The following is a 72,089-nucleotide window of genomic DNA, read 5'->3' on the forward strand; positions in this document are numbered from 1 at the left end:
CATCAAAAGATCATCCACCATTAACAATGAGGAAGGCTTCATTCTAGAAACAGTGATGGTTCAACAAAATGGGATTAAAGTGTAAGAAAAACCAAGAACTGATCATCTCATGAGGTAATGTAAAATTCTCTGACAATATTCAACACCACTTCATGATAAAATTCTCAGAGTTTTGCTGCTTACCAGGGCCTGAACATGGCTCCCTCTATTCCATTATCAGCAGCTTTCAATATTTCAAATATATCACTGCCTAATCTTGGCTTTCCTGGAACTTGCTTAGAGATCTACCTTGATCTCAAAGATCTGCATGACTCTGTCTCATGAATGGTGGGTTAAAAAGCATGTAACACCATGACATGAACTAAGCCTTTCTGCTTACATTTTAAATTCAGAACCCAGAATCCAAATCTATCTCTTGGCAATTTCTTACATAATTGTATCTTCATGTGTCTACATCAAAACAGTATCCAGGTAATAATAATTCCTAACATGATACAGTTCTCTTTCATACAACTGCAAACCCATATGTTTAGCTGAATGTAATCTTGTCCTAATGTAAACATTCCTTTAATGCCATTGAATATCCTTGATCACAAGATTAAACGTCATTCAACTTCCTGATGATGCCTTGTATTTTGAACCTTTCTTTTTTTATTTTTCCTTTCTTAGTTTCTATGCTTGTTAAAAACTTTCAGGCCAAATTCTATGCGGTGATTTTCATGACTTACTTTGTCAATACAATTAATATAAACATCTTTACCTTAACCTCAAAGAAACTCTTCAGACGAGGGCAGCAAACTTCTTTGCAAAATCATAAAAAAAAAAAAAAAATCTCCAGAGTGGAAACAATCCCAAGCACCCATGTCTATCATATCCTACTATGATACCCTCCTAATTCCCACTTAATTCATGATCATTTTCATTATGTTTCTCTCCAGCACACAGAATTTGGAGACTTATCCCTAGTGAAAACACTTTACCACATTGATTACATTAATAAGTTTTCTGTCCGGTGTGTGTTCTTTTATGATACTGGAGATAACTGTGTCTTGTAAAGGCTTTACCACATTGTTTACATTCATAAGATTTCTCTCCAGTATGTGTTCTTTTATGATATTGGAGAATACTGCGCTGTGCAAAGGCTTTACCACATTGATGGCACTCATAAGGTTTCTCTGCAGTATGTGTTCTTTTATGTCTTTGGAGAGCACTGTGCTGTGCAAAGGCTTTACCACATTGCTTACATTCATAAGGTTTCTCCCCAGTATGTGTTCTTTTATGAATTTGGAGATAAATGTGCTGTGCAAAGGCTTTACCACATTGATTGCACTCATAAGGTTTCTCTCCCGTGTGTGCTCTTTTATGTCTTTGGAGATAACTGTGATATGCAAAGGCTTTACCACATTGATTGCATACATAAAGTTTCTCTCCAGTATGTGTTCTTTTAGGATATTGAAAATTACTGCGCTGTGCAAAGGCTTTACCACATTGATCACATTCATAAGGTTTCTCTCCTGTATGTGTCATTTTATGTGTTTGGAGATGACTGGGTCTTGCAAAGGCTTTACTACATTGATTACATTCATGAGGTTTCTCTCCAGTATGTGTTGTTTTATGACATTGGAGATGACTTGATCTTGTAAAGGCTTTACCACATATATTACACTCATAGAGTTTCACTCCAGCATATCTTCTTACATGCCTGCAACGATAATTAGCACATGTGAAATCTTTACCACATTCATTACTCTGATCAATCATGTAATTAATATGAATTATGTTTACAATTTGTCTAATGGTAAAGAAGCATCAGACCTTAAGATTTTAGCACTTTATATATACATGTTGTTCTCCCTCATCATGAGTTGTTCAAGACACCTATGATGGTTATTACACGGCTCATATTTATAACACCCTCTTTTTATATGATATATTTTAGCTATCTGAATAAAGTTAGAAAAACTCTGATATGTATAACACTGATTATATTCATATTTTTCCTCTAGTGTGAATTACAACACATGTGACTGGGAACCAGGACACACAGAAGAATTTCCAAATTCCTAGTTCCCATAAAGATTTTTTTACACTATGAGTTTTGGGATATTCCCTGTAAAGCTAAAAACCCAACTAATTACAAATGTCTTTCATATTCCTAATTTCTTCCAAAGGCAGAATACTACATATCTTCTTGTTTTAGAACAAAAATTTTATGTTTCTTCTTTCCATATCACTATGCTCACATGATTATTATCCATTGTGACACATGATATACCTAATAAAAGAATGATAAATGAAAGGTTTACGCATTGCATTCACACTGTTTGAATTTTTGTTTCTCATAACATGTGCAATATGGACTAATGTTTTTCCACAACAATATTCTTGATTCTCATAAAATGCCCTCTCACCAAACTGAACCATATTACTACAAGAATATTAGTATCACCAAATTTTCTATGGACTATTTGCTTATAGAATGCTTTGGATATAAATTTATCACTATTCAATGTGCAATTTCTAAATACTACGAGACTATACAGATTGGCAGATCCACAGCACAGGTTTAACGGAGATACTTATCAAATGGATACACAAATCACATATCGGATCTTGAGGTCCATGGTTTTGAAAGAATATTATAATCATATCTACACTTAAAGACTGTTACTTTACACTCTAGCTTTTTGCAGGAGATTCCATAAGATATTAAAATTTCCTCAGAGACAATTTTGTATCAGCTTGCACAGGAAAATTACCTTTCATGACTTTTATTATTTTGACAATGTTCTTCAAGATGATGCTCTTTGCAATTATAGCCTAAAACACAGTAATAGTAAATGAATGATATAGTATTGGAAAATAGGCAAAATTAAAGGTACTGTGAATTTTAACTGCACCGTGATAGTTACAGTGAAAATTCAGAGAAACTGAATTATTCAGCTCAATTTTCATACAATTAAAATAATAGAAGTTCATCAATAACCAAGAAACATTTGTTTCCTTCAGAAAAAAAAAATAACAGTTTTACGTATAGCTTTGAGGTTCAGGTAGGTTTCAAACATCACATTTTTGTAGACTCTTCTGGGAAGGATCCAGCAAATTCCACTCCTCCTCAGTGAATTTCACATGCACATCATCAAAAGTCACTGCATCCTAAATATCCCATACAAATGTACAACACAAAGCATGATACTAACATCATCGGAAAACAAATATATGCTTTCTCAAATATATATTCACATAATTCTCGTGCTTGCTCTGCTTATTTTCTGACTCATAATTTATAATTACTGTGTCATTTTAGAAGGAGCTTTAATTATAAGATACACCTCTGTCACTTTTGAACACTTTGAATAGGACACAGCTTTTCCAGAGAAATGTGAATTGAGAGGGAGATGCAGAGGAAACAGATCCACAATACCGAGCACACATCTGAAAAATTGTATGAACAATTACTAACTACAAACATGATGGGCAAGCTGGGTGTATTTTCTCATGTCTTTAATCACAGAGGCACAGCCAGGTGTATGTCATTTACCTACACACTGGCATGGCCTTTGTAATGTGTTCTAGGAGACTAAAATGTATATTTTAAGACCCTCAATCCCTACAAAAAACAACCATGGGGAAAAAATGATACTGAACTCAAAGTTCTCTATGAAAGTTCCTACAAAGAATGATAAATTCACAGCACATCTGTACTCATCTGGCAGAAAGATGAGGTTTACTCTATAACATTTGGTCAAATTTCAATACTAAAGATATGGATAAAAATCACGGAGCTGGGCGGTGGTGGCGCACACCTGTAATCCCAGCACTCTGCGAGGCAGAGGCAAGTGGATTTCTGAGTTCAAGGCCAGCCTGGTCTACAACGTGGGTTCCAGGACAGCCAGGGCTACACAGAGAAACACTGTCTCGAAAAAACCAAATCTAAAAAACAAACAAGCAAATAAACAAACAAAACAAGAACAAAAACCAACAACAACAACAAAAAAAAGAAAAACCACACAAAAATATGCTTATATTAAAAATACAAGACATGTGTCTTTTGTGGTTTCTCTACTACTTTAAGGACAGACAAATTTTACACAGCGAAATTTGTTTTGGAAAAGAAAAGCAAAAAATAAAATAAATATAAAAATTCTAAACAACTAGACTTGTAAAATAGATTATCACTGATTAGTAAATGTATCTATTGTATTTTATATGATTTAAAGAAAGAGATTATAGTGAATATATGGGAGCATGAGAAGAAAGTTGAAGGGTCAGTTTCAACCACAATGCAGAACACACCAAGGACACAATGTTTCCCCTCTGAAAGAAAGGCGGGGTAAAATCTGGAGCAGAGACTGAGGGCATGGCCAATGAAAATTTGCCCCACTTGAGAGTGCCATCCTATGGACAGGCACCAATCCATGACATTATTAATGACACTCTGTTATGCTCCCACAATGAAGCCTTGATTAATTGTCTATTGAGAGGATCCACCAAGCAGCTGACTGAAAAAGCTGCAGAGATCCAGAATCAATCATTGCATGGAAGGTTTGTTGGAAAGATTGTTACCCCTGAGGAGGATAGGAACTCCACAGGAAGACCAAGAGACTCAAGTAACAAGCACCCTTGGGGACACTCAGAAACTAAGCCACCAACCAAATAGCATACACAGGACAGACTAAGTCACCTGGCACATATATAGCAGATGTGCAGCTCACAGGCTCAGAAGGTCGTCTAATAACAACTGTAGCAAGGGCTTTCCCTATAGCTGTGTGTGTGTGTGTGGGGGGGATATCATTTGAATCTGTTTCCTTAACTGGGCTGCCATGTCTGGCCTTAGTGAGAGAGAATGTACTTAACTCACAAGAGAATTGATGCACCAATTTTGGGGATACCTGCGGGCCCCACAACCTCTCAAAGAAAAAAACAGAGGAGACTGGGGGAGGGACTCTGCCATAGCAAGGGACATTTAATGGGGATAGTGATAAGGGTGACAATGAATATATAAATTATTGGAAAAGCAAAAAAAGGGAGAAAAAATAAAATTTTCATTCTATAAACACTATCCTGGAAGGTATCTGGAATGGCTCCTACCAAAAGATCTTCCACAATATTCACAAAGAAAGCCAGACAGGACGGACAAGCAGCCAAAGACATCATCCTATCTAGAAGCTTTTTGTTTCAATCAACTGCATCCTGACACTTGACACTATGGGCAAATATTCATCCTGTGATGAAAATGCATTCAGTCGTTCTTCAGGGATCCTAACAGTCTGCAGGAACTCCTACACTGTTCAAACATTTAAAGTCTCTTCTGACACACAAGGCAAAATCTTGAAGGTCACCTCTTGTAACAGTTTGGGTACATCCTCTCCTTGTATACATCTCTCCATGGAAGATTTACCAATGCCTTAGTTATCTCAACAAGCTGTGGTCGCAAAATGCAACTCAAGAATCATCCTCATAATTTCACTGCAATGAACTCTCATGGAGTCTTCCCTATGGCTCTGACTCTGCCAAAAGATGGCAGGAATCGTGCCAAATTGAAACCATACAGGAAGAATCCAGGAACTCGAATTTATCATCTATCAGTTTTCAGAAGCCACACCATATAAAAGATCCTCTTAAGTTTGGCTTCTAAGGTGATGGACACATTGCCTACTCCTTCCATGAATTTAAGATTTAGTAGGAGGACATGTTACACTTAGGATATGTTCTTAGGACATCTACCCACTGGAGCATGTGTTCCACTAAGTTCATATCTGTTTTACTTATAACAGCTGGACACTGAAAAAAAATCAATTAGGCCGCCAACCAAAATTTGGATACAGAATATGTGGTTCATATACAAAATGGAATACTATTCAGCTAGTAAAAAGAAGAACAATATGAATCTTATTATTATTCAGAGATTATGGCCTGAACTATGAAGTAAATAGCACCACTAGAAACCTCACAGGAAGTCACATCTGGCTGATGCTTCTGATCCAACCCCATAGAGGACCCACCACCCCAGGTCCCACTGCTCAGCTGCATGTTCCTCCCGACTGTGGGCAGATATTGTGTACTCACCATGTCTTGATTTCAGCGTTTCCCTGAGGTCCCCTCACAGCACACAAGAGCAGAGCTCAGAGCAGGACACAGAGAAGCATTCAAGCTGCACACCCACAGGGAACACCTCAGAAGGAGAAGGTGAGGGTGAGAGTGAAGAAGATCAATCAGCATAAATGTCTAGAAAACATTTCCAATAAAATCCTAAATGAAAATTTCCTAAACTAAAGAAGGTGCCTGTGTAAGAATAGCCAGAGTTATTATAAATATATAGCCAGAGTTAATGTAAAAGCATGCAAAATACCAAAGAGATTGGGGAAAAGTCCCTTTACTGCACAATAATTGAAACACTAAGCAACTAAAGTAAAGCAATAAAAAAATACTACTACAGAAATAATTAACAAAACTAAAAAAAAAAAAAAAAGCTAACCTGGGACCTAGTCCTGCCCAACCTACAGCCCTTGACCCCAGGCAGCTCCAACCTGATCATTAATGTTCCTTGGGAAAGTGCCAGCCCAGACCTCTGTAAACTCTGCCAGGTCTTTATCATGTCACAGCCCAGCCTGTGTCATTAAGGATCATGACTCAGTTTATTGGCCTGTGAATTCCCTTCCTGTCTCACCAGCTCACAAGCAGAAGCCAGGGCCCGGTGCACAGCCCAGAGATCCATGGCAGCCAGGCTCGGCTTCTGTTCCCACAGGAGGGTCGTGCTAGGAGGCCACTGTGCCCGCCTGGAGGAGCACAGAGAGAGTTTGCACTCTGCTCAGCTGCAAACTTTCCAGAGCAGAGTGGGAAGCCCGCGCCTTGCCAGTCCAATGTCCCAGCCCAGAGCACAGAGAGGGTTTGGACTCCGCCCCACTGTAAACTTTACAGAGCGGGAAGCCCGCGTCTTGCCAGGCCTCTCCAAACTTACAGACTGCTTCTGTGCAGACGACAGGAGGATAGCGCGGTGTGACTTGAGAGCTCACAGACACCCGCAGCATGGAACACTATCTTCATCCGGATGCGCAAACGAATGTGGTCCTGTTCCACAATTCCAGGCCCGGGGCAGGGCGCGGGTGACGTCAGGGGGCGCGGCCAGCGGTTGCTGGGTGACAGTCAGGGAATCCAACATGGCTCCTGCCCAGGGCTGAGATAGATGGGCGAGGGGCGGGGTTGGCGTGATGTCAGGGACAGGACCAGCAGTCTCTGAGTGACTGACAGTGAGGCCAATGTGACATTTTCAGTGAATTTGAAGAAATATATTATTATGTGTGTTAAAATTGAAGAATTTGATGTAAAATAATACACATGAAAGTGTAAACATAGATAATACATCAAAACTAACTGACAAACCATGTAAAAAAAATTCTAATCAAATTGATGGCTTTCAGGGAAAATACTTCTTATAAAATTGAAGAAATATACAGAAATTTTATTTCAAATTGAGATTTGGCATTGAAAATAAATACACATAAAAAGTTGACAAAGAAAACTAAATGTGTAGGCAAACTCACTTTTAGGAAAAAATTGAAAAATAAAGTGTTAAAATTGAAGAATCTGTTGGAAAATAATAATGGTAAAAGATAAATCATCTTTACTAAATCAAGCACTTACAAACATTTTCTTATTAAATTGATGATTTTCTTGGAAAATATTTCTGATAAAATCAAAGCAGTGCATAGAAAAGTAGTGTTAAATTGAAGATTTTTCATGGGAAATTATTCAGATAATATTGTGTACATAAAAACATCTCTAAATAATTGAAAAATTAAATAGAAATATTTTCTGATAAAAAAGTTTCTCTTAACTAATATTCAAGTAATATTGAAGAAATATATACAAATATGTGTTAAAATTGAAGAATTAGCTGGAAAATAATAATAGTAAAATGGTAAACATAGAATATATATATATATATACAATACAATATACTATATAATATATAAAAGATTACTCAGATCTGACACTCTGACCAAAGAGAACAAAACAGAGTAATCTTGTTTTCCTGATCGCTGTCTGCAGGCATCATCTCCAAGCAAGACCCTCCTGAGAACGTCCCTCCCATCCTGAATCTCCACATGCTGAAGGTGACCCTGGAACTGCCTTCTAACAAGTTCATGCGGCCAAAGCCTAGGAAGAAAGTGGACATGTCAAGTCTTCTGCTGCCAACATGATGGACTGGCTCTTCTCTCCATCCTGACCCAGGTCTCCACAGCTAACACATTTGGAAATAAAGCACAGCACTTTCCCATTGTTCTGACACTGACAAATCTCAGTGGCTGAGACCTCTGGCTTTTGAAAGGGAGGTGATCAACATTTGTGTCCCAGGAGAGTCTCCCGGGATGGGCCCCTCAGCTTCTGTTCAGTAGAGGAAGAGCATTAACAGGAAAAAAAAAGCCTGTACCCCATGACATAAACAATCCCTTGTGTGAACATTCTAGTGTATCCTGGAGAGCTCTAGGCATCCCCTGTGATGTCACCAGTGATGTCACAACACCCACTGCTCTCAGCGCTTTCAATTAGTCCCTAGAGATTTCACCCATATTTATGCCTGCAAGATGGAGGAGAAGTCTGCTTGGGAGTGATATTGGGGAGCTTAGAGAAATGAGAGAGAGTCCAAAGGAAGTTGGATTTCTATCTCACTGTAAACCAGCAAGGAAGATGTGGTCCTGGAAAAGGCACAGTGAGTCATGGAAAAGTGATGTGAAAATTCATGGAGTAGGCATCTCTGAGCCTGGCTTCCCAGTAGTTGGTAACAGGAAATGCTGACACAGTGAATTTAATGAACTTTCCTGGTTCTAATTCCTGAAATGTCAGGATTCTAGTACATTAGTTTGTCCACCCCAAAGATACAAACTGGTTAGTCAAACGCTATTATATATTGAATTTTTATATTTTCCACTTACTGACCATGGGGGTGTAACCTGGATTCAAGAGGAATCCATAAAGAGTCAGGGAGGAAATATTTCCCAATTTATATCAGTTCAACATTTTACCTCCAGTTTGCTTTCATAGGTACAGGAGCTATGAGATTATAGTAACTCAGAGCAAAATATTCTTATGAGACCTTACATTCTCAGTCCTCCTCTGACAACCTTAGCCCTGAGAAAGACATCTGAGCTTTCTGAATTAGCAGATTGGGTGTCAGACATATCTCTAATGCAGCCAAACTACTGTCAGAATCAGAAGCCAGATATTTTTTCCAGCTCTAGATTGCTTTAATCTTTCTGTTGGATGAATTGTTCAGTCTTTTGATAATGGTTTGCCATATGCAACTATTTAATCCACAGTTATGAGCCTAGAATCCACGATAGGGCATCTGATTATGAACACTGCATATGGGTGCTTGGGGACACTGCAATATTTTCTAGCTTCTGTAACTTCATATTTGGGGGCTCTGAAGCTGAGTTGCACCCTGTGCAGTTACTAACAATCATGGAGAGGCCATCACTGAGGTCATCATAAGCATGTGTTGGGAGGCAGCCAAAATGTCAGTCTGCTTAGATACTCAAATTTAAACAAAATGATGGGAGAGCTGAGATCCACAGAGCAGGCATTTCAAGCTGGTGCCAAAGTCTTTCCTGTCTCACTGGATTCCAGGTGTGCTCTCTTTCTCTTTGGTCCTCAGCCTGGTCTGTGCATTCTCTATGCCTTCCCACTTTGCAAGTTTACTTGTGCTCCTCTAGCTGCAGAGGCTGGGGTATGACACAAATATCCTCCCAAAAACAATTGTTATCAAGAAGTAGGAAAATAAACTGGAGAATCTGACCACTCACCTGATATCCAGTAAGAGAAATGAGCTCCAAGATTGCCTGCTATTTATCACTGATAAATGGACTGATAAATTGGACTACAGTTCCTTGTTTCAAATCCCCTGATATCATTTTGGGGTCTGCAAGGCCCTGCTCATATTATATTTTTTCCATTAAACCCTCTCTGTGGTTGCTATTCTTTGTTGTCAACTTGATTAAATCTCTAATTAACCAAAAATCCAGTACTTGAGGACACACCTTCACAGGATTTTTGTTTAGTATGTAGGAAGTAGTCAGTGTCTTTGAAGTTGGAAGACTGAACTTTAATGCAGAATTTTTTGAGCTTGAAAGACAAAGGCCTTTAATCTGGATATGGTGGAAGAAAGCCACAGAACTTTGTTATTGTTGTTGTTATCATGAAGTGGGGTTTCTCTGTAAGACCACTGGCTGTCTTGGAACCCAATATGTAGACCAGGCTACTCATAGATTTCCACCTGCATGATTCACTCTGATAGTGCTTGGATTAAAGGCATGTGTCACCACACCCAGAAGAAGACACTCAGCTTTAATCCAGAGATTGAATCTGGAACAGACACCTTTAATTTGGGCCACACCTTCATCCTGAAGCCTATATTAGAACACAGAGGAAGAAAGCTTTCACAGTGCCTGCTTGCTCTCTCCTAGATAGCAAGTCTTATTACTTCACTGGCTTAGATCTTGCTTGTCTGTGATTCCATCTTCTAATGAAGACCAGCAGAGACTTCCAGTCTCAGGAACTGAGATCTTCTGGATTCTTGGACTTTGCTTCCTAGACAGCTGTTGTGGAATACGGCAGACTGCATCCTGTAAGTCATTCTAATATCTCCCCTTTCAGGAAAGATAGAATGATTGAGAGATCATTCTATGTGATCTTTTGCTCTTTAAAGTAGGCTCCCCAAGTAGATTTGCTGGTCCATGAGCACTTTACCCTTTGCCTGTCTCATCAATCGCCTATAATGTTTAAGTCTAGGCAATTGCATCCACAGTGATAGGATCTTAATTTGGGAATCTTCGCTCCTTTTTGTAATTCTTTTTTGTCTTTTGAGACTAGGTCAGAGGACTAAATGGTGAATTTTTAAAGAAGTTTTCAGGCAGTTTTAGGAAACCTGGTTATCATGTGTCCTGGGCCATTAAGATAACCACCAAACAGGAAGCAACCTTGAGAACTTTGAGAAATCCCTCTGCTGTGCCAACATGAATGGCAACTCTTCTGAGAGTGTAGAGATTCAACACACCCCAGAGATACTTAGAAATGATAGCAAACAGAGAGGACCTGAAAAAAAATGAAATTGGGTCTGGATCAAATTTCCTGTATACTGGCACATGGGCGCCAGGGGTTTCATTCAGGGTTTCCTCCACACCTTCTGGAAGTGGGATTAAAAAAGATCTCACTACAGCCTCCCTGGCAAAGTCTGGTTCCATTTGAAGAGTAAAACACATACAAACAAAATCAACTATGTTATTTACAATCAAGGTCTGATTAAGCCTCAGTCTGCTGACAGCACAGCATCACATCTCCTTTACACTCACACTAGGATACCAACCATTTTGGTCAGTGTTTTGGTGCATGGGGTCCACATCTTGTGCTTGCCCAGAATCACACTGCAGCCTACCTGGTAGGGTCTGATCTCATTGACAAAATGATAGCACCTAGAAACAAAATCACCTGTGAGGTTTGAAATTATTACAGAATTTGAGCTTGGAGTTGTTGACAGCCTAGTGGAATTTAGCTAGGCTGCATTTCTCAAGTTGATGTAGTTACTGGCTCGTAGCTCACAGCCAAGAACCATTTAATCTTCTAGCCAGACTAATTTCCTGTGCAGGCTCCTTCTCTGGCGAGAAGAATAGAGACCACAGAGTGTATTTTTCTGTGTAACCAAGGCTGTTCTGAAAAATCGCTTTTACTTGATTACATCACGAATTATGCAAAATCCAAAACTTAAGGCCACAACTTCAAGGGATTTGTTATTTAATTTGTAGAAGGTAATCAGGTTCTCTGAAGTAGGAACACTCCAATTCAATGCAGATCTTTTTGAGCTTGAAAGACACAGGCCTTTAATGTCGATATGGAGCAAGAAAGCTACATAACTGTGTCATTCTGATTGTTAATGTTTCTATGAGCCAGGGTTTATCTTCAATACCACTGGATGTATAGGAACACACTTTGTAGACCAGGCTACTCACAGAGATCCACCTGCATGATTCACTCTGATAGTGCTTGGAATAAAGGCATAAGTCACCACACCCAGCAGTAGATATACACCTTTAATCCAGAGATTGAATCTGGAACACACACCTTTAATTTGGGCCACACTTTCATCTTGAGGCCTACATAAGAACATAGAGGAAGCAAGTTTTCACATTGCCTGTTTGCTCTCTCCTAGCTAGCAAGTCTAATTACTTAACTGGTATTAGAGCTTGCATGTCTGTGATTCTGTCTTTTACTGAAGACCAGTTGAGACATCGAGCTTCGGGGATTGTAATCTTCTGGATTCTTGGACTTTGCATCTTATGCAGCTCTTGTGGAATAAGACAGACTGCATCCTGGAGGTCAATCTGATATATCACCCTATCAGGAAAGAGAGTGAGTGACTGATAATTTTATGTGATCTTTTGCTGCAAAAACAGGCACCCCAAATAGACTTGCTAGGCCATGAGCACTTTCCGCATTGCCAGCCTAATCAGTTGCCTACAATGTTTAACTCTAGACAATGGTGTGATGTTGAAAGATATTTCCTATCCATTCACATTGAGGTGGTGAGGGGCTAGTGATTCGAAGGGAGTGAGGAGGAGGAGCAAGGGAGAGAAACACAGGGAGATACATGCAGGAGCCATGAGTGGGAGAGGGTAGAGATACAGGGTGCTAAGATGCAATCAGAGTTAAATATATCTAAAGGTTAGACTACTGGGAAAGAACTTTTACTATAACAGATGGCTTTGTTATTACTTTATTGACATCTTGAACTTTTAAAACATATATTTAAATCTAACTGGCACATTAATTAATTAAGTGTTGAGAGTCTGTTCTTCTGGGTAATTTGAGGCTCCTTGATTGGGGAACAGCAGATCTGGTGTCCCATGGGTAGGGTGACATGTGTGAAATGTGAGTCCCCTGCATATGGCAGAGAGAGAACTCAGCAGAGATGCTAAGAAAGCTAGTTGGAAGAGATTGCCTCAGAGGCAAAAGTGAGAGCACTCTGAAGGAGACCCTGTGGAGACATGGTAAGTGTCATAGGAGGCAAGAGTGGCCAAAAAGTCTGGGCCCAAAGTGGCCCAGACTGCTCTAGAGAGACCGAGGCAGTGACCAGATTCTTGATAGCCAGGCTTGACCCTACCAAAGAGTTAAATTGCTGCCTCTGCCAAGGACCTCACTGAGCCAACTGGCTGTTTCTCCTGCAGTTATTATGGATGAGGAATGTGTTGGCTCATTTTTAAATCAAATACCACTACAGCATCTAGAGTGATAGCATCTTATGTTGAGAACCTTCACTCCTTTTGTGTTTGCATGTTTTATTCTTTGAGCCTAGATTATCCTGTATAGCCCTGGCTGTCCTGAAAGTAGGTCTGACTACCAGGCTGGCCTTAAGATCTGAGATCCACCTGCCTCTGCTTCTATCCCCAATCTGCTTCATTCCTATAGGTGCTGAGATTAAAGTTTTACACCACCAGACTGGGCAGAATCTTCTTTCCTTAGGAAATGCAAATAGATGCTAGTATTGTGGGTTTAACATCCAATTTACCACCGTGCAATGCTTAGGAGGGTGTTATTAACTAACTGGAGACTTCAGAACCCTGAAGAAGAAAAGAAGAAGAAGAAGAAGAAGAAGAAGAAGAAGAAGAAGAAGAAGAAGAAGAAGAAGAAGAAGAAGAAGAAGAAGAAGAAGAAGAAGTTTTCAAGCATTCTTAAGATACCTCGATTTCATGTGTGCTGGGTCATAAAATAAGCAGAACCCAGGGCTGAAACACCTGTGCAGAGTTAATGTCGATGAAAAATGTACTGAAAGTGTAGATATTCAACACACCGTAGAGATACTTAGAAACAATGGTGAGCAGAGAGGACCTGAAAACAAAATGAAATTGGGTCTGGATCACATTTCTCATATACTGGCACATAGGCACCAGGGGTTCTGTCCAGTGTTTCCTCCACTCTTTCTGGACTCTAGATTTTTGCAAAGAATTAGGATTCTACAGCCTGGCAAAGTCTGGTTCCTTATGAAAAGTAAAGCACTTAGAAACAAAATTAACTATGTTGTCTGCAATCAAGGTATGATTTAGGCTCAGCCTGCTGACAGCACAGCATCATATCTCCTGCACATACACACACTCTAATGCCAAGCATTTTATTCGGTGTCTAGGCACATGGGATCTAGACCTTGGGTTCGCACAAAATCCCACTGTGGCCTGCCTGGCAGTGTCTGATCCTGTCAGTAAAACGAAAGCACTTAGAAACAAAATCATGTATAAAGTTTGAAATCGCTAACAGATTTCAAATCAGAGGTTATTGACAACATAGTGGAAATTGCATAGGCAGCAAGTTTCAAATACTCATGGATAAAGACGACCAGGGGAACTGTGACAGTGCACAGTGCTAGCTCCTGCATGCCCTCTACTGGAAGCAGTCACAGGCTTGGAGCTTGGAGCCAAGAAACATTCATGCTTCTGGCCAGACTTATTCATTGGCTAGGCTCTTTTTCTAACTACCACCAGTGTGGCCATGAGATGCCAAATCATTTAAGTTCAGATCCAATTTAGAGAACCTGACCTGTGCTTTACACAGGTAAAGTAAGAGGCTTGTACCTAACATTAGCTTCCACATTGCCCACCCCCAACAAAACCCTGTCCCCAGGCTAATCCCCAACAAGACCACCATTTCCAGGTTACACTTTCGACAAGACCTGCAACTTCAGGTCATTCCCACAACAAACCCATACCCCCAGGTTACAAGCCAAGCCCTTGCCTAACCTCCACCAATGCAGAGGAAAACATAAATTAAGTTTATGATGTGACTCCCAGTACCAGGCAACTTGTTAAAGGACACAGAAGCTTTTCAATTAGATGCTTACACCTGGACTCCCTGCTTACAGCTTTCTATAAAACTTTGCCCTAAGAAACATACATGGTTTCCCTTCCAACACACACACACACACACACACACACACACACACACACACACACACAAACTGTCCTGAGGGAAGGTGGTGCAAGGCAGGGATAACTGCAAGCTAGCTGGAATAAATACCCTGCTGTGAGTTGCATCAATTGGCTCCTGTCTGTGTTTTGGAGATTACTAACATCTCCCTGACACTACAGTCAAAGGAGTGGGCAGATTAATTATGGACTTAACTAGGATCACAAAGCTGGCCCCAAACCCTGCATGAGTGAGTGAGAATCCATCAGTTAGCATCTTCTGGCATGTTACACACTGGACAAGTGTGTGTCAGGACCATAGCCATGGAGTGACTGCAGAAATAAAACCAAGCTCGAGAAAGTCAGCTCAGAGAGCAGAGCTTTGGTGTCCTGTACAGTGCTGTCCTGGAAAAGCCTCTTCACAAAGATGGAAATGTAGTTTCAGTTGAGATTCTCTCAGAGAGCAGTTTGCTAGACCTCCAGACGTGGGCTGCAATGGGGTAAGACTCTGTACAAGTACAGGGCCTAAAGAGAACCTTGGTCAATGACAGCTTCACCATGTATTCAACAATGGAATGAAAGTGGACGAATTTTCAGCATTTGGAAACAACAGGGTGCAAAGATTGTTGGAACTCAACAGAAGCCCCAGGGATTGAACTCAGGTGCACAACCCCTCAGCACACAGCTTGATGAAAGATCCAAGAGCATGCAAGAGCATGAGGTTTATTTTTCCATGTACTTGGGGTCACTCACCCTCGCAGGGAGAGTTCCCCCTGAACACCAAAAGCTGACATCCACGTACCCATTGTAGTTCAGGGAAGCCTGGAGCCCAGCTATCCCAGGAGATCCCTGCCTGCCTTCTGTGCAGACAGAGACTACAGGATGTAAAAGTTTTGTTTATTTATTTCAAAGGCAGGACCTAAAATGTGAGACAGATAGAGAGGCTGGGTAGTGGGGTGTGGAGAGGAGAGTCTGTGTCCTGAAGCTTCATCTCTACACTTAGCTGTTTCCCCTGACCATCTCTCTGCTGGGAATACAGGGTTAGCAACTGCTCATGATGCCAGCAAAAGAAAGTAGTCTTAACAGGACTTCCAAGCAGATCATGTTAACATGTTCCTTTAATCTCAGAACCAGGGAAGCAGAGGCAGGAAGATCTTTGATTGGTGGTCACTTTGGTCTACAAAGCAATTTTCAGAACAGCCATGGTTACACAGAGAAATACACTCTGTGATCTCTATTCTGTGTTGTCAACTTGATTACATCTTGAATTATGAAAAATCCAAAACATAAGGACACACCTTCAATGGATTTGTTGTTTAATTTGTAGAAGGTAATCAGGATCTTTGAAGTAGGAACACTATCATTAAATGCATGTCTCTGTGACCTTGAAAGACACAGGCCTTTAATCTGGATATGGAGCAAGAAAGCCACATAACTGTGTCATTGTGATTTTTTTTTGATTCTATAAGCCAGGGTTTGTCTGCAATACCACTGGCTCTATAGGAATGCACGTTGTAGACCAGGCTACGCACAGAGATCCAGCTTCCTGATTCACTCCCTTAGTGCTTGGATTAAAGGCACGTGTCACCACCCCTGGCAGAAGACACTCACCTTTAATCCAAAGATTGAATCTGGAACACACACCTTTAAATTGGGCCACACCTTCATCTTGAGTCCTATATAAGAATGGAGGAAGCAAGTTTTCACATTGCCTGCTTGCTCTCTCCTAGCTAGCAAGTCATATTGCTTAGCTGGCATTAGACCTTGCTTGTCTGTGATTCCATCTTCTACTGAGGACCAGCTGAGACATCCAGCTTCGGGGACTGAGATCTTCTGGATTCTTAGACTTTGCATCCTGTCCAGTTCTCGTGGAATACGACAGACTGCATCCTGGAGGTCAATCTAATATATCCCCTTATCAGGAAAGAGAGAGTGAGAGGGAGATCATTTTATGTGATCTTTTGCTCTCAAAAAAAGGCACCCCAAATAGACTCCCTGGCCCATGAGCACTTTCCCCATTGCCTGTCTAGCCATTTGCCTATAATGTTTAACTCTAGACAATTGCGTGATGTTGAAAGATTTTTCATATCCCTTCACATTGATGTGGTGAGGGGCTAGTGATTAGAAGGGAGAAGGAGGAACTAGGGAGAGAGACACAGGAAGGTGCATGCAGGAGCCATGAGTGGGAGAAGGTAGAGATACAGGGAGTCAAGGTGAAATCAGAGGTAAATATATCTAAAGGTTAGACTATTGGGATAGAACTTTTACTATCATAGATGGCTTTGTTATTACCTTATTGGCATCTTGAAATTTTTAAAAATATATTTAAATCTAACTGGCAAATCAATTAATTAAGTGTTGAGAGTCTATTCTTCTGGGTAATTTGAGGTACCTTGATTGGTGAACAGCAGATCTGGTGTCCCATGGGTAGTGTGACATGTGTGAAACATAGATCCCATGCATATGGCAGAGAGAGAACTCAGCTGAGATGTTGAGAAAGCTAGTTGGAAGAGATTGCCTCAGAGGCAAAAGTGAGATCACTTCTAAAGGTGGAGCAGCTGTGGAGACCTGGTAAGTGTCAGGTGAGGCAAGAAGTGGCCCGGACTGCTCTAGAATATCTGAGGCAGTGACCAGATTCTTGATAGCCTGGCTTGACCCTAACAAAGGGTTAGATTGCTACCCCTTCCAAGGCCTTCACTGAGTGGGCTGGTTGTCTCTCCTGTAGTTATGGTGGGTGAAGAATGTATTGGCTCATTTTTTTATTAAATATCATTACAACATCCAGAGAGATATCATCTTATATTGATCAGCTTCACTCCTTTGCTTTTTTTTGTTTTTTGTTTTGTTTTATTCTTTGAGAATAAGCATTCCTGTATAGCCCTGGCTGTCATGAAAATAGTTCTGACTACCAGGCTGGCCTTGAGATCAGAGATTCACATGCCTCTGATTCTGTTGTTCCAGATGTGCTTCTTTCCCTTAGGTTCTGGGATGACAGGATTTTGCCCTCAGACTGAGCAGAATCTTGCCTACTTAGGGAATGCAAACAGAACCTAGAATTGTGGGTTTAATCCCCAGTTTCAGACCATGTAACGGTTGGGGGAAGCCATGGAGTATAGAGTAAAATCCACTAACTAGAGTCTTCTCTGAATCAGAAGGTCAAGGACTTGGCCACAGAGTTCCATAGATAAAGCCAAGGAGATGATGGAGTCCTCTCCCAGTTTTGACAGAGATACATTAGATTTTGAAGAACATGCACTGATAAGTGCACCTGTCTTGCCAGCCCTGAGTAAAAGGTGTTCCATGTCTGAGCCACGTTGTTTCTGTGGAGCGTCAAGCCACTGCTCTGAGGATGGCTGGTTTTCAGGTTGGGATCTGTACTCCTTTTGTGTATTTGAGAGCTTGGACTACCTGAGATATTACCAAAGATTGTATTGTGCCATGAAGAAGAGCACAGAGGTCTCCCATATTGAGAGTCAGAGGGAGCCACGTGTGGCTTCAGGAGATGTGGACAACAACAACAAGAACAAAGATATAGAGGAGGTAGACCAACCCTCACCAAGCTTGCTGAGGGAGAAAGGGCTGGAACTTGAGACCTATGATGGTGGACACTGCCCTGACCAGCATCCTGCTTCTGACAGTCCCAGGAACCTAGGATGCTGGCCATGGCTTCAAAAGGCTTTTGGCCAAAAGAAGAAAAAGAAGTAAATAAGCCACCCAGAACTCTGTTTGGAATCCAGGAGCTCTGATGCCTGCTAAGACCTTGAAATTAGTGGATCTTCTGTCAGCTCTTCTATTAAAGCAAATGCACACACAAGGCAGTTATGTCTTTGCAGCCATCTGGTGTGTGTTTGCTTGTCTCTTTAAATCTTTCTTAATAAATTGATAAAAAGCTGGAAATTTTTGTTCTTATTAAATGGCCCTAGGAAAAATATGTGGGCTAGGGTGGACCCAGATGAGGATATTCTATTCTTTCCTACCTTCGGTTACAGGAGTAACTGGTGGTTTCTTTTAAACAAGTCTTAGGAGACTTTGGCATCCTGGTTTTTATGTGCGCAGGGACACAAAACAACCAGGACACAGGGATTATCCTGGAGCACTTTGGGAAACTACTCTGCTTAATCAACATGGTTGAGGAGTGATCTACCCAGATGCTTCCTTTACAAATTAATCTGGGCACCATCTGCAACTTCTGTTTTACCCCTTCTTCCTTCTATGTAGACCAGGCTAGCCCTGAACTCTGATTTACTTTGCTTTTTCTCTCTAGTATGGGGATTAGAGGCCTGTGCCACGACTTCTGCACAGAAGATTCTTTCTATTTTCAGCATTTTCCTTTGGAAATTTCTGCTTCACAAGGGAACTCACCTGCAGAAACCAGACAGGCTAAGTTGGAAGCTCAGGGCAGTGCTGGCCCTGACACAAAAAACCCAGCTCCCTGGCCTCGAGAGTGTGTCTTTTAAGTGCTTCCAGTCTTGGAAGAGCTTCACCTCTTACAAGCCTTACTTCTATTGTTGGTCTCCCTAGCAGTTGAATCCCTCAGTAGGCTAAGCTATGTGCCAGGCTAAAGAATGATTTCTTACAGTTGACTCTCTGAACTTCCTTTCTCAGGAAGTGTAAGTAGGAAACAATAGACATTGCACAGAAATACTGACCAGCATGTTTTCCTTTGAATATTCAATATTATCTATAAATCACATCACCTAGAACTTTCAACAGAGGTGGGAAGACTCAGGTAATACATCTTGGATTCATTGAGAGAATGAGTCATCCCTGGGCACCAGGCTGTTCTGTCAGTATTTAGGAGCACAACCTGGGTTCAAATCAAGTCCCATTGCAGCTTGCTGGGCGTAATCTGATTTGGTTGTCTAAATGATAGCACCAAGAAATCACGGACACATTTGGAAATGATTTCAGCTCGCACAAGCCAACACCCATGGAAAACTTGGCTGTGTGGGAAATTCACAGATAGCAGAGCCCTGAGAATGCAAACTTGGTCACTGATCATTGGCATTCCTCTCTGGGGGAAGAGCAGCCCATGGCGACCCCTGCTGGGAAGAAGTGGCAGTGCCTGGAGATCAGAGGCAGAGCTGTGGAACTAGGAAGCTTTGGAGCTTCTGGCTCCTTCCTTGGTCCCAGGTCTAGCTGTGGTCTCTACAAGTATGGACATGCAGACAGGGGAACTAACTCTGGACCTGCCTTGCCAGGATGGCAAGACTCACATAAAACTCGGGGTGAGTGAGTCAGTTAACCATGGTTGTCCTGTGCTTTCCCTGTCAAGTGTACTCTTGGGCCATGGCCCCAAGGCAACAGGGAAACTACAGCTACATGAAAAGACCAGCTGAGACAGAATACCAGTTGAACACTTGTCTGTGATGTCTGGAAAATCATAGAAGATCAGAAAGGAAAGCAGCTGCAAGGAGATTTGTGTTTGCACTGAGTTTGTTGCATTCCATGAGGGGGAAGGAATGTGTCACAAGTCTTGGCACACTTGTAGAGCTGAATGGGTTATTTACCTAAGGTAGACAAAATGAAGTCTGCTTTCTGAAAAGTCAGGAGGCTTAGTGGGGCAGAAAACAAACCGAATCCATGGCACCTGCAATGCATCTCCTTCCTTGAATCCGGGCACCAGGCATTTTGGTCAGCCTTTAGCAGCACACCTTCTAGACCCTAATCTCCTGCAGAATTCTACCTCTGTTCACCTGGCAGAGTCCAATCCTGTCAGCACAGCGAATGTTCAGAGGAACAAAATTGCACATGGGTTTCAAATCAACTTCGGAAAACAACTCAGGCCTCCTGACACCCTGAAGAACGTGGCTTGCAGGACAAGTCATAGCTACTAGAGAAGGAAGCCTAGTGTGTGACCACTGAGGTCCAGACCACCTGGAGTGCCAGTACCACAGCGCCCTCTGTGGTAAAGAAGTATAAGGGCTGCAGCTCTGTAGAAATGAGGATCTGAAAAAGAAGAATTTAGCCTTCTTGCCAGGCCTCATTCCTTGGCTCTGGTTCTTGCATTTCCCTCAACAACCACAACCATCCTGCATGATAGTGGTTTCTTGTAGGGTCCAAGCTAATTCAAATAATATAAAATAATAAATTAACAACCCTACTATGAGTTACATCAGATCGGCTCCTATCTGTTAGTTTGTAGATCACTAATATTTCAATAGCACTACACTTCCCTTCTCACCTTGTTGGAACTCACTTTGAAGAATAGGCTGCTAACAGAGTTCCACCTGCTTGATTCACTCCCATAGTGTTTGGATTAAAGGTCTGAGTTGCCACACCTAGCAGAAGGCACTCACCTTTAATGCAGAGATTGAATCTGGAACACACTCCTTTATTTTGAGCCACACCTTAGTTTTGAGGCCTACATAAGAACAACGAGGAACAAAGTTTTTACATTGCCTGCTTGCTCTCTCCTAGATAGCAAGGCTTAGGACTTTCCGGGCATTATTGCTTACTTGTCTGTGATTCCATCTTCTACTGAAGACCTGCTGAGACATCCAGCCTCAGGGACTGAGACCTTCTGGATTCTTGGACTTTGCTTCCTATCCAGCTGTTGTGGAATAAGGCAGACTGCATCATGTAAGTCATTCTAATATATCTCCTTTCAGGAAAGAGAGGGTGAGTGAGAGATCATTCTATGTGATATTTTCCTCTTTAAAACATGCACCCCAAGTAGATTTACTGACCCATGAGCACTTCCCCCATTGCCTGTTCCATCAGTTCACTATAATTTTAACTCTAGATAATTGCATCCAGAGTGATAGAATGTTTATTTGAGAAGCTACACTCCTTTCTTGTTTGCTTTTTTGTTTTTTGAATCTAGGTTTTCCTGTGTAGCCCTAGCTGTCTTGAAACTAGTTCTCACTACCAGTTTGGCCTTGAGATCAGAGATGCACCTGCTTCTGCTCCTATTCCCAATCTGTTTCATTCCTTGTAGAGGTGGAGATTAAAGTCTTTTATTTGAGACAGGGTTTCTCTGTGTAGCACTGGCTGTGCTGGAACTCACTTTGTAGACTAGGCTAGCCTCAAACTCAGAAATCCCCCTGCCTTTGCCTCCCAAGTGCTGAGATTAAAGGTGCGTACCTGGCTGAGATTAAACTCTTGCACCACCAGACTAGGCAGAAACTTGCCTCCTTATGCAATGCAAATAGATGCTAGTATTGTGGGTTTAACACTCAATTTACCACAGTGAAATGTTTGGGAGGATGTAATTAACTAACTGGAGACTTCTCTATATCAGAAGGTCAAGAACTTACCCTCAGCATTCCCTGGATAACCTGAAGGTTCTGAGTTTTGTCAAAAATACAGAAGATTCCGAAGAGCATGGACTGTCGAGTGCACGTAATTTGCCAGCTGTGAGTTCAAGATCTTCCATGTCTCAGCCACTTTCTTTCTGTGGAAAGCCAAACCACAGCTTTGATGATGGCTGGATTGTTGATTGGGATCTATACCCATTTTACTATATATTTGAGAGCTTAGACAACCTGAGATACAGCAGCACATTTAATTGTGCCATGAAGGGCACAGAGGTCTTCCAGACTGAGGGTCAGAGGGAGCCACAAGTGCCCTCAAGAGATGTGGACAACAACAAAGTCAAAGGTATAGAGGAGCCAGACCAACCCTTTCCAAGCTTGCTCAGGGAGAAAGCCCTGGAACTTGAGACCTGTGATGGTGGGGGCTGCACTGATCAGGATCCTGCTTCTGACATTTCCAGGAATCTAGGCTATTGGGGATGGTTTAAAGGACTTTTAGCCAAAATAAGAAGTGAATGAATTCATCCAGAACTCTGTTTGGGGCCCAGGAACCCTGATGCCTGCTAAGAGTTTTAATTGGAGGATCATCTGTCAGCTCCTGTATTACAAAAAAGGAACTCGCAAGGCAGCTGTGTCTTTGAAGCCAGTTACTTCATGTTTGGTATTTTACAGCTTTCTTAATAACAGTATTCAAATGATGGAAATTTGTGTTCTTGTTGAAATGGACATAGGGAAAAGATGAAGTGTGGAGTGGATACACATTAGGATACACTGTTCCCTAACCTGGTACCCAAAATAGATTTGTTGGCCCATTATCCCTTTCCCTATCTATTAAGTTGCCTATTATGTTTAACCATAGACAATTGCATCCAGAGTGAGAGGAATTTTACTTTGAGAACCTTCAGTCTTTTGTTTCGTTTTCTTGTTTTCCTTTTTGGAGACTAGGTCACAGGACTAAATGGTGTTTTATTAAAAAGTTTTCAATCTGGGCGGTGGTGGCACATACCTGTAATGCCAGCAATATGGGAAGCAGAGGCAGGAGGATTTGTGAGTTCCAGGCCAGCCTGGTCTACAGAGTGAGTTCCAGGACAGCCATAACTACACAGAGAAACCCTGTCTCTAAAAAAATAAAAAAAAATAAAAAAGAAGAAGAAGAAGAAAAAGAAGAAGAAGAAGTTTTCAAGCATTCTTAAGATATCTCGATTTCATGTGTGCTGGGTCATAAGATAAGCAGAACCCAGGGCTGAAACACCTGTGCAGAGTTAATGTCGATGAAAAATGTACTGAGAGTGTAGATATTCAACACACTCTAGAGATACTTAGAAACAATGGTGAGCAGAGAGGACCTGAAAACTAAATGAAATTGTGTCTGGATCACATTTCTCATATACAGGCACATAGGCGCCAGAGGTTCTGTCCAGTGTTTCCTCAACTCCTTCTGCACTCTAGGTTTTTGCAAAGCGTCCTACTACAGCCTGACAAAGTCTGGTTCCTTTTGAAAACTAAATTACCTAGAAAAAAATCAACTATGCTGTTTGCAATCAAGGTCTGATTTAGCCTCAGCCTACTGCAGCAAAGTATCACATCTCCTGCACTCACACTTGAATGCAGAACATTTTGGTTGGTGTATAGCCACATGGGTTCACACAAAATACCACTGTGGCCTGCCTAGCAGTGTCTGATCCTGTCAGTAAAACGAAAGCACCTAGAAACAAAATCATAAGGTTTGAAATTGCTAACAGATTTCAACTCAGAGGTTGTCGACAACCTAGTGGAAATTGCATAGGCAGCAAGTCTCAAATACTCATGGATAAAGAGGACCAGGGGTAACTGTGACAGTGCACAGTGCTAGCTCTTGCATGCCCTCTACTGGAAGCAGTAACAGGGTTGGAGCTTGGAGCCAAGAAACATTGATGTTTCTGGCCAGACTTATTCATTGGCCAGGCTCTTTTTCTAACTACCATCAGTGTGGCCATGAGATGCCAAATCATTTACGTTCAGATCCAATTTAGAGAACCTGACCTGTGCTTAAACACAGGTAAAGTAACAGGCTGGTACCTAGCATTAGTTTCCACATTGTCCCCACCCCCGAACAAAACCCTGTCTCGAGGCTAATCCCCAACAAGTCCACCATTTCCAGGTTACACTTTCGACAAGACCTGCAACTTCAGGTCATTCTCCCAACAAACCCACACCCCCAGGTTACAAGCCAACCCCTTGCCTAACCTCCCCAACAACGCAGAGGAAATCAGAAATTAAGTTTATGATATGACTCCCAGTACCAGGCAACTTGATAAAGGCCACAGAAACTTTCCAATTAGATACTTATACCTGGACTCGCTGCTTACAGCTTTCTACAAAACTTTGCCCTGAGAAACATACATGGTTTCCCTTCCAACACACACACACACACACACACACACACACACACACACACACAAACTGTCCTGAGGGAAGGTGGGGTGAGGCAGGGATGACTGCAAGCTACCTGAAATAAATACCCTGCTCTGAGGTGCATCAATCAGCTCCTGTCTGTGTTTTGGAGATCACTAACATTTCCCTGACACTACAGACAAAGGAGTAGGCAGATTAATTATGGACTTAAGTAGGATCACAAAGCTGGCCCCAAACCCTGCATGGGTGAGTGAGAATCCATCAGTTAGTTAGCATCTTCTGGCATGTTACACACTGGACAAGTGTTCACCAGGAAGATAGCCATGGAGTGACTGCAGAAACAAAGCCAAGCTCGAGAAAGTCAGCTCAGAGAGCAGAGCTTTGGTGTCCTGTACAGAGCTGTCGTGGAAAAGCCTCTTCACAATGAAAGAAATGCAGCTCCAGTTGAGATTCTGGCAGAGAGCAGTTTTGTAGACCTCCAGAGGTGGGCCGTGAGGCCGTGAGGCAGCTGATTCTGTACAAGTGCAGAGCCTAAAGGGTGCCTTTGTCAAAGGCAGCTTTACCATGTATTCAACAATGGAAAGAAAGTGGACGAATTTTCAGCATTTAGAAACAACAGGGTGCAAGGATTGTTGTAACTAAACAGACCCCCGCCAGAGATTGAGCTCAGGTGCACAACCCCTCAGCACACAGCTTGATGAAAGATTGATCCAAGAGCATGAGGTTTATTTTTCCATGTACTTGGGGTCACTCACCCTTGCAGGGAGAGTTCCCCCTGAACACAGAAAGCAGACATCCACATACCCACTGTAGTTCAGGGAAGCCTGCAGCCCAGCTATCCCAGGAAATCCCTGCCTGCCTTCTGCGCAGACAGAGACTACAGGATGTAAAAGTTATGTTTATTCATTTCAAAGGCAAGACATAAAACATGAGACACACAGAGGGGCTGGGTAGTGGGGTGTGGAGAGGAGAGTCTGTGTCCTGAAGCTTCATCTCTGCACTTAGCTGTACCCCCTAACCATCTCTCTGCTGGGAATACAGGATTAGCAACTGCTCTTGATGCCAGCAAAAGAAAGTAGTCTTAATAGGATTTACAAGCACATCATGTTGACATGTTCCTTTAATCTCAGAACCAGGGAGGCAGAGGCAGGAAGATCTTTGATTGGTGGTCACTTTGGTCTACAAAGCAATTTTCCGAACAGCCATGGTTACACAGATAGATACACTCTGTAGACTGTATTCTGTGTTGTCAACTTGATTACATCTTGAATTATGCAAAATCCAAAGCATAAGAACACACCTTCAATGGATTTGTTGTTTAATTTTTAGAAGGTAATCAGGGTCTTTGAAGTAGGAACACTCCAGTTAAAGGCAGATCTTTTTTAGCTTGAAAGGCACAGGGCTTTAATCTGGATATGGAGCAAGGTAGCGACATAACTGTGTCATTGTGATTGTTATTGTTTCTATGAGCCATGGTTTGTCTGTAATACCACTGGTTGTATAGGAACACACTGTGTAGACCTGGCTACTCACGGAGATCCACCTGCATGATTCACTCCAATAGAGGTTGGATAAAAAGCATGAGTCACCACTCCCAGCCGAAGATACTCACCTTTAATGCAGAGATTGAATCTGGAACACACAACTTTAATTTGGGCCACACCTTCATCTTGAGGCCTACATAAGAACACAGAGGAAGCAAGGTTTCACATCGCCTGCTTGCTCTCTCCTAGCTAGAAAGACTCATTGCTTAGCTGGCATTAGAGCTTGCTTGGCTGTGATTCCATTTTCTACTGAAGATCAGGTGAGATATCAAGTTTCAGGGACTGAGATCTTCTGGATGCTTGGACCTTGCATCCTATCCACCTCTTGTGGAATAAAACAGACTGCATCCTGTAATTCAATCTAATATATCGCCCTATCAGGAAAGAGAGAGTGAGTGAGAGATCATTTTATGTGATGTTTTTCTCTTGAAAGAAGGCACCCCAAATAGACTCCCTGGCCCATGAACACTTTACCCATTGCTGGTCTAATCAGTTACATATAATGTTTAACTCTAGACAATGGTGTCATGTTGAAAGATTTTTCCTATCCATTCACATTGAGGTGGTGAGAGGCTAGTGATTAGAAGGGAGTGAGGAGGAGGAGCTAGGGAGAGAGGCACAGGGAGATGCATGCAGGAGCCATGAGTGGGAGAGGAAAGAGATACAGTGAGCCAAGATGCAAACAGGGGTAAATATATCTAAAGGTTACTTCTAATTGGGTTTAGAACTTTTACTATAATTGATGTCTTTGTTATTACCTTATTGACATCTTGAACTTTTTAAACATATACTTAAATCTAATTGGCAAATTAATTAATTAAGTGTTGAGAGTCTGTTCTTCTGGGTAGTTTGAGGCACCTTGATTGTGGAACTGCAGAGCTGGTGTCCCATGGGTAGTGTGACATGTGTGAAATGTGGGTCCCCTGCATATGGCAGAGAGAAAACTCAGCAGAGATGCCAAGAAAGCTAGTTGGAAGAGATTGCCTCAGAGTCAAAAATGAGAGAACCTCTGAAGGAGACCCTGTGGAGACCTGGTAAGTGTCATATGAAGCAAGAGTGGCCAAAAAGTCTGGGCCCAAAGTGGCCCAGACTGCTCTAGAGAGTCTGAGGCAGTGACCAGATTCTTGATAGCCTGGCTTGACCCTACCAAAGAACTAGATTGCTGCCTCTGCCAAGGACTTCACTGAGAAGACTGGCTGTTTTTCCTGCAGTTATTGTGGGTAAAGAATGTATTGGCTCATTTTTAAATCAAATACCATTACAGCATCCAGAGTGATAGCATCTTATGTTGAGAAGCTTCACTCCTTTTGTGTTTGCATGTTTTCTTCTTTGAGCCTAGGTTATCCTTTATAGCCCTGGCTGTCCTGAAAGTAGGTCTGACTACCAGGCCGGCCTTGAGATCAGAGATCCACCTGCCTCTGCTTCTATCACCAATCTGATTCATTCCTATAGGTGCTGAAATTAAAGTTTTACACCACCAGACTGGGCAGAATCTTGCCTCCTTAGGCAATGCAAATAAATGTTAGTATTGTGGATTTAACTTCCAATTTACCACAGTGCAATGCTTGGGAGGGTGTAATTAACTAACTGGAGACTTCTTTATATGAGAAGGTCAAGGACTTACTCTCAGCATTCCATGGATAATCTGAAGGTTCTGAGGGAGTACTGTCTTAGTTTTGTCAAAAATACAGCAGATTCTGAAGAGCATGCACTGCCAAATGGACGTGACTTGCCAGCCATGATTTCAGGATCTTCCACATCTCAGCATCTTTCTTTCTATGAAAAGCCAAACCACAGCTTTGATGATGGCTGGATTGTTGATTGGGATCTACACCCCTTTTACTATGTATTTGAGAGCTTGGACAACCTGAGACACAGCAGCAGATTGAATTGTGTCATGAAGGGCCCAGAAGTCTTACAGACTGAGTGTCAGAGGAAGCAATAAGTGTCCCCAAGAGATGTGGACAACATTTAAGACAAAGGTATAGAGGAGCCTGACCAACCCTCAGGAAGCTTGCTCAGGGAGAAAATGCTGGAACTTGCGACCTGTGATGGTGTAGTCTGCCGTGACCAGAATCCTGCTTCTGACCGTCCCAGGAACCTAGGATGCTGGGCATGGCTTCAAAGGGCTTTCAGTTAGAAGAAGAAGTGAAAAAACTCACCCAGAACTCTGTTTGTAGTCTTGGAACCCTGAAGCCTGCTAAGACTTGTAATTAGGGGATCTTCTGTCAGCCCATGCCAAGGCATCCCTTCCTGCTGAGGTTACCAGACACAAGACGGTATAGTACAGAATAGAGTTTATTCAGGGCATGGAGAGGGGAGTCAAGAGGGAAGTAGAGGCAGAGAAAGGCAGAGAGAGGGAGAGAGTAGAGAAGCAGAGGCGGCCATGACCATGTGGAGAGAAGGGGAGGGGAGAAGAAGGGAGGGGAGCCCAAGAAGTGGCAAGAGAGAAGCTGAGAGTGAGAGAATAAGAGAGGGGGAGGGGCAGGCAGCCCCTTTTATAGTGCACCAGACCTACCTGGCTGTTGCCAGGTAACGGTGGGGAGGGGCCTATCTGGATGTTGCCAGGTAACTGTGGGTGGAGCTTAGACAGAATCCTAACAAGGGGGAGGTTCCTCGGGGCGTGGCTGTAAGGGATGGCCTTGGTCATCTTAACTGGTGTGGGAAGCCCCACCCACTGTGGGCGGCACCATTCCCTGGCTAGGATCCCGGGCAGTGTGTGGAAAGGGGCTGAGCAGCAGCAGGCGTTCATTGCTCTTGGCGTCCTGATTATTTACATACCTGATGTGAGTGAGCAGCTGCTTCACACTTCAGAGTGGCATTGCCCACCATGAGGGACTTTACTGTGAACCGTGAGCTGGAATAAACCTGTTCTCCTGACAGAGTATTTTATCAAAGCTACAGCAGTGATTAAGATACTTGTGAATTGACCTTTATCCATTCAAGGTGTTCACAATGAGAGGTAATGTTGTGTTTTTTTAAAGAATTTTTAATTAGATATTTTCTTATTTACATTTATTTTTTTGTTTTTGTTTTTTTGAGACAGGGTTTCTCTGTGTAGCCCTGGCTCTCCTGGAACTCACTCTGTAGATCAGGCTGACCTCGAACTCAGAAATCTACCTGCCTCTGCCTTCCAAGTGTTTTTTTTTATATTTATTTATATATTTTTATATTATATATACATATGTTTATATTTATATTTTATTTACATTTCAAATGTTCTCCCCTTTCCCCATTTTCCCTCTGAAAACCCTCTATCCCATCCCACCTTCCCATGATCACTAACCCACCCACTCCTGCTTCCCTGACCTGCTATTCCCCTACCCTGGGGCAATAGCCTTCATGGGTCCAAGGGCCTCTCCTCTCATGGATGTCCGACCAGGCCGTCCTCTGCTACCCATATGGCTGGAGCCATGGGTCCCTCCATGTGAACTCTTCGGTTGGTGGTTTAGTCCCTGGGAGCTCTGGGGTTACTGCTTGGTTCATAATGTTGTTTCTCCTATGGGGCTGCAAACCCCTTCAGGTCCTTGTGTCCTTTCTCTAGCTCCTCCATTGAGGACCCTGTGGTCTTTCTCGTGAGTGCCACTTTCTGGTTGTTTCCTGTATGTGTGATAGACAGGGAAGGTTAATTTGTGTTTTTGTGCTGCATTTGTGTTTCTCAGAAAAAGAGGTCTTTGAAAATATGAATTTAAGGGGTAATCTCTCCTAGTGATTTTGATGAGGTGACTTGATGAAGTGACTTTGACTTGATGGACATATCAATATGAGACATTGTACATTTACCATATTTTCCAGGTTCCCTTTACCACAGAAGAGTCCATGGTGCTGGTTCCTGCCCCCCCCCAGAGAGTCCCCCAATATGCTTGCTTTACCCTAAGTCACCCAGACTGTGCTTGTAACACCACTGAAGGTAAGAGGAGGCCTTTTGTCCACCGTCCATCTCTGCTGGCAGGTCTCAAGGTGTCCACAAGATGGCTCACAATTTTGGCCAGAGTGAATAATATTAGGCAGAGAGAAAATAAAACCCGTACAGCTTTTTAGATTGTGTTATGGAGACATTTTTGACAATACACACCCATGGACCCTGAATCACCAGAAGCAAAGGCAGCAGTGGCTCAAGCTTTTGTCAGTCAGGGAACACCAGCTATGAAGACAAAGCCCCAGAGGGTGGAGTAGTTAGGAAAGAGTTGTCTAAGAGATTTAAGGACAGTGGCAAAGAGTGTGTTTAATGGAGGACAGACTGCAGAGGAGACGCAGATGGGAGGACAGAAGCAACAGACTGGAGACTTGGGAAAGATCCTGTTGTCAGTGAAGGCCAAATCAGAAGACCATGAGTGATGCCTAAAAAGGAGATGAGGGGGCCCTGAGAATCAAAAGTGGCCGCACCACAAGACAAGGGTTACCCTAAAAGTAAAATGGAACACCACCAGCTTTTTTTGATAAAGTTCAACATTCTGTCTTACTAAAACCTACAGATAAACCTCTTCATGAGTTTATAAATGACTTCACTTCACAGTGGAAAGAGAAACAAAACAAAAATGGAGGACCTCTTAGAAGCCTTGAAAAATTCAGACTATTTAATCCTGTGCTTAAAATAGCCTTTATGTGCCAACTGCAGGTGAACTTTGTAGACCTGGGGAATGCATACTCAGACCAGGAGTCCTGGCATTAGCCAATGGCCAATGTGTCACCAATCAATCAATCAATCAATCAACTTATAATCAGTCAGGAACCTGTAGTTCACAACCAATCAATAAATAACCGAGTCAGTTTTTTTTGCAGCAAAGACCAATGTAATTGAATAATTGTCGTTTGTTTAATTATATTGATTGTCGATTAATTATGGATCAATCAACTTTTGTTGAATATTTGTCATTGATTAATGTACCAATCAATTGGTTACTATTTATTGATCATTTATTGACTGATTGGCAGCTCATGACTCTCTGGTCGGTGACTGGAAGTCTGTTATTGATCAACAATCAAGTGACTGATAGGCTTCTGGACAATGAGGCTCATGTGGGACGATTGATAGGTCCATGACTGAAAAATGATCAATGGACCATCGGTTCCTGATTGATTTGTTTTCATTTCAGGTTATTGATCGATTATAGATAAACAATCGTCCTCATGATTAAAGATGATGCCAGAATGAGTCATTGCCAGCCTCTCTTCTTGAATGCCCTCAGGTTAACTTCTCAGTTGCCCTGCTGCTGGACCCTGACCTCACTCGTTGGGCTTCTGTATGACTTCTCAGATAGATGCAAGGGTAACAGGGTTCACCCATGGCAACAGCATCATACAGGACGGACAGGAGTATGCTGTGACATCGGTGGTGTCCAATACCGAGATCACATGGGAAGATCCACAACTGGCAGGAATGTCAGCCAATAAAGCTGAACTGTCAGCTCTGAAAAATTCATTACAGCTAAGAACGGACATTTAAGTCATTAAAGTCACTTCCTATGACATATGGCTACTTACTTTTATGCTACAGTCACTTCCTGTCAAGACACGGCCACTTCCTGTGACAGTGACGGTCACTTCTGGCTATTGAACTGGCACTTCCTCTTTAAGCGAGTCACTGCCTGTGACATACACTCACTTCCGGTTAGGGCCAGTCAATTCCTGTGACATCACAACCATTTCCGGGTGTGGCAAAACAAATTCTTGTTCTTCAAATGGCCTCTTCCCATTCTGATGTGTCTGCTTCCTGTGGGTTCATAGACTTAGGCATGCCCTCTTCACTGTGGTAAGATTATCTTTTCCCCAGGGTCAAGACGCAGATGACTGGTGTGTCATTGTTGCCTCTAATATCCATGGGACCATTTATAAGGAGAGAAACCTTCTGATGAGCAAGGAATAAACTCCATCCCAGAGAGCAACAAGACAGCCCAGTGGGTGATCCCTAGAAATTGGGATCCTTATGTCCTTGTTTGAACCAGACCCAGGAGAAACCACACTCCCTAATTAGACAAAAGATGTGATCTGGGCCAAAATCCTGTTGAAGTATCAGTGTTGTAACTGATGACAGAAGACAGCTAACTGACTACTAACTAATTGTGTGAGAGAAAATGGGTCTACACAGACATAAAGGAAGAAATCAGAGACTTTCTAGAGTTCATGGGAAATGAATATGCAGCATGCACAATCTCATGGAACACAAAGAAAATGAAAGTGGAGCTAAAAGAAAGTTCACAGCACAAAATGCCTACGTGAAAAAATTGGAGAACTCCCATGCTGGCAATTTAACAGCATGTTTTAAAGGCTACAACAAAAAGAAGTGAGGGAGCAAAGAAAACGAGGAGGAGACATCAAGAAAATTTCAAGTTGGGGGATGAAATTGATAAAATAGAAAGAGAACAATTCAAATAATTAATGAGACATGGGGTTGGTTTTTTGATCCTTTTATTAGACAAGATAAACAAACCACTATTAAACGATAAAGAATATACAAATTAATGAAATCTAAAATGAAAACAGGTAATGAAGAAATCCAGAGAGTCGTAAAGACATAGTTTAAAAAGGGTGCATTCCACCAACTTGGAAATTCTAAAAGAAACAGCTAACTTCCTGAATAGATTCCACATCCCAATAATAGACTAGAGAAAAACAACTTAAACTGACATAAACATGAAGGAAAACAGAATTCAATAAAAATGTGTCCCAAATATGAGCCCACGTCTATGAGTTTTATGGTAGAGTCCTACCAGACTTTCAAAGAGGATTTTACAAGTATTCAGTGTATTCAACAATATAGAAACAAAATAAATATTAGCCAATTTATTTTCTGAACCCCTGATTACTTATATATCCAGTCAGGAAAGACTGAGCAATTAAAGAGAATTACAGAGCAATTATCCCTAAAACCACAGTTTCAAAAATACTTAAAAGATTAAACAAATAAAATAAAATATAAAACACATCAAAAGATCGTCCACCATTAACAGTGAGGAAGGCTTCATTCTAGAAACAGTGAGGTTCAACAAAATGGGATTAAAGTGTAAGAAAAACCAAGAATTGATCATCTCATGAGGTAATGTAAAATTCTCTGACAATATTCAACACCACTTCAGGATAAAATTCTCGGAGTTCTGCTGCCTACTGGGGCTGGGACGTGGCTCCTTCTATTCCCTTATCAGCAGCTTTCAATATTTCAAATATATCACTGCCTAATCTTGGCTTTCCTGGAACTTGCTTAGAGATCTACCTTGATCTCAAAGATCTGCATGACTCTGTCTCGTGAATGGTGGGTTAAAAAGCATGTAACACCATGCCTGGAACTAATCCTTTCTGCTTATATTTTAAATTCAGAACCCAGAATCCAAATCTATCTCTTGGCAATTTGACACATAATTGTATCTTCATATGTCTACATCAAAACAGTATCCAGGTAATAATAATTCCTAACATGATACAGTTCTCTTTCATACAACTGCAAACCCATATGTTTAGCTGAATGTAATCTTGTCCTAATGTAACCATTCCTTTATTGCCATTGAATATCCTTGATCACAAGATAAAACGTCATTCAACTTCTTGATGATGCCTTGTATTTTGAACCTTTCTTTTTTTTATTTTTCCTTTCTTAGTTTCTATGCTTGTTAAAAACGTTCAGGTCAAATTCTATGCAGTGTTTTCATGACTTACTTTATCAATAAAATTAATGTAAACAGCTTTACTTTAACCTAAAAGAAAGTCTTCAGACAAGGGCAGCAAATTTCTTTGCAAAAGCATCAAAAAAAAACAACTCCAGAGTGGAAATAATCCCTAGCACCCATGTCTATCATATCCTACTCTGATACCCTCCTAACTCCCACTTAACTCATGATCATATTCATTATCTTTCTCTACAGCACACAGAATTTGGAGACTTATCCCTGGTGAAAACACTTTACCACATTGATCACATTAATACGTTTTCTGTCCGGTGTGTGTTCTTTTATGATACTGGAGATAACTGGGTCTTGTAAAGGCTTTACCACATTGATTACATTCATAAGGTTTCTCTCCAGTATGTGTTCTTTCATGATATTGGAGATGACTGCGCTGTGCAAAGGCTTTACCACATTGATTACATTCATAAGGTTTCTCTCCAGTATGTGTTCTTTTATGATACTGGAGATTACTGTGCTGTGCAAAGGCTTTACCACATTGATTACATTCATAAGGTTTCTCTCCAGTATGTGTTCTTTTATGATATTGGAGATTACTATGCTGTGCAAAGGCTTTACCACATTGTTTACATTCATAAGGTTTCTCTCCAGTATGGGTTCTTTTATGATATTGGAGATGACTGCGCTGTGAAAAGGTTTTACCACATTGTTTACATTCATATGGTTTCTCTCCAGTATGTGTTCTTTTATGATATTGGAGAGTACTGCGCAGTGCAAAGACTTTACCACAGTGATTACATTCATAAGGTTTCTCTCCAGTATGTGTTCTTTTATGTGTTTGTAGATTACTGTGACATGCAAAGGTTTTACCACATTGATTACATTCATAAGGTTTCTCTCCAGTATGTGTTCTTTTATGATATTGGAGATGACTGCGCTGTGAAAAGGCTTTACCACATTGATGGCACTCATAAGGTTTCTCTCCAGTATGTGTTCTTTTATGTCTTTGGAAATCACTGTGCTGTGCAAAGGCTTTACCACACTGATTACATTCATAAGGTTTCTCTCCAGTATGTGTTCTTTTATGATATTGGAGATGACTGCACTGTGCAAAGGCTTTACCACATTGATTACATTCATAAGGTTTCTCTCCAGTATGTGCTGTTTTATGATATTGGTGATGACTTGATCTTTTAAAGGCTTTACCACATATATTACACTCACAGAGTTTCACTCCAGTATATCTTCTTACATGCCTGCAATGATAATTAGCATATGTGAAATCTTTACCACATTCATTACTCTGATCAATCATATAATCTAAATGAATTAAGTTTACAAATTGTCTAACGGTAAAGAAGCAGCAGATCTTAAGGTTTTAGTAATTTATATGTTCATGGTGTTCTCCCTCATCATGAGTAGTTCAAGACCCCTGTGATAGTTATTACATGGCTCATATTTATAACACCATCTTTTTATATGATGCATTTTAGCTATCTTAAGAAAGAACAACTCTGATCTTTATAACAGTTATTGTATTCATATTTTCTCCTCTCGTGTGAATTACAACACTTTTGACTGTTAACAAGGACACACAGAAGAATTTGCAAATTCTTAATACCCATATTTTCTATACTATGAGTTATGGGATGTTCCCTGTAAAACTAGAAAACCAACTAATTGGAAATATCTTTCACATTCCTAATTTCTATCAAAGTCAGAATACTATGTATCTTCTTGTTTTAGAACAAAAAAATTTATGTTTCTTCTTTCAATATCCCTATGCTCACATCATTTTTATCCATTGTGACACACGATATACCTAATAAAAGAATGATAAATGAAAGTTTTACAATTGCATTCACACTGTTTGAACAACAACATTCTTGATACTCATAAAATGGTCTCTCACCAAACTTAACCATATTACTACAAGAATATGAGTATCACCAAACTTTCTATAGACTAACTGATTATTAGAATGTTTTGGATATAGATTTATCATAATTCATTATGCAATTTCTAAATACTTTGAGGCTATACAGAATGTCAGGTCCACGGCATAGCTCTAATGGAGCTATTTATCAAATGGATACACAAACCAGATACTGGAACTTGAGGTACATTGTTTTGTAAGAATATTATAATCATAGCTACACCTAAAGGACTGTTATTTTATAGTCTTGCTTTTAACTGGAGATTCCATAAGATATTAAATTTTCTTCAGAGAAAATTTTGTATAAGTTTGCACATGAAAATTACCTTTCATGTTTTCTACTACTTTGACAATGTTCTTCAAGATGATGGTCTTCCCAATTATAGCCTAAAACACAGTACAAGAAAATGAATGATATACTATTGGAACATAAACAAAATTAAAGATACTGTGAATTTTAACTGTACTGTGAAAGTTACAGTGATAATTCAGTGAAACTGAATTATTCAGCTCTATTTTCATACAATTAAAATAATAGAAGATCATCAATAACCAAGAAACATTTGTTTCCTTCTGAAAAAAAATAATAACAGTCTTACCTATAGCTTTGAGGTTCAGGTAGGTTTCAAACATCACATTTTTGTAGAGACTCTTCTGAGAAGGATCCAGCAAATTCCACTCTTCCTCAGTGAATTTCACATGCACATCATCAAAAGTCACTGCATCCTAAATATCCCATACAAGTGTACAACACGAAGCATGATACTAACATCACCGGAAAATAAATATATGCTTTTTCAAATATATATTCACAGAATTCTCATGCTTGCTCTGCTTATTTTCTGACTCAGAATTTATAATTACTGTGTCATTTTAGAAAGAGCTTTAATTATAAGATACACCTCTGTTACTTTTGAACATGTTGAATAGGATACAGCTCTGCCAGAGAAATCCAAATTGAGAGGGAGATTCAGAGGAAACAGATCCACAATACCGAGCACACATCTGAAAAAATTGTATGGACAATTACTAACTACAAACATGATGGGCAAGCTGGGTGTATTTTCTCATGTCTTTAATCACAGAGGCACAGGCAGGTGTATGCCAGTTACCTAGATACCAGCATGGCCTTTGTAATGTGTTCTAGGAGATTAAATGTATATTTTAAGACCCTCAATCCCTACAAAAAAAAAACCATGGGAAAAATGATACTGAACTCAAAGTTCTTTATGAAAGTTCCTACAAAGAATTATAAATTCACAGCACATCTGTATTCATTTGCCAGAAATATGAAGTTTATTCTATAACATTTGGTCAAAGTTCAATACTAAAGATATGGATGAAAAACCATGGAGCCGGGCGGTGGTGGTGCACACCTGTAATCCCAGCACTCTGGGAGGCAGAGGCAGGCGGATTTCTGAGTTCGAGGCCAGCCTGGTCTACAATGTGAGTTCCAGGACAGCCAGGGCTATACAAAGAAACCCTGTCCCGAAAAAAACAAAATCCAAAAACAAAACAAAACAACAACAAAAAAAGAAAACCCACACAAAAATATGCTTATATTACAAATACAAGATATGTGTCTTTTGTGGTTTCTCTACCACTTTAAGGACAGACAAAGCTACACAGCGAAATTTGTTTGGGGAAAGAAAAGCAAAAAAAACTAATATAAAAATATAAAACAACTAGACTTGTAAAATAGATTATCACATGCCTGGCCTCAGTGTCAGAGGATGCACATAACTCACAAGAGAATTGATGCACCAATTTTCGGGATACCTGGGGGCCCCTCAACCTTTCAAAGTAAAACAGAGGAGACTGGGGGAGAGACTCTGCCATAGCAAGGGACATACAATAGGGATAGTGATAAGGGTGATATTGAATATATAAATTATTGGAAAAGCAAAAAAAGAGAGAAAAAATAAAATTTTCATTCTACAAACACTTTCCTGGAAAGTATCTGGAATGGCTCCTACCAGAAGTTCTTCCACAAGCTTCACAAAGAAAGACAGACAGGACAGACAAGCAGCCAAAGACATCATCCTATCTGGCAGCTTTTTGTTTCCATCAACTACATAGCCTGATCACTATAGGCAAAGGTTCATTGTGTGATGTAAATTCATTCAGTCTTTCTTCAGTGATCCTAGCAGTCTGCAGGAGCTCCTACACTGATCAAATGTCTAAAGTCTCCTTGGACACTCAAGGCAAAATCTTGAAAGTCACATCTTTTAACATTTTGGCTACTTCCTTTCCCTGTATACATCTTTCAATGGCAGATTTACCAATACCTTAGTTATCCCAACAAGTTGTGTTCACAAAATGCAACTCAAGCATCATCCTCATAATTTCACTGCAATGAACTTCCCTGGGGTGCTGACTGTACAAAAGAATGGTGTAATAGTGCCAAACTGAAACCATCCAGGAATAATCCATAATCTTGAAATTTATTATCTCTCAGTTTTCAGAAGACATACCATATGAATGATCCTCTCAAGTTTGACTTCTAAGTTGATGGACTTTGCGTCACTTAAACCACATTTGCAGCAGGTTTTATTAAAAGTTCCTTCTTGCAACTAGGAAACACATTGCCTACTCCTTTTATGAATTTAAGACTTAGCTGGAGGAAGTGTTACATTTAGGATATGTTCTTAGCCATCTATCCACAAGGGTATGTGCTCCACTAAGTTCATATCTGTTTCATTTATAACAGCTTGAAACTAAGAAAAAAAATTAAGATGTACCTCAACCAAAATATGGATACAGAATATATGGATCATTTACAAAATGGAATTATATTTAGCCTGTAAAAACAATGACAACATGAATTTTGCAGGCACATCGATACATCTAGATACCATCATTCTAAGTGAGGTATCCCAGACCCCAAAAGACATGCATATATGTACTCACATACAAATGAATAATAGCCATAATGTACTGGCTATCCCTGCTGTATTTATTTGCCCTGAAGAAACTAAACAAGAAGGAAGGCTAAGGGGCTGGATAGATGACTCAGCAGCTAAGAGCACTGACTGCTCTTTGGAAAGACTTTAGGTCAAATACCAGCAAGCACATGATGGCTAACAACCACAAGTAATGAGATCTGACACCCTCTTCTGGTGTGTCTGAAGACAGCTAAGAGTGTTCATATATATAATAAATAAATCTTTAAAAAGAAGGAAGTCTAAAATGAGCATGGTTGAATCTCACTCAGAAATAGAAATAAAATAGTCATAGGAGACAGATGAAAGAGAAAGAACTGGAAAGGCATGTAGTTAAAAAGGGGATGGGGAAGTAACAAAAAGTTGTGGTGAGGAGAAAAGAAGGGCCATAGGGTGAGGAAAATTAATTGAAGTCTGCAGCTGTTACGGGTCTAAGAGTTTAGGCATCTTTAGAATGTGCTACAGACCACGAAAGGGAGGGCTACAGGGAGTCTATGGGGTTGATTGTAGCTTAGATGCATAGCAGTGTGTTATGGACACTGAAGAGGGCCAGATTCTGCAGCCAGGCTGTGCCCCCAATGCAGTTAATTATACCAACCAAACCAAAAACCTTTCCACACAAAACTTGTCCTGTCTACAAGAAATGCAGGCAAAAAGATGGAGCACAGAATGAAGGAATGTCCTAACAATAGCCTGCCCAAATTGAGACCTATCCCATGGTTAAACAACAATCCCTGACATTACTGAGGAAATACTTTCTTATACTTAAAGAGAATAGTTTAGCATACTTGTCCTCAGAGAGTGTCCATCCAGCACCTGACAGAATCAGATGTAGACACCCACAGCCTAACATTTGATAGAGTCCAGGGGGTCTTTTGGGGGAAAGGACTGAGGGTCTCCAAAGGAATAGGAAGTCCATAGGTAGAACCTCAATGTCAACTAACCCAGATACTAGGAGGCACTCAGAGACTGAGCCACCAACCAAGAAACATAAACAGAGTGGACTAAGGTCCCCACAATATATGTAGTTCGTGAACTACTCAGTCTTCATGTGTTTCCACCAACAAATGGAGCAGGAGATATATCTAATGGCTTCTCGGCCTTTTGACTAAAATCAAGTGTAGGGGATGCCCCTTATGCTCTTGAATGCCTGTCCAAACTGTTCACCTAACTTGGTTGCCTTGTCTGGCCTCAGTAAGAGAGATAATCCTAACCATCCAGAAATGTGAAATGCCAAGGTTAGTAGATACTCCTGTGGTCCCCGAGCTCTTTTGAGAGATAAAAGGACTTAGGAATGAAGGACCGTGTAAAGTGGAGTGAAGAGATGGTAGCAATTCGAATTTAAATAAAATAAATAAATAATAAATAAATAAGTGGGAAAATAAACAAACACACACATTAGAATGAAAATATAGAAATCAGCACATTCATTTCAAATTTTACCCCACTCAATATTTCAGGGTGTAAGCCAAGGAGAAAAGATTCTTGGAAAAATATCACACGAATGACCTCTCTCTAAAAAATTCAGAGTCTATTTTCCACTCAAATATGATCTCGATTTCCTCTGTTTGCATATTGTCAACACTCCAAACTCACAATCCTATAAGAACAACTGATTAAACTTCATGAACAGCTTTCTATGACTTTTGCCATCTCAATTTCTAATAATTTCCATATCCCTCAAAACAGAAGCTAGACTCTGTCCAGCAGCAAAATCATCTATTGATACCACTTTTTTTTGTTGGTGGTGGTGGTGTTCTAACTTGCAACTATCTTGCTGTGGTAGAATCCTGAAGCAAAAAACATCTCATAAAAACAATAATAAATCTCATAATAAATCGTTGCTGTTAATGGTTCTGGCAGATATCAGTGCACCACTTTCGGAGCTTAGAATAGAACAGAAGCTACAAACAGTAGGCAAAGGCACGGACAAACATTTTCTCTTGGCTTGTTCTTCAGATCGGTCTATTTGGCATGCTCAGGAAGTCATCTCATCCATCCTAGGCCCACTTGCTTCTGAATATTGTCACACTCATAATCATCAACACTATCACTCACAGACATAGCAATTGCCATTTTGATGAGGACACATCCACAACTGAGGCTCCTTCAGATGACTGTAGCTCTGAAATGTAGAAATGATGGCAGCTTCACCTCTCTCCTGACTATGGATCCTTGTGGATTGCTAAGAGTATCTCTTACTGCCCACCTCCTCTCGAGGCTTTTAACATTAGTCAGCATTTCCTCTTCAACGTACCAACCAAACAGGTCAGAAAAAAGGGCAACAGTCACCCAACATTTTCTAAAAATCTAGACAGTAAACCAAAAGCCAGTAATAAACTCCCACCCCAAAAAGACACCCTGAGAAACCAGTACCTAGAGCCATAATCACCACGAATGCAGCTGCCCAAACACCAGCATAGGATAATAATGAATACTGGCCAGGAAAATAAATCACCAACCTCAGGTTCTCACTCTCTTCCCTGCCTCTTTTGCAGCAGATCTCTTCCATGTTTTATTTAGTTTGTTTTCTCAGGACATATCAGAGAAGTAAAAGGAGAAGGAGCAGGAGCAGATGAAAAGAAGAAGGAGAAGGTGAATAGCAAGAAAGAAGAAGAAAAGAAGAAGAAGAAGAAGAAGAAGAAGAAGAAGAAGAAGAAGAAGAAGAAGAAGAAGAAGAAGAAGAAGAAGAAGAATCAATCAACATAAAGGTCTAGAAAATATTTAATATTTCAAATGAAATCATGAATGGAAACTCTCTTAAACTAAAGAAGATGCCTGTTAATGAATTGGAAGCATCAAAAATAGAAAAAAAAAATGGGAAAGTGGTCCTTCATTTGCCGCATAACAATCAAAACATTAACATACAAGTTAAAGAAATATAAAAAAAAACTACAGCAGAATAAAGTAAGAAACTAAACAAAATAAGAAGTAGTAATATATGAAATCAGAACTATTAGATTCATATCCATCTTCATTTTTAAGGAATTAATTCATTACACACACAATGTTCTCCCTGTATGTATTCCTGCAGGCCAGAAGAGGGCACCAGATCCCATTACATTTGGTTGTGAGCCACCAATTGGTTGCTAAGAATTGAACTCATGAATTGTGTAGGAACAGCCACAGCTCTTAACCTCTGAGTCATCTCTCCAGGTCTATTCCTGCTTTCTTATTGTATTTTATAAAAGACAAAAAAGATACTGCATAGTCTCAGAAACCACCCATGCTTCTACAAGAAAGCAACTGGTCCACGTGTTTTGGACAGAATTACAATCAGCCATGATACTGAAGTTATTAAGAGGTCATGGCCTGAACTATCAAGTAAGAAGCAACCACTAGAAACCTCACAGGAAGTCACATCTGGCTGATCATTCCAATCCAACCCCATAGAGGACACACTGCTCAACAACATGTTCCTCCCCATTGTGGGCAGTGATCCTGTACTCACCATGTCTTGATTTCAGCGTTTCCCTGAGGTCCCCTCACAGCACACAACAGCAGAGCTCAGAGCAGGACACAGAGAAGCATTCAAGCTGCACAGCCACAGGGAACACCTCAGAAGGAGAAGGTGAGGGCTAGAGTGAAGAAGATCAATCAGCATAAATATCTAGAAACATTTCCAATAAAATCCTAAATGAAAACTTTCCTAAACTAATGGAGGTGCCTGTTAATGTAAAAAAAGCATCCAAAATATCAAACAGATTGTAGAAAAGTGTCTTTGCTGCACAGTAATCAAAACAGCAAACATCAAAGGAAAACAATATAAATAACTACTACATAAATAATTAACAAAACTAAAGAAAAAAAAAAATAACCTGGGACCTAGCCCCACCCATCCCACAGCCTTTGACCCCAGCCAGCTCCACTCAGTGTCAAAGATAAAAACTACGTTAGAGTAAAAGGCTGGAAGACAATCTTACAAGCCAATGGTCACAGGAAACGAGCAGGAGTAGCCATTCTAATATCAGATAAAATTGACTTTCAACCTAAAGTCATGAAAAAAGACACAGAAGGACATTTCTTGCTGGTCAAAGGAAAAATCCACCAAGAAGAACTTTCAATTCTGAACAGCTATGCGCCAAATGCAAGGGCACCCTCATTCGTAAAAGAAACTTTACTAAAGCTCAAAGCACACATTGCACCTAACACAATAATTGTGTGGGACTTCAACACTCCACTTTCCTCAATGGACCGATCGGGAAAACAGAAACTAAACAGGGACACAGTAAAACTAATTGAAGCTTTGGACCAATTGGATTTGACTGATATTTATAGAACATTTCACCCTAAAGCAAAAGAATATACCTTTTTCTCAGCACCTCATGGTACCTTCTGCAAAATCGACCATATAATTGGACACAAGGCAGACCTCAACAAATATAAGAAGATCGAACTAATCCCATGCCTCCTATCAGATCACTACGGAGTAAAAGTGATCTTCAATAGCAACAAAAACAACAGAAAACCCACATACACGTGGAAACTGAACAATATTCTACTCAATGATAGCTTGGTCAAGGAAGAAATAAAGAAAGAAATTAAAGACTTTTTAGAACACAATGAAAATGAAAACACAACATACCCAAACCTATGGGACACAATGAAAGCAGTGCTAAGAGGAAAACTCATAGCCCTGAGTGCCTCCAAAAAGAAAATGGAGAGAGCATACATTACCAGCTTAATGACACACCTGAAAGCCCTGGAACAAAAAGAAGCGATTTCACCCAGGAGGAGTAGAAGGCAGGAAATCATCAAGCTCAGGGCCGAAATCAATCAAGTAGAAACAAAGAGAACCATACAAAAAATCAACAAAACCAGGAGCTGGTTCTTTGAGAAAATCAACAAGATAGATAAACCCTTAGCCAGACGGACCAAAGGGCACAGAGAAAGTATCCAAATTAACAAACTTAGAAATGAAAAGGGAGATATAACAACGGAAACTGAGGAAATCCAAAAAATCATCAGATCCTACTACAAGGGACTGTATTCAACACAACTGGAGAATCTGGAGGAAATGGACAATTTCCTTGACAGATACCAAATACCAAAATTAAATCAGGACCAACCAGACCATCTAAACAGTCCCATAATGCCTAAAGAAATAGAAGGAGTCATAGAAAGTCTTCCAACCAAAAAAAAGCACAGGACCAGATGGTTTCAGTGCAGAATTCTATCAGACCTTCAAAGAAGAGTTAACACCAATACTCTTCAAACTATTCCACAAAATAGAAACAGAAGGAACACTACCCAATTCCTTCTACGAAGCCACAATTACGCTGATACCAAAGCCACACAAAGATCCAACAAAGAAAGAGAACTTCAGACCAATTTCCCTTATGAACATCGATGCAAAAATACTCAATAAAATTCTTGCCAACCGAATCCAAGAACACATCAAAACGATCATCCACCATGATCAAGTAGGCTTTATCCCAGGGATGCAGGGTTGGTTCAATATACGGAAATCCATCAATGCAATCCACTACATAAACAAACTCAAAGAACAAAACCACATGGTCATTTCATTGGATGCTGAAAAAGCATTTGACAAAATTCAGCATCCTTTCATGCTTAAAGTCTTGGAGAGAACAGGAATTCAAGGCCCATACCTAAACATAGTAAAAGCAATATACAGCAAACCGGTAGCCAGCATCAAACTAAATGGAGAGAAACTTGAAGCAATCCCACTGAAATCAGGGACCAGACAAGGCTGCCCCCTTTCTCCTTATCTTTTCAATATTGTACTTCAGGTACTAGCTCGGGCAATTCGACAACATAAGGAGGTCAAAGGGATACAAATTGGAAAGGAAGAAGTCAAACTATCATTATTTGCAGACGGCATGATAGTCTACCTAAGTGACCCAAAAAACTCCACTAGAGAGCTCCTACAGCTGATAAACAACTTCAGCAAAGTGGCAGGTTATAAAATCAACACAAGCAAATCAGTGGCCTTCCTATACTCAAAGGATAAGCAGGCTGAGAAAGAAATTAGGGAAATGACCCCCTTCACAATAGCCACAAACAGTATAAAGTATCTTGGGGTGACTCTTACCAAATATGTGAAAGATCTGTATGACAAGAACTTCAAGACTGTGAAGAAGGAAATGGAAGAAGACCTCAAAAAATGGGAAAACCTCCCATGCTCATGGATTGGTAGAATCAATATAGTTAAAACTTGATCATTTATGTTCCTTGGGAAAGCGCTAGCCCAGACCTCTGTAAACTCTACCAGGTCTTTGTCATGTCACAGCCCAGCCTGTGTCATTAAGGAACTGGACTCAGTTTATTTGCCTGTGAATTCCCTTCCTGTCTCACCAGCTCACAGGCAGAAGCCAGGGCCGGGCGCACAGCCCAGTGATCCAGGGCGGCCAGGCTCGGCTTCTGTTCCCACAGGAGGGTAGTGCTAGGAGGCCACTGTCCCCACCTGGAGGAGCACAGAGCGGGTTTGCACTCCTCCCTGCTGCAAACTTTCCAGAGCGGGAAGCCTGCACCTTCCCCAGCCACTGTCCCCGCCTGGAGCACTGAGAGAGTTTGCACTCCGCCCCGCTGCAAACTTTCCAGAGATGAGCGGGAAGCCCGCGCCTTGCCTGGCCACTGTCCCCGCCTGGAGGAGCACAGAGAGGGTTTGGACTCCGCCCCACTGTAAACTTTACAGAGCGGGAAGCTCGCGTGTTGCCAGGCCATTGTCCCTGCCCAGAGCACAGAGAGGGTTTGCACTCCGCCCCACTGTAAACTTTACAGAGCGGGAAGCCCGGGTCTTGCCCGGCCTCTTCAAACTTACAGACTGCTTCTTTGGAGACAACAGGAGGATAGCGTGGTGTGACTCCAGAGGTCGTAGCATGGAGCACTATCTTCATCTGGATGTGCATGCAAATGCGGTCCCATTCCACAATTCCAGGCCCGGCTGCTCAGAGCCCGGGAAGCTCAGCAATCCCAGCACTCGCTAAATGCCCGTGCTCACCTCCTTCCCGCCTCTTCCAGACCTCTGACCAACACGCACATTCAAACTCCCAGCCCACTTTCATTCATAAAAATTAAAGACAGGAAATGACAACATTCCAGAAGGCTGGATGCAGGGCGGGCGCTGCAGTGACGTCAGGGGTGGGGCCAGCGGTTGCCGGGTGACAGACAGAGACGCCAACATGGCGTCCACTAGGGGCTGAGATGCAAGGTCACGGGGAGGGGGCGGGGCGCAGGTGACGTCAGGGGGCGCGGCCAGTGGTTGCTGGGTGACAGTCAGGGAATCCAACATGGCTCCCGCCCTGGGCTGAGATAGATGGGCTAGGGGCAGGGTTGCCATGACGTCAGGGGCAGGGCCAGCAGTCACTGACTGACTGACAGTGATGCCAATGTGACATTTTCACTGAATTTGAAGAAATATATAAATATGTGTGTTAAAATTGAACAATTTGATGTAAAATAATACACATGAAAGTGTACACATAGATAATACATCAAAACTGCCTGACAAACCATGTAAAAAAATTCTAAACAAATTAATGGCTTTCATGGAAAATACTTCTTATAAAATTCAAGAAATATACAGAAAATTTATTTAAAATTAAGATTTGGCATTGAAAATAAATACACACAAAAAGTTGACAAAGAAAACTAAATGTGTAGGCAAACTCAATTTTAGGAAAAAATTGAAAAATAAAGTGTTAAAATTGAAGAATATGTTTGAAAATAATAATGGTAAACGATAAATCATCTTTACTAAATCAAGCACTTATACTTTTATTATCAAATTAATGATTTTCATGGAAAATATTTCTGATAAAATTGGAGCAGTGTATAGAAAAGTAGTGTTAAAGATTTTTCATGGGAAATTATTCAGATAGTATTGTGTACATAAAAACATCTCTAAATAATTGAAAAATTAAATAGAAATATTTTCTGTTAAAATCAAAGTTTCTCTTAACTAATATTCAAGTAATATTGAAGAAATATATATAGATATGTGTTAAAATTGAAGAATTAGTTGGAAAATAATAATAGTAAAATAGTAAACATAGAAAATATACCTAGAACATTGTCCAAGAACCTAGAAGATTTTGGTCGTAAATATTTCTAATATAATAGAAGTAATATGCAGGAAATGTATTAAAATTCAAGATATCAGAAAAAATAATTCAGATAAAATGTTAGACATAAAAAATATTTCTAAACTAATTGAAAAGGGTAGTAGAAACATTCACTGAAAATATTTGTGAAAAAAATGAAGTGGAACTTAAAATATTGAAGGTTTTAATTGAAAAATAATACAGATAAATGGTAGACATAAAAATTCCTAAAATGATTGAAAAATAAAGTAGAAAAATTTTCTGATAACATTGAGAGTTTACATGTAAAACATTTTTGATAAAATTGAGGAACTATAAAGAAAAATGTGTTAAAATTGAAAAATTTATTGGAAAATAATGTTATAAAAAATTAGGCAATTTTCTCTTTATTAAATGACCAAGGATATAGAAAAATTTGGGGATGAAAGGGAAGATTTTCATGGAATATATTCCTGATAAAATTGAAGAAATACATAGAAAAAAGTGTGAAAGTTGAAGATTTACAAGGAAAGGGATGCTTCTAAAAGGATAGATATAAAATATTTCTCTATTAAACAAAGAGAGAATTAGAAAATTTTGATAAAATTAAAGATTTACATGGAAATAATCCTAATAAATTTGAGGTGCTGTGAGGGAACCTCAAGTAAGCACCATTTTTGAGACATGTTGAGCACAGTTGCTGTCCACGCTGGCAGAATACCTGTGGCAGCACCCGACCCCACCCTGTGACTGATGGCTTCATCACACTGCCCCACTGTCCATTACACTGCCCCACTGTCCATTACAGTGCCCCACTGTCCATCACAGTGCCCCACTGTCCCATCACAGTGCCCCACTGTCCATCACACTGCCCCACTGTCCCATCACAGTGTCCCACTGCCTATCACAGTGCCCCACTGTCCATCACAGTGCCCCACTGTCCCATCACACTGCCCCACTGTCCCACCACAGTGCCTCACTGTCCATCACAGTGCCCCACTGTCCATCACAGTGCCCCACTGTCCATCACAGTGCTCCACTGTCCATCACAATGCCCCACTCTCCATCACAATGCCCCACTGTCCATCACAGTGCCCCACTGTCCATCACAGTCCCCCACTGTCCCATCACAGTGCCCCACTGTCCATCCCACTGCCCCACTGTCCCATCACAGTGCCCCACTGTCCATCACAGTGCGCCACTGTCCATCACACTGCCTCACTGTCCATCACACTGCCCCACTGTCCATCACAGTGCCCCACTGTCCATCACAGTGCCCCACTGTTCATCACACTGCCCCACTGTCCATCACAGTGTCCCACTGTCCATCACACTGCCCCACTCTCCCATCACACTGCCCCACTGTCCATCACAGTGCCCCACTGTCCATCACAGTGCCCCACTGTCCATCACAGTGCCCCACTGTCCATCACAGTGCCCCACTGTCCCATCACAGTGCCCCACTGTCCCATCACAATGCCCCACTCTCCATCACAGTGCCCCACTGTCCATCACAGTGCCCCACTGTCCATCACAGTGCCCCACTGTCCATCACAGTGCCCCACTGTCCATCACAGTGCCCCACTCTCCCATCACAGTGCCCCACTGTCCATCACAGTGCCCCACTGTCCATCACAGTGCCCCACTGTCCATCAGAGTGCCCCACTGTCCATCACAGTGTCCCACTGTCCATCACACTGCCCCACTTTCCATCACAGTGCCCCACTGTCCATCACAGTGCCCCACTGTCCCATCACAGTGCCCCACTGTCCATCACAGTGCCCCACTGTCCATCACAGTGCCCCACTCTCCCATTACAGTGCCCCACTGTCCATCACAGTGTCCAGTGTCCATCACAGTGCCCCACTGTCCCATCACAATGCCCCACTGTCCATCACAGTGCCCCACTGTCCATCACAGTGCCCCACTGTCCATCACAGTGCCCCACTGTCCATCACAGTGCCCCACTGTCCATCACAGTGCCCCACTCTCCCATCACAGTGCCCCACTGTCCATCACAGTGCCCCACTGTCCATCACAGTGCCCCACTGTCCATCACAGTGCCCCACTGTCCATCACAGTGCCCCACTGTCCATCACAGTGTCCCACTGTCCATCACACTGCCCCACTGTCCATCACAGTGCCCCACTGTCCATCACAGTGCCCCACTGTCCCATCACAGTGCCCCACTGTCCATCACAGTGCCCCACTGTCCATCACAGTGCCCCACTGTCCCATTACAGCGCTTGTATTTGACAAGATTTTCCTGAGTCAGTATTTACTCAGGGAAATTTATTTATTTATGATTTATTTATTTATTATAATTAATAAATATATTCATCATTTATTAGTTATTATCATAAGTTATTGTTTATCGTTTATTGTTTATTATTATCTTCATTTATTATTTACTGTTTATTATTGTTTATTGTTTATTGTTATGTGTTATGTATTATATATTGATTATTTATTTTATATATTATTAATATTATTAACTTTGGGCAGTCTCTATCTATTCAGGGAATTTCTGTATGACTTACAGTCTGTCGTCCAACACACCAACCATGGTCAGGAGCAGTTGTGGATGGAAAATATCACAGTTAATTGGTTGACATGAAAAACATTTTAAAATAATTAAAAGGAATTATAAATTATAAAGTCTTAAAATAGAAGAATTCAAAGGAAAATGATATAGTCAAAATGCTAGTAGTAGAAAATGTATCAATAATAACCGCCAAAATATGTAGAAAATATTTCTCATAAAATTCCAGAATTTTCTGGAAATCTTTTCAGAAATAATGGAAGAAATATAAAGAAAGACATGACACACTGAATAATTGGATAGAAAATAATATAGATAAAATAGTATTAATAGAAAATGTATCTATACCAACTGACAAGCAATGTAGAAAACTTTTTTTATTAAATTAAAGATTTCATGGAAAATATCTGATAAAATTTAAGAAATATGTATGAAAAAGTTTTACAGTGAAGAATTCGATAAAAATATGTAAATTAAGGTGTATATATAGTTAGTATGTCAAAACTAATTAACACTACATGTAGGAAAATATTTAGATGAAATTGAAGATTTTCATGGAAAATCTTTTTGATAAAACTGAACAAATATATAAAAAAATGGGTTAATATTGAAACTTGGAATCCAAATTAAAACAAATGGAAATAGAAAACATTACTAAACTCAATGAATACTCACACTGAAAATTTTCAATAAATTGAAAATTTACATGGAAAAACATTTTTGAAAAAAATGGAAGAAATATATAGAAAAAGGGTTGAAATTTAAATAATGGATTTAATTATATTGATAGCTTTCATGGAAAATATTTCTGATAAAAATTAAAGAAATATATAGAAAAGTTATTTTAAATTGAGTTTTGGCATTGAAAATGAAACACATTAAAAGGATGACACATTATTGGATGGGAAATAATTTCCACATAAAATGATCATAATATGCATAATGCAAACTGACAAAGCTTGTAAAACAATTTTGAGATAAAATAGGAGATATCATGGAAAATATTTGATAAAAATGAAGCAATATATAGGAAAAATGTTACAATTGAATATTTTGATGGAAATTGACACTTGTAAAATAGTAAGCAGTGAAAACCTTTACAAATGAAAAAAGTAAGTAGAAAATTTTCTGAAAAAAAATCAAAGATTTTCATAGAAAACCTTTTTGATGAAACTGGAGAAATATATAAATATATGTGTTAAAATTGAAGAGTTTGATGGAAAATAATACACATGAAATTGCACACATAGAAAACACATCAGAACTAACTGCCATGCCATATTAAAATACTTTTAATTATATTGATAGCTTTCATGGAAAATATTTCTGATAAAAATTAAAGAAATATATAGAAAAGTTATTTTAAATTGAGTTTTGGCATTGAAAATGAAACACATTAAAAGGATGACAAAGAAAACTTATCTAAAATGAGTGAATAGGCAAATTCAAGATTTTAGAAATAAATTGAAAAATAAGGTCTTAAAATTGAAGAATTGGTTGGACAATCATAGTGGTAAAAAGATAAACAGAAAATGTATCTTTACTAAATGATCAAGCACATACAAATGATTTCTCATAAAATTGGTGATTCTCATGGAAAATATTTCTGATAAATTTCGATGATATACAGAGAAGAAGGGTTAAGTTGAAAATTCTCATGGGAAATAATTCAGATGAAATTGTGTACATAAACATATGAAAGTGCACTCTGGGAGGCAGAGGCAGGCAGATTTCTGAGTTCGAGGCCAGCCCGGTCTACAGAGTGAGTTCCAGGACAGCCAGGGCTACACAGAGAAACCCTGTCTCCAAAAAAATCCAATATATATATATACACACACACACACACACACATACACATATACACATGTGTGTGTGTGTGTATGTGTGTGTGTGTGTGTGTTAAAATTGAAGAATTAGTTGGAAAATCATCATGGTAAAAGAATAAGCATAGAAAATATACCTATACTATTTGTCTAAGGACATAGAAAAAAATTGATCAAATTGAAGATTTTGATAGAAAAGCCTAGACGCGTGGCATACCCAAGACACAATTTACATAACAAATGATGCCCAAGACATAGGAAGAACAAAGTACGGATCCTTGGGTCCTTTGTTGAAAGGGAAAAAAATACCCACAGAATGAGATAAAGGGACAAAAGTTTGAGCAGAGTCTGAGGGAAAGACCAGCCAGAGACTGCCCTGCCCAGGGATGCATCCTATACAGTTACACAACCCAGACACTATTGTGGATGCCCACAAGTGCTGGGTGACAGGAGCCGGATACAGCTGTCACCTGGGAGGCTCTGCTAGTGCATGACAAACACAGAGGGGGGACACTCTCACCCGGCCATTGCACTGAGCACAGGGTCCACAATGGGGGAGCTAGAGAAAGGTCCCAAGGAGCTGAAGGGGTTTGCAGCGCCACAGGAGGAACAACAATATGTGTCACCCAGTACCCCCAGAGCTCCCAGGGACAAAACCATCAACCAAAGAGTGCACAGGGAGTTAGTTACCCATGGCCCCAGACACCTCGGCAACAGAGGACGAAGTTGTTAGACACCAAATCGGGGAGAGGCCCCTGGTCCTGGAAAGACTTGATGCCTTAGTGTAGAGAAATGAAAGGCCAGGGAAGCGGGGAAGGGTTGATTGTAGAAGGAGAGATGGCTCATGGGATTTTTGGGGGAGGGGTGAACCAGGACAGTGGACAACTTTTGAAATGTAAATAAAAATATACCAAATAAAAAGTTTAATTTTTTTTAAATTTTACCAGAAATGTATTCTATGTGCTTGGTCAATTAGTACAGGTATATTTTCTACAGGTATATTTAACCATTATTATTTTTCACCATATTCTTCAATTTTGACACATTTTCTATACTTTTCTTCACTTTTATCAATAATATTTTCCATGTTAATCTTTAATTTTAACACTTTTCTATAATTCTTTAATTTTATCAGAAATAATTTACATCAAAACAAAAATATGGTTTATGACCATATTTTTCTGTGTTCTTGAACATTTAGTAAAAGTAAATGTCCTATGTTTACATTTTTTACCATTATTATTTTCTAACAAACTCTTCGATTTTAACACTTTCTATGTATTTCTTTATTTTTATTACAAATATTTTCTATGAAGATTTTCAATTCTATCAGAAAATGTTTCTACTACCTTTTACAATATTTTAGATGTTTTTATGTCTACCACTTTACCTGAATTATTTTCCATGAAAATATTCAATTTTACCACTTTTCTATATATACTTCTTCAAAAATATGACAAAATTTCCATCAAAATCTTCATTTTTTTATCAGAAAATGTATCTACTTAACTCTTTAACTAGTTTAGATATTTTCTATGTATACCGTTTAATTGTATTATTTCCATGAATTCTATTGTAACCTTTTAGTATAGTTCTATTTTTATCACAAATATTTTCCATCAACATCTTAAATTTTAATCAGAACATTTTCTATGTTCTTGTTCATTTAGTATATATATATTTCTATGATAACCATTTTACCATTATTACTGTTCATCAAATTTTTCAATTTTAACACTTTTTCTTGGTATTTATTTAAATTTTGTATACTGTTCTTCAATTTTATCAATAATATTTTCTATGCAAATGAATTTTATCAGAAAATGTTTGTGCTTCCTTCTTCAATTATTTTAGAACTGTTTAATATGTCTACCCTTTATTCTGTATTATTCATGAAACCCTTCAATTTGAACACATATTTATATATTTCTTCATTTTTTTCAGAAATATATTCGATGTAAACCTTTAATGACATCACACTATATTTTGACTCAATTCTTGAATTAGTTTAGGAATATTTCCTATGTCTACAATTTTATTTGTATTATTTTCCATGAAAATATTCAATGTTAGCACTTTTTTCTATGCTTCTTCAATTTTATTAGAAATATTTTCCATTAATATCTTTAATTATTCAGAAAAAAATTCGATTTCCTAGTCAATTAGTAAAGATATATTTTCTATGTTGTCTATGTTATTATTTAACAATGCATTCTAATCTTTTAACACATTTTTCTCTATATTTCTTCAATAGTTTCAGAAATAATTTCCATGCAAATCTTCAATTTTAAAATGTTTTATACATATTTCTTCAATTTTATTAGAAATACATACAATATAACTCTTCAATCATAACAGTGAGTATGTTAGATGCAAAACGTTTAAAAATATTCACCCAATATACTGTTTAATGCATATTAAAATTAAGAGAACATGTGTGTGTGTGTGTGTGTGTGTGTGGGTGGGTGGGTGTCTTTCATTCACAATTCCAAAACATTTGGGCAGGTCTAGAGAAGACATATGCACCCACTGAAAACAGAACACCATCACATCATATATAAGTGTGTCAGGATGCTTGTCTGGACATGGTTCCTTTATAGTCAAGTTTGCTCAATAAAATTAATTTTATGACTGGGTCTACTGAAGAATCCATTCTTGATAATAAAATGAATAATTTTGAGATTGTGATGAGGATTTTAACCATCAAGGGCAAAAAAATGTCTTTTCCATGAGAATATGAAATTTATAACTATATGGCCACATAGGGCTATATTCTTCCCATGGAAAGAAGGACTCTAGAGACCAGGCTATACACCACTGTCCATGCTCAGGCTTGGTGGTCATTATCTCTCTCCAGAAAACACTCATCTCCTGGAAAATAGGATCTGCATGGAGTAATGGGGTGTTGTTAGATTTGAGACATTTAGACCACACTTAGAGGCAGCCAGGTGGGGTAAACTGTGGTTAATTCAGTTATAGAATAGGTTGGAAGTGGCTAAGGGGCAGAAGAGAGCTGTTTAGGAAATGGAGAATTTCGACATTTGTTGACAAATTTGGACACACGACTGTTGTGAAGTGTCTGGTGAGATGAGTCTCTCACAGTCTGATTGACAGAGCAGGAAATACAGAGAATGCACTATACCCTTTGTTTTCATCTCTCATTCACAGTGTCAGATCTGAGTCATCTTGTTTTCCTGATCCCTGTCCGCAGCCATCATCTCCAAGCAAGACCATCCTGAAAACGTCCCTCCCGTCCTGAATCTCCACATGCTGAAGGTGACCCTGGAACTGCCTTCCATCAAGTTCATGCGGCCAAAGCCTAGGAAGAAAGTGGACATCTCAAGTCTTCAGCTGCCAACGTGACGGGCTGGCTCTTCTCTCCATCCTGACCCAGGTCTCCACAGCTAACACATTTGGAAATAAAGCATAGCACTTTCCCATTGTTCTGACACTGACAAATCTCAGTGGCTGAGACCTCTGGCTTTTGAAAGGGAGGTGATCAACATTTGTGTCCCAGGAGAGTCTCCCGGCATGGGCCCCTCAGCTTCTGTTCAGTAGAGGAAGAGCGTTAACAGGAAGGCAAAGCCTGTTCCCCATGACATAAACAATCCCCTGTCTGAACATTCTAGTGTATCCCGGAGAGCTCTAGGCATCCCCTGTGATGTCACCAGGGATGTCACAACACCTGCTGCTCTCAGATCTTTCAATTAGTCCCTAGAGAGTTCACCCATATTTATGCCTGCAAGATGGAGGAGGTGTGTGCTTGAGAGTGAGAATGGGGAGCTTAGAGAAATGAGAACGTGAGGGCAAAGGAAGCTGGCTTCCCATCTCACTGTAAACCACCAAGGAAAATGTGGTCCTGGGAAAGTCAGAGTGAGTCATAGAACAGTGATGTGAAAAATTCCTGGATTAGGCACACTTTACCCTGGCTTTCCAGTAATGCATAAACATACCTGTTTGTTTTGTGTTTTCATTTTTTGTGTTTTCTTTTCTTTTTCTAGTGTGTCCTTTCTTTGTCAGTGTCAGCTCAAAAAAGATGAGGTGACTAAAGGCAGAGAGTTACAAAATCTTCTGCCCAGGTTTTCTGGATGTTGATCTTTTAAAAGCCCTGGTTTGTCTGGAACTGTTTGGGGTCCCATTAGATCACTTCCTCCACTTTTTACTCTCTGACTTACATCCGGTCACAGTAAGTCAGTGACGCTCCATAAATTATGAATCAGTTGTAGGAGCAGATATAGCTTGGAGATAGATTTTAAGGAAGAGGTGTCTGATAGTGGAAAAACAAATGACTAAAATTGTGTGGCAAGCTGGTGTCCTATTTTCTCCTCAAGAAAACTTTACAACCAGATTTCTCTTTCTTCAATCATCTTTATTTTTGATCAGTTTTCGCTGAACATCTCCAGGCAGCTCTCTTCCTCTCTATGTGCTGCCTGTGACAGTTCTCCAAGCAATTCTCTCTTGCTATTCTGAAAACTTTACCTTGATAGTTTTTTTTCTTGCAGCTCATAGGCCCAGTCACTTATATTATATATAAATGCAGTAAATGACATCTGCTCTCTTTTTGATTATCATATAAATCAGAATCCTGTGAACCTAGCCCCTTGCTACTTAGGAGACAACAATTACTTATTTCTCTTAAACTTAGCAAAATAATTTAGAGATCTGCTTGCCTCTGTTAAGCACAAATGATAAGCATGCTGTGGGTACCCTTTCTAGAAATTACAAGTTCTACAGGACCTGGATCTACCCTTGCTTTGTTCCAGGCTGATACTGAACTCAGTATATATATATATATATATATATATATATATATATATATATATATATATATATATATATATATATATATATCCAGAACTTGCAATGTATCTTTACACAGACCAGTGATGAAGAATATCAAAGTCATGTTTGGTAAAAGATAAGGATTCATGTTTATCTCACCAATAACAAAAAGCAATACCAGAAAAAACTCATATCTTCTTGATGGTATTCTAAAACAAGGCACAGTGATGAATAAGGGAGATGCTGGAAACATAAAATATCAATTGCAGTAAAGTTTGTACTATGGGACATGCTAAACTTCTAAATAAATGTCTTGATATAAGCCTCATAAATGAGGGATCTGTAGAGCTGAATAAAATTTAAGAATTTCTAGACATAGGGCACTATGATATGCTAGGATATGATAGGATATGATGGGATATGATGTGATATGATATATTTTGTATTTTAGTAAATCATTAAGGAGCTTGATCTACCTCTTAATGCCATCGTTGAACTATATTGTAGTCCTATTGAATATGACACTATAAAATAATATTGGAGATGTAATCCAGCAGATACATTTTTACTTAAACTACATATAAAATATAAAACATATTCTCCTTATTTTTATTATTTAAAACCAGTTTATACATCAATCATCTTAATAATATCGTGTACTTTGAGAAGAAAATAATACATCAAAAATTTTGTTTAACTTTTATACTTATATCTTTTCATACCTTGAAATTATCATTAATGAATACTTAACCATGTCTGTAGCTGAGGATTCTTTATCTAATGTTGAGAATTAAATTATTTCAAAACATATATGATTTTTTTTTTTGTTTTTTTTTCAAGACAGGGTTTCTCTGTATAGCACTGGCTGTCCTGGAACTCAACCTGTAGACCAGGTTGGCCATGAGCTCAGAAACTCACCTGCCTCTGCCTCCCAAGTGCTGGTATTAAAGGTCTGTGCTACCATTGCCCGGCAACATATATGTTATTATTTGTGAATTAGGCATAGATAACAAGCATAAAATGTTAATACCTGAACCCTTAAGGATTATATAGTTACATTCTCAAAAATTGACCATATTATTGGACACAAAACAAACTTCAGTAGATACAAGGACTTTGCATTAATCCCGGTGGGACTACCATGGATTTAGGCTGGTATTCAATAATGAAAATAACAACTGAAAGCCCACATATACTTGGAAGCTTAACAACTATCTCCTCTATAAAAAGTTGGTCAGAAAATAAATACAGAAATAAATCAAAGGGTTTTTTTTAATTCAATTAATATAAAGGCATGGCAGATCCAAAGTATAATACAACATGAAAGCAGTGCTAAGAGAAAACTCATAGCTCTGAGTGCCTCCATAAAGAAAGTGGTGAGAACATACACTAGTACCTTAACAGCTCATTTGAAAGCTGTAGAAGAAAAAGAAGCAAATATACACAAGAGGAATAGACAGCAAGAAATATTCAAAGTCAGGGATGAAATCAACCAAGTAGAAACAAAAAGAAATATACAAAGAACCAAGAAAACCAGGAGTTGGTTCTTTGAGAAACTCAGCAAGATAAACAGTTAGCCAGACTAACCACACGGGACAGAGATAATATTCAAATTAACACAATAACAAATGAAAAGGGGGGCATAACGACAGATAGTGAGGAAATTAAAAAAATAATTTCTTAGGATTCTACTATAAATGCCTATATTAAAAAAATTCACAGAGAAAAAGGAGGGAGGTGATTGGAGAATATGTGAAGAAGGTTTACGGGGCATATGGGGAGGGGGGATCTGGGCAAGGGGAAATAATTTGGAATGTAAACAAAGAACATAGAAAATAAAAATATTAAAAAAAACCTCGAAGAGGTGGAGAAAATAGATTAATTTCCTAGACAGAAAACTGGTGACAAAGATAATCAGGATGAGGTAAAACATCTAAAGAGTCCCAAAATTTTTAAGGAAATAGAAGCAGTCATTAGAATCTTCTCTATCAAAAAACAAAGCCAAGGTCCAGATGATTTTAGTTCAGAAATGTATCAGACCTTCAAAGGAGATCTAATAGCATTTTACACTATTCCATAAAATAGAAACAGAAGGAATACTACCCAATTCTTTCTATGAAGTTACAGTTACAGTGATACTTAAACCACAAAAAGACACGGTAATAAAGAAAAGTACTCACCAATTTCCCTTGTGAATGTCTATGCAAAATTACGCAATAGTATACCCACAAACCGAATCCAAGAAAACATTTAAATGATATTCCAACAGGAACAAGTAGGCTTAATCTCAGGGATTCATGGATGGTTCAATATGGAAATGCATCAGCATAATGCAAAATATAATCAAATTAAAAAATAAACAACCAACATGACCATCTTATTAAATGGTGATAAATCATTTGACAAAATTCAGCACCCCTGCATGGTAAAAGTGGTACAAAGATGAAAAATTCAGGATCCATACCCAAAGATAATAAAAGTAATATGCAGCAAATAAATAGCCATTATCAAACTAAGTGGAGAGAAAATTGAAGCAATTCTACTAAAATCAGGCACTAAATTAGACTGCCTTCTCGCTCCTTATCTATTCAATATAGTACTAAAAATTCTATCCAAAGCAATTAAACAACAAAAGGAGGTGAAAGGGATAAAATTTAGTAAGGAACAAGTCAAAGTATCACTATTTGCATATGATATGATAGTATAGTTACGTGACTCCAAAAATTTCACCAGAGAACTCCTTAACCTGATAAACAACTTCAGAAAACTGTCTGGATAGAAAATTAACTAAAATAAATCAGTAGCCTTCCTCTACACAAAAGATAAAAAAGACTGAGAAAGAAATTAGGGAACAACAACCTTCACAATATTATCAAATAATATAAAATGCCTTGGTGTTACTCTAACAAAGTAAGTGAATGATCTGTATGACAAGACTTCAAGTCCAGGAAAAGAAATCAAAGAAGACCTCAAAAGGTGGAATGGTTTCCCATGCTCATGGATTGACAGGATTAATATATTAAAAATGGCCATCTTGCAGAAAGCAACATATGGATTTGGTGTAATTCCCATCAAAATTCCAAATCAATTCATAAGAGTTAAAAAGAGCAATGTGCAAATTCATCTGGAAAACTAAAAACCCAGGAGAGTGAAAACTATTCTCAGCAGTAAAAGAGCATGTGCGGGAGTCATGGTCTCTGACCTTACACTGTATTACAGAGCATTAGCGATGAAATCTATTTGGTTTTGGTAAGAGTCAGGAAGATTGTTCGATGGAACAGAATTGAAGTCCCAGAAATTAAGACACACACACCTATGGTCGTTTGATCTTTGATAAAGGAGCTAAAATCATCCAGTGGAGAAAAACAAACAAACAAACTAAAAAAAAAAAAAAACAAACAAACAAACAAACAAAAAAACCTCAGCATTTTCAAGATATGATGTTGTTTCAACTGGTGGTCAGTATGTAGAAGAATGCAAATTGATTTATTCTTTTCTCCCTGCACAAAGGCTAAGTTCTAATGGATCAAGGATCTCTGCATAAAGCCAGATACACTGAATCTAATAGAAAAGAAGCTAGGAAAGAGCCTCAAGTACATACGTACAGGGAAATTTTTCCTGAGCAGAACATCAATGGCTTTAGCTCAAAGATTACAAATAGAAAAATGTGTCCTCATAAAACTGCTGTCAATAGAACAAAACAGCAGCCAACAGATTTAGAAAAGGTCTTATGAATCATACAAACGATAGAGGGCTAATATCCAATATATAAAAAGAACTTAGGCAAATGGATGGAGCTAGAGAACATCATACTAAGTGAGGTATCCCAGTCTCAAAAGGTGAATCATGGTATGCACTCACTAATAAGTGGATATTAACCTAGAAAACTGGAATACCCAAAACATAATCCACACATCAAATGAGGTACAAGAAGAAAGGAGGAGTGGCCCCTCGTTCTGGAAAGACTCAGTGAAGCAGTATTCGGCAAAACCAGAACAGGGAAGTGGGAAGATGTGGGTGGGAGGACAGGGGGAAAGAAGGGGTCTTAGGGGACTAGAAAAGGGGAGATCATTTGAAATGATGACAAAACTTAAATATCATTGCTTACAGTCTTTGAGTTTGCTTTCTGGACTTCATTTTTCAGGAAGTCTATGTAGGAAATAAGCCCTGTACAGAAATACTGACCAGCATGTTTTTCTTTGAATTTTTATATTTTATGTTAAAAATAATTACCTCATCTGGTTATTTTAATAGTCATGGGAAGGAATATATCTAATAAAAATATAAAGATACTAAGTAAAAAAGAATCATAATATTTAATTATAAAAAGATTTGCTATAGTCGTGGTGTGTCTTCACAGCAATGCAACTCTAAGACAGTACTTTTTGCATTTTAATATAAAACTTAAATAAATGTCCCTTATAATTTTAACCTATGCACTCTTGACAATTAACTGTATACTTGAAAGTGTGAGTATGAAGGCAGAAGTGTGAAGAACGGATGGAGGATGACTGTGTTTGTGTCCATTTCTGACACAACTTGCATACCTCTCCCTCCACGAACACAATGTGGCCTGCAGGGCAGAAGGACCACTGCCAGCTTCCTGACAAAAGCCAGGTGTGTTAACAGAATGCAGCATTTGTGAGAGAACAGAGCAGCGGTCACAATGACAAAAGCAGAGACTCATCATCCAAAGCCCAGTAAAGAGGGGTGTGTATGTGTGTGTGTTTGTGTGTGTGTGTATGGGTGTCCCTGTGGTCTCTCCCACTGTGTCTCCAGCCATGGCTTTGTGCTGGGTACAAACTCCTCTCCTCCCCGTCTTGACTCAGGTCTTGGGCTCCAGCCGACCCTACAGTGCAGGTCCTGAGTGTGTGTCCAGTTCTAGGGTCCTCGTGTGTATTTCGCCCTGATTCCTCTTTGCTCACTGCAGCTCGCACTTCCTGTCTCTGTTCACACACACACACACACACACACACACACACACACGGGCTCTTGTAAGACAAAGATCTGGGATTGTCCTGCTCACTGCAACAAAGTACCGTGTGCAAAGAGGTCCTGCAAAGCCCTTCCAGGTGGATTATCCCCACATTTGTTGTACCCTTGTGTGTTACACTAACAACAGATTAAAGTCATTGCCTGTATGTGGCAGTATGTCTATCACAGGAAGCTCTACTTGCCTCAGAGGGAACAACGGCCTTGGGAAGAATCTGCTCAGAGCCCTGGTGTGGTTGTGTAATTGCTTAGTCCAGGCAATAAGAAATAAATGCAATGTCACTTCTACACTTCCGCATTCACAAGGACACACAGGCTACTCCCACTCTGGAGCTAGAAGCACAAAGATGGCGGAAAACCCCAGAGACTGACAGGAGGGAACACGAGAGTGGGGAGGGCAGGGCAGTCTGCATAATGGGATCTCTTTATTCTCTTGGTGTTTGTGTAATGGCAACAACTTGGGTGTGGTGACAATTCCTTTCCACCTCAGTGTTCTATCATAAGTCACACAGTTTAATCTCCCTCTCGCAGTTTTATAAGAAGCATGTTCAATCTAAGCTCATGTTTTGTGCTCCAAGAACCCACTTCCCTACTGTGTGATAGTTGCCGCCATCTTTGCCTTCACATTGCAGGGGTGATTGTGATTAATTTGTGTTGGGAACCAGCAAGCTTGGCTCAGCGCCTGCAGCTGAAAAAAAAAACATACAAAGTAAAAAGGAAGAAATGAAGGAAGAAAGAAAGAAAAACAATGAAAATGGGATTCAGCCCCTGCCTGCTGATAGCACAGGGGAACTTGATTTGACTGGCAGGTCACAGTCAGACAGGGGACCTTGACTTGACTGACAGGTCACAGTCAGACAGGGGAACTTGACTTGACTGACAGGTCACAGTCAGACAGGGGATCTTGACTTGACTGACAGGTCACAGTCAGACAGGGGAACTTGACTTGACTGACAGGTCACAGTCAGACAGGGGAATTTGACTTGACTGACAGGTCACAGTCAGACAGGGGAACTTGACTTGACTGACAGGTCACAGTCAGACAGGGGATCTTGACTTGACTGACAGGTCACAGTCAGACAGGGGATCTTGACTTGACTGACAGGTCACAGTCAGACAGGGGAACTTGACTTGACTGACAGGTCACAGTCAGATAGGGGAACTTGACTTGACTGACAGGTCACAGTCAGACAGGGGAACGTGACTTGACTGACAGGTCACAGTCAGACAGGGGAACGTGACTTGACTGACAGGTCACAGTCAGACAGGGGATCTTGACTTGACTGACAGGTCACAGTCAGACAGGGGAACTTGACTTGACTGACAGGTCACACTCAGACAGGGGAACTTGACTTGACTGACAGGTCACAGTCAGACAGGGGAACTTGACTTGACTGACAGGTCACAGTCAGACAGGGGATCTTGACTTGACTGACAGGTCACAGTCAGACAGGGGATCTTGACTTGACTGACAGGTCACAGTCAGACAGGGGATCTTGACTTGACTGACAGGTCACAGTCAGACAGGGGAACTTGACTTGACTGACAGGTCACAGTCAGACAGGGGAACTTGATTTGACTGACAGGTCACAGTCAGACAGGGGAACTTGACTTGACTGACAGGTCACAGTCAGACAGGGGAACTTGACTTGACTGACAGGTCACAGTCAGACAGGGGATCTTGACTTGACTGACAGGTCACAGTCAGACAGGGGAACTTGACTTGACTGACAGGTCACAGTCAGACAGGGGAACTTGACTTGACTGACAGGTCACAGTCAGACAGGGGAACATGACTTGACTGACAGGTCACAGTCAGACAGGGGAACGTGACTTGACTGACAGGTCACAGTCAGACAGGGGATCTTGACTTGACTGACAGGTCACAGTCAGACAGGGGAACTTGACTTGACTGACAGGTCACACTCAGACAGGGGAACTTGACTTGACTGACAGGTCACAGTCAGACAGGGGAACTTGACTTGACTGACAGGTCACAGTCAGACAGGGGAACTTGACTTGACTGACAGGTCACAGTCAGACAGGGGAACTTGACTTGACTGACAGGTCACAGTCAGACAGGGGAACTTGACTTGACTGACAGGTCACAGTCAGACAGGGGAACTTGACTTGACTGACAGGTCGCATTCAGACAGGGGAACGTGACTTGACTGACAGGTCACAGTCAGTTGTGAACCAGGATCAGACAACACAAAGCTCAGGTGCTGACATTGTGAAGGTGGGAGAGGTGCTTTCCTGGAGACACGGCGCCCACTGCTGCAGCAGTCGCTGGCCTGCATCTTGCAGGCAAAGCTGCAGATCTCTGCAAATGAACCATTCTGGTTTAGGACTCTATCGCTGGCTCCTGCTCCCCTATTGATATGGAAAGGTCTGAGAGTGCAGTGACCATGGACTTATCCCAGACCAGAAGCCCGGGGTAAACCTCAGACCGTGCTCGTGAGAAGCCATCGGGCCACCATGTTTGGGTTCTTGTTGCCCGACCAAGTGCTTGCCAGGGAAATAACCCAGAGGTCTTCTTAGAAAGTGTGGGTAGGCACCACGCCTTGAGGGTCAGCAGCATTGAGGCCCAAGCATCGGAAGCATGGATCCAGACAGAATTCCACTGCAGCCACCCTGGCAGTCTGATCCTGTCAGCAAAACTAAAGCACCGAGAAAGAAAATCACATACCCAGTTTGCAACCAGTGTAGGATTTCTGCCCGGCATTGTTGATATCTGAGCAGAAATTTGCTCGGCTGCAGGTAGCAAGCTCTTGCAAACAGGGATGCTCAGAAAGGACTCTGGGCATCAGAAATTGCTCAAAGCACAGCGCTGGTGCCTGAGCGCCATCTACTGTGAAGAAGTCACTGGCCTGCAGCTCTGAGCTGAGAACAGCTTATGCTTCTGGACGGACTCATGCATTGGCCAGGCTCCCTTTGTGGGATCCACCAGTGTGGGCAAGCAAGACGACAACTAACCATGGGCTTGGCCAGGATGAAAAATCTGGCCACAAACCCTAGGTGTGTGAGTGAGAAGCCATCGGTTAGTGTCCTCTGTCACCTTGCACACTGGACAAGTGCACACCAGGGCCATATGCATGGAGCAACTGCAGAAGGGAAGGGGTGCAGGAGAAAGACAGCTCAGAGAGCAGAGCTTTAGGGTCCTGGACTGTGCTGTCCTGAAAAACAAACAAACAAACACACAAACAAACATCCAAACCAAACCAAAAAAAAAAAAAAAAAAAACACCAAAATTACGGGTGGTGGCTCACGCCTTTAATCCCAAGCACTTGGAGGCAGAGGCAGAGGCAGACAGATTTCTGAATTTGAGACCAGCTTGATCTACAGAGTGAGTTCTAAGACAGCCAGGGCTACACAGAGAAACCCTGTCTGAAAATAAAACACAAAAACAAACAAACAAAAAACAACAAAACATATAAAACCAAAACCAAAACCAAACCAAACAAAAACAGTAAGAAAAACAAAAACAAAAAAAAACCCTTCACAACGAAGGAATGCTGCTTCAATTGAGATTCTGGCAGATAGCAATTTTATAGACCTCCAGAGGTGGACAGTGGTGGGGAGAGGCAGATGCCTCGATACCCCTGTAGGGCCAAAAGCATGTCTTTACCAACGACAGCTTCGCCATTCTTCTAGAAATTTGAACGAAACTGGACGGATTTTCACTGTTTAGAAATGACAAGGAACTGAGCAGACAGAACCAATCAGAAAACACGGGGTCTGCATCACATCTCCTGCATACTCATAGCTGAGCGCCAGGCTTTTCTGCCAGCATTTAGTACTGTGCCCTGGGTTCGAATCCAATCCCACCTCATCCTGCCAGGAACAATGTGATCTGGTTAACAAGACAAAAGCACCAAAACAAAATCCCCCACGAGGTTGGAAATGACCTTCAGACTTTCAGCCAGGGCCTGCTGACAGCCAAGAAGAACTTGGCTCTGTGGAAAAGTCGTAGTTATTTGCACCCTGAGAATGCAAAGGGTGGGCGCTCACCATTGGCATTCCGCTCTTGGGGGAAGAGCTGCCCCACAGCGACCCCTGCTGTGAAGAAGAGGCAGTGCATGGAGCTCAGAGGCAAAGCTGTGGATCTAGGGAGCTTTGGAGCTTCTAGCTCCTTCCTTGGTCCCTGCTCCAGCTGTGGCCTCTACAAGTCTGGACAAGCAGACGGGGGGGGGGGGGGTAACTATGGACTTGCCCAGGATTGCAGGGTTTGCCTAAAACTCGGGGTATGCAAGTGAGTCATAAGGGGTCATCTTCTGTTTTCTTGTCAGTCAAGGGTATTGTTGGGTCTTGGCCCCAAGACATCAGGGCAAAGTACAGTGAAATGGAAAAGACCAGATGAGAGGTAAGAGTAATAGAACCCTAATCCGTGCCATCCCGGAAACCTTAGGCGAACAGAAATGAAAGGAGCTGCAATGAGATTTGTGTTTGCACTGAGTTTGTCATGTTCCTGGAGAAGGGCGTGGTGTCCTGAGTCTTGGCAAACTTGTAGGGATGAAAATGTCCTTTACCTAAGGTACGCCAAAGCAAATGCAGCTTCAACCGAGATTCAAGCAAATACTAAGTTTGTAGACCTCCAGTATTGGGTGGGGGTGGGGTGGGGCAGATGCTTTGGTTCTCCTGCCCGGTTCAAAGTTTACCTTTACCAACTACAACATTGTCATGCATTTCCTAATAGAAAGACAAAGAGCATTGGGGACACACAAAGACACAGGACATGAACTGTGGGACAGACACAGCGGCTGGGATGTGGGGTGTGGAGAGGAGAGTCTGTGTCCTGAAGCTTCATCTCTGCACTGAGCTGTTCCCCCGGCCCTGTCTCTGCTGGGAACACAGGATCAGCATCCGCTCAGGACTCCAGCTAAGGAAAGGACTCTGGACAGGATTTCCCAGCAGGCCATGGTGACACAGGCCTTTAATCTCAGCACGAGGGAGGCAGAGGCAGGGACATCTTTGACTTGGTAACAAGCTTGGGCTACAAAGTGATTTTCACAACTGCCAGGGTTGCACAGAGAAACAATCTCGGTGGTTGCTATTGTTTGTTATCAACTTGATTATATCTCAAGATGAGGAAAATCCGAAATTAGATGACACACCTGCAAAAGATTTTTGCTTACTTTGTAGAAAGTATTGTGTATCTTTGGTGTAGGAAGACTTGTTTTCAAGGCAGATTTTTGTGTGTGTTTGAAAGACACAGGCTTCAATCTGTATCTGAACCAAGAAAGACACATATCTTTGTTAATGTGACTGTTGTTGTTGTTGTTGTTATGAGGTTTGTCTGTAGTATCACAGGCTGTCCTGCGACTCACTTTGTAGACCAGGCTACTCCCACAGATCCACTTGCTTGATCCAGTGCCATAGCACTGGGATTAAAGGGTTGTGTCACCACACCCAGCAGAAGACACTCAGCTTTAATCCAGAGATTGAATCTGGAACACACACCTTTAGGTTGGGCTACACCTTCATCTTCAGGCCTACATAAGAACACAGAGGAAGAAAGATTTCACACTGCCTGCTTTCTCTGTCCTAGCTGGCAAGTATTATTACTTTGCTGTCATTATTGCTTACTTGTCTGTAATTTAAGATTCTACCAAAGACCCGGTGAGACGTCCAGCCTCAGTGACTGAGAACTTCTGGATTCTTGGACTTTGCTTCCCATCCAGCTGTTGTGGAATAAGGCAGCCTGCAGTCTGTAAGTCAATCTACTATATCCCCCTTTCAGCACAGGGGGAGTGAGTGAGATGTCCTTGTATTTGGTCTTTTATTCTCTAAACCTGACACCCCACATAGATTTGGTTGCCATTCAGCACTTTCCTTGCTGCCTGTGCAATCAGTCACCTATCATGGTTAACTCTACACAACTGCATCCAGAGCGACAGCATCTTATTTGAGAAGCTTTGCTCTTTGTTTGTTTCATGTTTTGATTTTTAAGCATTGGTTTTCCTCTATAAACCTTGCTATCTTTAAATTAGGTCTGACGAGCAGGCCGTGCTTGAGCTCAGAGATCAACCTGCCTCGGGTTCTGTCCCTAATCCGCGTCTTTCCCTTAGGTCAGGGGATGAAGGGCTTTTGACAACAGATTGGCAGAATCTCGCCTACTTTGGCAATGCGAATAAATGCCGGGATTTTGGATTTAAACACAGTTCCAGCCGGGTGGTGGTGGCACATGCCTTAATCCCAGCACTCTGGGAGGCAGAGGCAGGCAGATTTCTGAGTTCGAGGTCAGCCTGGTCTACAAAGTCAGCTCCAGGACAGCCAGGGCCACACAGAGAAACTCTGTCTCCCCCCAAAAAAAATCCAAAAAATAAAAACAATAACAATAACAATAACAAAACAAAACAAAACAATAAACCAGCTTCCCACAGTGTAATGGTTGGGCGGGACCATAAAGTGTAGACTACAATCCACTAACTAGAGTCTTCTCTGAATCAGAAGGTGAAGGCCTTGCCCACAGCACCACGCGGATAAAGCCACGAAGCAGATACAGCTCTGTCTCAGTTTTTTCAAGGATGCATCAGATTCTGAAGAACACGCACTGCCAAGTGTACGCGTCTTTCCAGCCCTGAGTAAAGGATGCCCCAAGTCTGAGGTGCGTTGTGTGTTTGGACACACAAGTTACTGTTATGATGATGGATGGACTGCAGATGGGGATCCGTACTCCTCCCACTCTGTATTTGAGACCTGGATGGCCTGAGACACCACCACAGATTGAATTTTCCCGTGATGAGGGGCACAGAGGCCTCGCAGAGTGAGAGTCAGAGGGAGGCACAGGCGTCCCCAGGAGATGTGGACAACAACACAAAGGCACATAGGAGCCTGACCGACCCTTGCCAAGCTCGCTCAGAGAGAAAGAGTTGAGACTTGAAACCTGGGACCTGCTGCTGACAGTGCCAGATGCCTAGATGCTGGGCATGGCTGCCAAGGGCTTTTGGCCAGAAGAAGCAAAAAAAACAAACAAAAACAATAAAACAAATAATAATAATAACAACAACAACAACAACAACAACAACAAAACACCCATAAATCTGTTCGGAACACAGGAGCCCTGATGCCTGCTAAGACTCGAAATTACGGGTTCTTCACTCAGCTCCATTCTTACAGCCAAAGCACACACAAGGCAGTGTTGTCTTTGTAGTCATTTGGTGTTAGTTTGTTTCTTTACACCGTTATTAATAAAAGTTTTAATAACCTGACAATGTGTGATCTTCTTGTAACAGCCACACAGAAAAGGTGAAGGGTGGCATGGACACAGCCGAGGATTCTCTATTGTTTCCTACACGGGTCACAGGAGTAACTTGTGGTTGTTGTTCAAGGAAGTCCTCAGGGAAATTACACAACCTGTGTGTCACGTGTGCTGAGCCGTGAGAAAACCACACACACAGTGTGCAACCTTTGAGAAAAATTTTTGCTGAACCACAATGGCGGACAACTGATCGACCCGGATCCTGCCCCTCCCAATTAATGCAGGGGTCGCCTTCGACTTCCATCTCATCCCTTCTTCCTTGTGTGTAGACGAGGCTAGCCCTGAACTCAAACTCACCTTTGCCTGTTATGGGGATCAGCGGCCTGCGCCACCCACGTCTACACAGGAGAAACTTTCTATGTAATAAATCAATTAATTAATAATAATAGCAATTTCCAGAGCAACTTTCTGCATCACAAGTGACTGCACCTCCTGCAGGAACCGGGCTGGCTAAGATGAATGCTCAGGGCAGGGCCGGCCCCAAAGGTCCTGGGCCTTGAACCCGTGTCGTTTAGGCCATCCCGATCTTGACAGAGCTTAGATTTTATAGGCCTTAGTTCTGACGCTGGTCATCCTGGATGTTTAACCTCTCAGCAGAAAATGGGCCTGAGGGAGGAATGTGTACAACGGCAGGAGGATGCCTGTGAGTTCCATGCCAGCCGGAGTGACAGAGAATTCTGGGGAAGATGGTGCTGTGTAGTGAGAGGAACAAATGAATGAGTGGAGGGAGGGAGGGAGGGAAGAGGGAGGGAAGGAGGAGGGAGGGAGGAGGGACGGAGGAGGGAGGAAGGAGGAAGGAAGGGAAGGAGGGAGGGAGGGAGGAAGGAGGGAGGAGGGAGGTAGGGAGGAGGGAGGGAGGGAGGAAGGAGGGAGGGAGGAAGAGAGGAGGGAGGGATGAAGGGTGGGAGGAGGGAGGGAGGAGGGACGGAGGATGGAGGAAGGAGGGAGGAAGGGAAGGAGGGAGGGAGGAAGGAGGGAGAAGGGAGGGAGGGAGGGAGGAGGGAAGGAGGGAGGGAGGGAGGGAGGAGGGAGGGTCGGAGGAGGGAGGGAGGGAGGAGGGAGGACTAAGTGATGGACGGGTCTGAATTGCAGGCTTAGCCACATTTTTGGATAATAATAAGGAAGAAGCCGTGTGAAGCGGGAACTGTGGGGTCGGTGATATTGATCCTGGGACGTCACCCGCACACTACAACGCCGGGGAAGATCGCAGCTCTCACTCTGCAGTGCACCCTGTCCTTCCAGGGCCAACCACGTTCTCTACGCTCTCACATTTAGTGTTTGGAAAATTGTGTGACAAAAAAAAATTATTTTATTTTTTGTCTAAATTGTTTGGAGATCTATAGGCTTCTTGTATATTTATGGCCATCACATTATTAAGTTGGAGAAGGATGTTTTAATTATTTTATTGAAGATCTTTTTCTCATACTTTGAGCTGTGTGTTGGAGGGTTGAGATATTCTATTGGAGACAGTGGGGAAGAGGAATGGGATGGGTAAGTTTGGGATAGGGTACCAGAAGAGAAGTAACAACTGGAATGAAAAAAATAAAAGTATTAAAAACTAAAATAAATAAATATGTAAATAAGATTGAAAGAACTCTCATGCTCAAGTATATGCAAGCTTAACATAATATGAGGTCAACAAACTAAAAGCAATCATCAGATTAAATACAAGCCCCCTCAAATTTTCAGCTCAATTTTTTGCAGATACTTCAAGGACAATATTCAATTTCATATTGGAAAAAACTCTAGGAATACTAAAATATTCCTGGACAATAAATGAATACCTGGAAATAAAACCATCATTTATTTTAAGTTTTATTTTATTAAAGATTTATTTATTTATTATATGTAAGTACCCTGTAGCTGTCTTTAAGAAACTCCAGAAAAGGGTGTCAGGTCTCATTACAGATGGTTGTGAGTCACCATATGTTTGCTGGGATTTGAACTCAGGACCTTTGGAAGAGCAGTCAGTGCTCTTAACTGCTGAGCCATCTCTCCAGCCCCTATTTTAGGTTTTCATATGTTCCTGAATGGATATTCAAAAAATGGTACAGTTCAGATCGAATGTCCACATGTCTGAAAGTTGCAAACAGATACTTGTGCATGGTACTGAACTAGTCTATATGGTTCAAAGACCTCAACACCAAAGTGGTAGAAGAAAAAGTAGAGCACAATCTTCAACTCACTAGCACAGGGGACCCATTTCTTCACAGTACACCAATACTTGAGGCACTAGGAAATCATATGAGCAAGTCCACTTATTCTGGTCTGAAGGCAGAAACCATGCTCCACATGCAAATCCTTCTGCCATGACCGAAGTGTCTATATGATTCCATAGGTAAATGTATCCTCATTCAGCCATTTAAGAATTTAATTAGTTTCATTAATAGAACAGCAAGGTCATTGAACAAGGGAGCAAATTTCTGGGACCAAGGCCACCTGAGCCAGCCAAACATAGGACAAATTGTCTCAGATTCATAATTGTTAGCTGCTGCAGGTATAGCTGTCTTAGAATAAATATCCCCTGTCAAGTAGAAATTACTCCACACACTTAAGCAGCTAATAACAACAATGACTTTAATGCTAGCATACATTCAACTCTGACTAACAGTCAAAGAATTCCCACCCTAGAATAGAATTTGCTTTCAACAAATGCTGTCAACATTAAGTCTCTTAGGTTCAGGCTCTATGACATACATGTGAAAATTTGAATACTACAGGAGATGGCAGGTCTTCCCAGAAAGGCAGATATGGATTTAAAATCAAAATCTATCTTCTATATCATAATGTATGTCCTACACTGTGGGTGGAAAACGAGTATCAAACAAAATTATTACACATGCAAAGACAAAGAGCACAAATACAGATAACAAAGAAAAGTGTTCTAAAGCACTGTGCTTACAGATGAACAGCTATGATATGCTATAATATCCTTAGAATATGGCTGGTTTTGACTCTAAGGAGGCTGGTTCCAAGGATGTCCACAGCTGTGCCTAAATCCAGACCAGAAGGAGTCTATTTTAACTCCCCCTGACTTTGCTCCATTTCACAAAAAAAGCTAAGTAAACACTATAGAGAATTTCTTTTTAGTGTCATTTTTATTTTATGTGCATGGACTGTGTATATCTGTGTGCAGTACCTGCAAGAGCAAAAGAACACCAGTTCCCTTGTGACTGTATTTACAGGACATGATTACCTCCCAAGTAGTTTCTGGGAATAAAATTAGTCTTTATTCAGTTCACAGTGTTCACATATCTGCACCCAGGGAATCATCCAGTACCCAGAGTTAACAGGAATTAAGAGAAACCTAGCAAAAGATCATTCTGTGTTTCTCTTTGCAACCACAGCTGACCCTGAGGTACAGCTTTCCTTACACACATTCCTCCTGGAAAAAAAACTGTTCTCCAAAGAGTGCTTACACAAATGCTTTTAGGAGGGGTAAACCACAGTAAAAATAGCAAGAACAGCTCACATCAGAGATTAGCAGATGTCAAGAGGCAAACGCCAGACCATAAGCCTCAGAAACCAAGGCTGCTTGGCACCATCAGAACACAATTCTCCCACCACAGTGAAGCCTGGACAATCCAACTCACCAGAAAAGCTACACTGATTTAAAATCACATCTCATGATAATGACAGAGGACCTTAAGAAAGACATAATAATTTGTTAAAGAAAATCAGGACAACACAGATAAACAGGTAGAAAGAGGAAACACAAAAATCCTTTAAAAATTATACAAAAACACCACCAAAATGGTGAAGGAATTGAACAAAGCTATCCAGGATGGAATAATGGAAAAAGGAAACAATAAAGAAATCACAAAGGGAGACAATCCTACATATAGAAAACCTGGGAAAGAAATAAGGTATCATAGATGAAAGCATCACCAACAGAATACAAGAGATAGTAGAAAGAATCTCAGATACAGAAGAAAACACTGACACAACAGTCAAAGAAAATGCAAAATTCCCCTAACCAAAAATATCCAGGAAATCCAGGACACAATG

At 40.8% G+C, this 72,089-nt stretch overlaps 1 protein-coding gene and 1 pseudogene across 1 annotated transcript; one reads left to right on the top strand and one right to left on the bottom strand.

The window, feature by feature from the left end:
* Positions 1–981: 981 nt before the first annotated feature.
* Positions 982–40,712, bottom strand: LOC127673252 (zinc finger protein 431-like; annotated as a pseudogene).
* On the top strand, positions 17,437–18,653 carry LOC127673169 (uncharacterized). The gene is made up of 2 exons (XM_052168780.1): positions 17,437–17,519; positions 18,104–18,653. Exons 1-2 carry the CDS (start codon positions 17,437–17,439, stop codon positions 18,651–18,653), a joined length of 633 nt encoding a protein of 210 aa, XP_052024740.1.
* Positions 40,713–72,089: the final 31,377 nt, after the last annotated feature.

This window comes from Apodemus sylvaticus, chromosome 22 (assembly GCF_947179515.1).
Source record: "Apodemus sylvaticus chromosome 22, mApoSyl1.1, whole genome shotgun sequence".
In the NCBI taxonomy this organism is placed as follows: Eukaryota; Metazoa; Chordata; class Mammalia; order Rodentia; family Muridae; genus Apodemus; species Apodemus sylvaticus.

What these genes read in the sequence shown, in the direction of transcription:
- LOC127673169 (XM_052168780.1), top strand. Translation starts at nt 17,437, where the DNA reads ATGTTGAGAAAGCTAGTTGGAAGAGATTGCCTCAGAGGCAAAAGTGAG. An exon ending in GGAGCAGCTGTGGAGACCTG is followed by an intron (nt 17,520 to 18,103) that starts GTAAGTGTCAGG and finishes CTGAATCAGAAG; the next exon opens with GTCAAGGACTTGGCCACAGA.